Source organism: Camellia sinensis, chromosome 5 (genome assembly GCF_055761805.1).
Source record: "Camellia sinensis isolate YWXY chromosome 5, ASM5576180v1, whole genome shotgun sequence".
NCBI classification, from domain to species: domain Eukaryota; kingdom Viridiplantae; phylum Streptophyta; class Magnoliopsida; order Ericales; family Theaceae; genus Camellia; species Camellia sinensis.
In genome coordinates this window covers 105,123,989-105,196,077 of record NC_138965.1, presented here as the reverse complement: position 1 = coordinate 105,196,077, position 72,089 = coordinate 105,123,989, and the positions used below count along the sequence as shown (strand labels likewise).

General features: G+C 38.2%; 2 protein-coding genes across 5 annotated transcripts; one reads left to right on the top strand and one right to left on the bottom strand.

Moving 5' to 3' along the window:
- The first annotated feature begins 54,448 nt into the window (after positions 1-54,448).
- Positions 54,449-54,850, top strand: LOC114295986 (uncharacterized). Its single transcript, XM_028240271.2, has one exon. It carries the CDS (start codon positions 54,449-54,451, stop codon positions 54,848-54,850), a length of 402 nt encoding a protein of 133 aa, XP_028096072.2.
- Positions 54,851-55,676: 826 nt separating this feature from the next.
- LOC114256291 (oxysterol-binding protein-related protein 2A-like) lies at positions 55,677-62,324 on the bottom strand. Of its 4 annotated transcripts, XM_082869457.1 has the most exons (10): positions 61,998-62,312; positions 61,328-61,430; positions 60,819-60,878; positions 60,529-60,740; positions 59,531-59,976; positions 58,077-58,243; positions 57,154-57,307; positions 56,912-57,030; positions 56,033-56,155; positions 55,682-55,891 (listed from the first exon to the last, which is right to left on the bottom strand). In XM_082869457.1, exons 4-6 carry the CDS (start codon positions 60,602-60,604, stop codon positions 58,151-58,153), a joined length of 615 nt encoding a protein of 204 aa, XP_082725583.1. In that variant the 5' UTR covers positions 60,605-60,740; positions 60,819-60,878; positions 61,328-61,430; positions 61,998-62,312; the 3' UTR covers positions 55,682-55,891; positions 56,033-56,155; positions 56,912-57,030; positions 57,154-57,307; positions 58,077-58,150. The 4 variants fall into 4 exon arrangements, 3 of the variants coding, with proteins under 3 accessions (XP_082725584.1, XP_082725583.1, XP_082725585.1); XR_014329947.1 differs by having other exon boundaries at positions 55,677-55,891; positions 60,579-60,740; positions 60,819-61,430; positions 61,998-62,324; XM_082869458.1 differs by having other exon boundaries at positions 55,680-55,891; positions 56,912-57,035; positions 60,819-61,430.
- Positions 62,325-72,089: the final 9,765 nt, after the last annotated feature.

Here is a 72,089-nt window from a genome sequence, read left to right as displayed (position 1 = left end):
ATGGTAAGAACCATTTCCTACGTACCCAAAGTATTCAAATCCGGTACGCTCTGATACCAAGTTGTAACACCCTGAAAATATAACGATAGCTCAAGATGTGTAATCAAATAAGATAATGCGTTTGCACAATAAATAGCATTTCCATTCATATATGATTTGAATTATACAAAAGATAACACATGCATTTACATATTCACAAGCTCTAACCCTGAATCTGTAGTATGTGTTACAACATGACATATGATATGAAAGTAAAACAGATAATAAATGCCCTAAAGACTTACAACTTTCCAAGATGATGCATTGTTGTAACAAAAGTAGATTTAAATCCAATACAGTTAAAGGCCCTTGGCTTGTACAAAACATATACAACTATCAAACAAAACGAAGCTCTTGCTCCAAGTCCTCCTAAGCTATTGCCTTGGCAGAGGCATATCATCAGCACCTGAAAATATTTTTCCCACATAGGGTGAGCCAAAGCCTAGTAGAAATAATCCAACAAAATATATGAATCTTAGCAAAGATACAAGTGAATGCATATGCAATGCTCGGGCAAAAACATTTTATATCTTTTTCCAAAACTAGCCAGGTTAATGTCAAAATTCATAAATCACGTCCTTTACAATAGAAAACGGGGCAGTGAATCACACTTTGGGAATCTCAAAACAATTCCAACCTTTCACAAAAATTTAGTTCACAAGAAACCATAAACCGGCACCCATGTAAACGCCTACAAGCACTACTATTTGCCATTTCACAAAAATTTCGTCCGTGGGATTGGCACCCATATATACATACGATTTTTAGGACTTTCACCATGGACACTTAGGCCAACTTATTTCAATGAGACAACACATACTTCTCAGATTCACCCATTTTTCTCAAAACGATAAGCATTTCCAATGTATAAATATCAAGTAATGCTCGATGCAAATGGATGAGACAATAGTTTCAATTCTCCTAATTCTGCTGCAATTTCTACAACAATCATAGTTATCCTTCACCGATAACCCAAAACAGATATTTCTAAACAGATAAACACTTTTCAATAAAGATAAACTTTTCAAATTTCAATGTATAAGTGATAATACATATCTAACTCTACCATCCTCATCAAAATCACCCCAATTCCACATTTCCAACATCAATTTCATTTATGTTTTCAAAATTAACATTTGATATATTTAGGGTAAAACCCCTATTTCTTTATAAACCAATTTCAAAGGTAAAAATCCACTAATTCATCATAACTCAACAATAAATACATTCTCTTAATTATTTCCAACAATGCATTTGAAAATCCCTCGTTTGAAATCATGCCAAACTGTAGGTTTGCCCAAAATTTCTCCAAATCACAATGTTGTTTATAAAGACAAATATCTAAGTTAAAAATCATAAGAAAGTGCGGAGAATCCCTGCCTGAAGCTTAGAAGATGATAGAAAGATTGAAGGAACTTTAACAACACCCAAACTCAACTTCGTTCAAATCAAAAGGGAGCCAACGGTGTGCTCTACCTTTTTAACAAAAGGACATGGATGAAGAACTCAATGGATTTAGGTGTATTTTTAGAGAGAAGTAGAGTTTTAGAGAGAGGGTGTGTAGATCTGGGGTTTTGTAGAGTGTTAGAGAGAGAGAGAAATAAAAAAGTGACTCAAAAGTGGCCTTTTACGAACTAATATACGTGCAGATCGCTCAAGCACAAGAAGTGTCGCTTGAGTGACCAGACACAATAAGCTGCACCACTCCAGCACAAGAAACTTCGCTCGAGCGAAGAATACCAATTCCCAAAAGTTTTACAGATAGAAGACCACCGCTCGAGCTTAAGTAGGGCCGCTCGAGCCAACACCGCTTGAGCGAAGAACACCACTTCCTAGTAGTTTTGAAGACCTGCAAAAGAACTGAGAGTTCAGAAAGACCGCTCGAGCACAAGAAGTGTCACTGGAGCAAAGAAGCAAAATTTTGGGCAATAACAGTTTGAAAAACAAGCTACCAATCTGTTCCAAACACAACCAACACATCCCAATAGCCAAACTCAAAGAGAAATAAGGGGAAACAAGACATGAACAACTATATAAGACAATGAAACCTGAATCTAGAACATCAAATGGGTCGGGTCTAAACCAAAATCGCTATATTTGTCATAGGATTAAAAAATTTATCAATTTGTTAGGTGCAATGGTCATTGGAATTTAATTCAAATAATAAAATTTACAACCAAACAATAGAATGTGAGTGTCATTAACTAATAATCCTAATCTTATCTTATAATCTGCTCCATCACATAAATTTGTTTGGACAGAGATTGTAACTAATAATCCTAATCTTATCTTCTAATCTACTCAATCAAACAAATTTGTTTGGACAGAGATTGTAATTCATTAGACTGTTAATCCTAGGATACATAGTCTCTGAACTATTTGGTTGGAAATTATATGTATCCCATATTTGTTTCTCATGGGATTAGATGTCTAACAAGGACTATTCTATTAAATCCAGTATTTGGTTGAAATATTATGAAGAAAAATAAATGTTCAAAAGACTATTTTACCATTTTCAATTATTTATTGAGTAATAGTAATACTAAATCTGTCTTTAATATTTTTTTTTTGCTAGAAATTTTAAAAAATTAAATAAATAAAACATCAATAAAAATTAAATTAAATTATTTTATTTTTTAATTAAGACTTTTAGATTTTATTTTATTTTACTAAGTACTATGCATAATGAACCCAAACAATTTGTCTATGTGATAGTGAAACAAAAAACAAAAAACTTGAATCTTTATTCTACCATTTGAAAAAAAAATTAAATTTTTATTGCACCATTTGGAAAATTTTGAACAATAAATAAATTAAGATACATGTAGCAAAAGTGTTTTTTATAAGGTAATCTCATGGGATTGTTATTCTATCATTTGTATTCCACCCCCGTAGGACAAAACAATAACCCATATGAAGAACATGGAGTTTGGTTAAACTCCTAATTCAGCCTACCAATTTCTAACCAACTAGCGGACTCCTCCCCAAAGTGGACATAGAGTTCTATTCGATGAATCCAACCAAACAAACAAAGCCATATGTAAAACTATTCTATGTAATTTGGTACATGTTTATTCTAATTTGAGAAAGTTGTGAATATATAATTAGAAGTAAAAGTTAAAACTATCGCTTTGTCTATTTGTCAATATATAATATTTTTTTATAAATTTTTTAAAGATATTTATATCATAAGTTTTAAGGAAAAATTTTATACCAAACACTTTAATATAGTTTATCAAAATAAAATAAAAAAATTATTTGCAACTCGTAAGTCATACAAATTTACCAAACTCCAATATATCCCTAGACATTTTTTTTTTATTATTTTTTTTAGCAGCAAATATTTTTTTATTAAGATAGAAAGATTACCAAAATGGCTTGGGAAAAAATTGCATCAATGTCGACACTAAACATCCCAACTTAGTTTGTACCCAAAGCTTGACTAATCATATGCATCCCCAAACCCCCCAATGGAGTTAGAGAGATTCCAACTCTGGCAAATTTTGACTCTCCAAAAAAAGCTTACAAAGCACTTCACACCCTTTCGCCTATACACTTTCTAATCAGAGAAATATTGAACAGGAAATCATTTATAGAGTAATGGAAGTTTTTGAATGAAGCTTTTAGCCAAATAGCTAATTTGATGATTATTGATTCCTACAAATCCCCCATCTTTGGTTGAACACCATTGAACAAGCAATCATTTCTACACTTCCATATGGACCAAAGAGCAACAAGGGGAATGGCTTTCCAGATTCTCCTCTCAAATTTCTTGAAACAGATGCCATCCCACAACTACAACAAGTATTCAACTGATCTAGGCACAACCTAATAAACTCCCCACCACTGCAGCAGACCGGTCCACACCTTCCAAACCATGGGACACAAAATAAGCACATGTGATTAGAGTATAATATTTGACCCGCTAAAATACATTTTATTAGTCTATTTATTTTTACTATTTTATACTTTTATATATTTTTGTATGTTTTTATATATTTTGAATGTTCGAACAAATATTGGTGTAAATAATACATTTTAAATATTATATTATATTTATAAATTAAAAAATTTAAAAAGAAAACAAATTGAAGTCGACAGAGCCGACACCCTCTCTACCCCTCCATTAACCTATATATGCATATTATATATAATATCTATTAATATTATACTATTATAATTTTTGTTTTTTGTTTTTTTTTTGCAGGACGGAGCCTATAAAAGAGAGGAGAGGGTTGCTCAATGAAGGGGAGGCGAGTTGAAAATGCCAAGAGAAGAGAAAGAAAAGAAAGAAAAGGTGGGAAAATTTAAGGTGTATTTATTTTATAGTGGTTGTTATAGGAGTATGGGTAGCCAATTTCTATATTTTAGGGTTAAGATGATACTCTGATCAAGTAATTGGGGTAGTTTGTATTTAGTTTTGTAGAGTCTTAATTGATTTGGGTACTATTGTATAACTCAGATTTTTATACAAATAATGGTTTATCAAATTATGTGTTCATTTGGTCGTGAATACATGTTATACAAATGATTTTCATGCTTGTGTAATAAAATTGTTCGATGAGTCATACCTAGTAAGACAGGTCGTGCATCAACCTTAATTTAGTGGTGACGGTTCGTGCTAATTGAAGATGATTCATGACTTTTTGATTTTAAAACACAAACCTTCTTAAGTTATGTGTCCTGACCAAGATACATCGTAGTACCCTTCTCAATAATTTTCTACAATCCAAATACAACCACCCCTAATTGCAAGGTTAGTAGTGGATCCTAGATTCTACGTTTCCTTTTTTTCACCTTCCATTTTAAAGCCTAGATTTTTTAATTAAAACCAACTTGCCCTAGTCTCTGTGATTTGACACCCGTTCTCAACCGTTATTCCATGTAGTTGTAGTTGCAACCTGTATTTTTTTTTCTTTCTTTTTCTCCATTTTTTTTGGTGTGCAAACGACCTACCAAATTTTGGCGCTGTTGTCGGGGACTTCTGGTAAGTTTTTTTATTCAAAACTTTCAATTACTTTTTGTTTTTACTGATTTTTCTTTTTGTGCAGATTGTCTTGTGCAGGTGAACTACAAAAAAATATATAACCAAATATAACCAAAAAATAAATAAATTTCATACTATAACACAAAGGAAATACCCATGTTGGACACTGGTGGATGACCTTTGCTGGACATATAACTTTGAGAATAAAAAAATAATAATAAAAAAAAAAGTTGACTTCTGACTAATAACTACTGACTACTAACATTTATTTTATTGCAATTTACTTTATCGCATTTTCTTTATCTTAATTTACTTACGCAATTTAATTTTACTTAAAGGGTAGTCTACGACTCCCTACATGTTGTACATTTATTTTATTTTGTAAACTGTTGTTTTATTTGTACTAATTTACATGTGTTTTTGTGTGTGTATGTGTATTGTGTGTATATATATATATATATAAAAGAGTGAGTGTGTTGAATGCATAGTCGTCGTTCTTGTCTTCCAAAATTATTGTATGACCCTGACCTAAAACGGATCCTTAGAAATCTACGGAAATCTAAACCAACTTTAGTAATGGCTGAAGCAGTAGTAGACCAACCTAGGTCATTGAAGGCACATTTTACACCCACCATTGATGTTTCATCATCATGCATCCAATTGTCAATTGTCGAAGCGACCCATTATGAGATTAAGCCTAGTACCATTCAAATGCTTTCATCTTTTTACAAGCTTAATAATGAGGATCCATGTAAACATCTCAGTGAATTTTTAGAGACTTGTTCTACAGTGAAACTCCAAAATTTTACCGATGAGACCCTTAGGTTGAGACTGTTTCCCTTTTCACTTAAGGATTAAGCCAAACACTGGCTAAATTCCTTACCCGCAAACTCTATCACGGACCAAATGAGGCAAAAGTTTTTAGACAAATATATTCTTCATAGGAAAAACCAATCAGATAAGACATGATATCACCAATTTTTCTCGAATTGATGGTGAGCATTTGCATGAGACTTAGGAAAGGTTTCAAGATTTACTCTATCAGTGTGCCCACCATTAGGTACCCCAGTGGCAGCTCGTTCATATTTTCTATTCTGGTTTGACCGACTCATTCAAACAAATGGTCAACTCGGCTTGTGGAGGGACGTTTATGACTAAGAGTGATGTAGGGGCATGGGAGTTGTTTGAAAATTTGAGTGAAAATTCCCTACATCATGAGTGTGCCTCTCGACATGAGAAGCAACCAACCCTTAGTGGTACAAAGCGATGTGGCCTATATGAGGTAATAGTTCATATATTGCTCAGAAAGTTGAATTGTTGTCTAGAAAAGTGGATCAACTGTTAGCAGTAGGACACATTTCTTCACAACCAGCACAACCGCCATACCAAGAGGCTTGCACAATCTGTTTCTGTCTTATCCACAGTGCAACTGATTGCCCATCAGCACCTTAGTGTCCCGAGTCAATTCCAGAGCATGTGAATGCGATCGAAGGTTTTTCTAAACTGGGTAATGATCCATTTTCAAACACCTATAACCTGTGCTGGAGAAACCATCCAAACTTTTCTTGGTGCTCAATACCACAAGGAAATTCCTATGTTCCACCTCTACCAAGGAAAAAATTTCAAAATTCTACCAATCCACCTCTTTACCATCTTGTGTCTCAGCAGGCATACTAATATCCTCAGAAAAATTCACCTTTTGAAGAAACAGTATTACAACTTGTGTAGGGTACAAAGCAACTTGCCCATTCCCACTCTCAATCCATTGCAAAACTTGAGACCCAAATTGGCTAACTGGCTATATAGCGATTCCGATTTTGACTCGACTCTTGTGGTATTCCGAACTCGGGCTTAATGCTTTCATGTTGTTGTTTACCTCTTTCTTCCCTTGTGTCTCTTTGAAATTGGCTTTTGGGTTGTTGTGGTTATGTTTGGGCAGGTTGGTCGCTTGTTTGTAAAACCTTGTGTTGTCTAGAATTTTGGCCCTCGGCTCGAGCGGCACTTCCTGTGCTCGAGCGGGCTTTACGAACTATCAGTACTTTTGCAAGTCTGCAAAACTACTGGGAGAGTGATTTCTACGCTTGAGTGATGTTTCCTATGCTCAATCGGGTGAGTGCTCGAGCAGCCTTTCTTGCACTCGAGCGTTGGTCTATTGTCTGCAAAACTACTGGATGTGTGTTTTCTATGCTCGAGCGTCACTTCTTGCACTCGAGCGATGAGCGCCTTGTTCATTGTGTCTTGGCGCTCGAGCGGAACAACTTATTGTGTCTGATGCTCGAGCGTCGACACTTGCACTCGAGCAGACTGTGCGTATATCATATAGCGAAAATGACTTTTTACATCACTTTTTTAGATCTCTTCTCCCTCAAACCTAAAGTTGAGACTCTCTCTCTCTCTCTCTACATTTTCACCTAGTTTTAGTAATTTCTTCACCCTAATCCCTTTGTTAAAAAGTAGACCATCACAAGATCTCAATTTTGATCCGAATAGAGTTGGGTTTGGGCATCTTTGAAGTTTTACTCTTACTTGGCTCGTCTTCTCTCTTTGAGGTAGGGATTTTCTACACTTTCATATAGTTTTTAGCTTAGTTATTTGTCGTTGTGTAACAATGGTGGGATTTGGGAGTGGTTTGAACAAACCTAAGATTTGGGTGTGAAATAAAAAAAAAAGGGGGGTTTCTAAATGAGTGTGAAATAAATGATTATGGGGTTCGAATATGAGGTTCTATGGTGGCAAAATAGTTAATTTTGGCACTTGGGTTGATATATGGAAAAAGGGAGTTTTACCCTAAATGGGTCAAATTGTTTTTTTGTACAAACAACTAAAATTGATAATGATAATGTGCAAATGGATGATTGTTAACGTAAATGGCAAAGTTGGACACGTGTTGTCTCTCACCTATGGAAATTTGAATAGTTTATCTGTTGAGGAGATTGTATATCTATTTAGAAATATCTATATTGGGCTATCGGTGGTGAATAAATATGATTGTTGTAAAAATTGTATGAGGATTAGGTAAATTGAAACTAATCTATTGTTGGTTGTCATTGAATATGACTATGTTTTAAATATATTGTATGTGTATGATGTTTGGGAGGAGAAAGGGACTCCATTGTTTGGGAGGAGATAGGGGATGGACTCCATTGAAATTTGTGGGGGCTGAATATCAAGAGACGTAAAGAGGCCGAATAGTTGGACTTGGAGAGTCAAAGTTCATATATCGCATTTGGCCCCGTCTTATACACAAATCCAGAGGTACCCTATTCAGCCAAATAACCAATTGAGTAAGGGACCGAGTAAAGGGCGGCTTGCAACAAAAGGAGCCGAGTAAATAGTTATATGACGAATTGAATGTGGGCCCAGCCCTAAAGCCCAAGAAAGAAAACATATAAATAGAAGAATATCATCCAGAGAGAGGTATGTGAGAATTATTGTGCTTAACTTAAAACACAAGTAACTAAGAGAGTATACATTGATTTAACCATCGGAGTGCTAATTCCGGCACCCTGGACCAGAGTGTTAGTTTCTTTTCAGGTTGTCAGCTGAGGATCTCGAGCATTCCAGTGGATTAAAAGAGTATTTCCAAACCACTTCCCCACAATTGGCTCCATCTGTAGGAATACTCAACTACATCCATGGCGGGCGTAATGGAAGACCCTCCGATAATCACTGACGAAACCACATAGAGAGACGACTTCACCCCAACAAACATGCTTGGACTGGAGACTATCGCTGCAAGACGTGCCTTGAACTTCGACTCACTTGCCCAGAACTCGCCATCGACTTCAGCACATGAGACAATGCAAGCGATCATGGAACAGGCAAAGCAAATGAACAAAGGCTGGAAAACATTATCGCTGAGAACAAGCGCCTCCGTCAGGACTTGGCCTTGGAAGTAGCAAAATCCAATCAAGCTACACGCCATGATCCGGGACGACCTCTGAGAGCGGGTGGTCGAAGACCTTGAGTTCAGAGGCAATATAGTGACAGCGACTCTAACTCATTATCCCCAGAGCCCAAAAAGAAGGGATGACTCGAAGCTACCAATTCCTCTGAAGAGAGTCCACGTCTAAGGCATAAGCGAAGACGAAATGGTTCGGACGAAGAAGACCAACATGATCCTTTCGTGCGACGGATCGCAAAGGCAGTACTACCCAAGAAGTTCAAAGCCCCGTCGTTCACCCTATATGACGGGAAATCAGACCCCACTGATCATATCCGTCATTATAAGCAAGCCATGACGCTACATGCAGACGACAAGGCTCTTATGTGTAGAACATTTCCGAGTAGTTTGGGGCCATTGGCCGTAAGATGGTATTATAAGTTGGAGCCAGCGTCGATTAAGAGTTTCCATCAACTACAGAAATCCTTCAGGGCAAGATTCATCACCAACAAGATCTAGCCGAAGCAAGCCGACTCTCTCTGGGCAATGCTGATCCAGCCGGGAGGAACCTTAAGAGCGTATTCGGCGCGCTATTGGGAATGCTTTAATCTTGTCGATGATGCTTGCAACAACTCCATGGCCATTACCACCTTTAAAATGGGTTTGCATCCTGATAGTGCTCTCCGTAGTTCCTTGACTAGAAGACCCCCTAAAACAGTCTGGTTATTGATGAAGAAAGTCGAGGAATACTGCAAAGTAGAAGACGATGCCTTGCGGGTTAAAACCAGAAACATGGCCAACAAGACGGCCCCTTCTCAAATTGCCCGGCCGATAAATTTTGCACCACCTCAGAGCCCTGAACTACGGTATCGGGCTAAACGAGACAAGAGATGGGATTCTCGCTGATCAAACGACCAATACTCCCACCGAGCTAATGAACAACTTCAAGTAGATAACAGGAGCACGAGGCGCGCAGGCAAGAAATATGCGGAGTTGTCAGAGCCGGTCAGCGCGGTTATGTCCAAAGTCCAACACCTTCCGTTCTTCAAATGGCCGTCTAAAATGGTGGGACCTCCCGACACGAGAAGAAGGGATAGGCGGTGCGGGTATCACAAGGACCACGACCATGATACTGAGAGTTGTTATGCATTGAAGGATCACCTGGAGGAATTGGTACAAGATGGTCGACTACAACAGTACGTCTGAAAAGGCAACTCAACCAAAGCAATAGCCTTACGGTAGGAGTCACCTCTACTCGGCATGATCCACATGATATACAGCCTACCAATGACATTCGCGGTGCATACGATTCAGTCGAATCCCGACCCTCAAAATCAACTCACTCTGGCTAAACGGCCCCATGAAGCTGGGAGCATTGCTTTTGATGATTCAGATTTGGCCGAAGTGACACTTCCTCACATCGATCCCTTGGTAATCGAGTTACGCGTAAACCGATTCACCGTTGAGTACGTACTCATTGATCTGCGGAGCACATCAAAAGTTATGTATTACAAGACATTCACTAAACTTGACTTCTCCGAATCGAATCTTTCTCTAGTTTCTTATCCATTATTCGGCTTCAACGCTAATCCAGAATACCCGTTGGACACCCTACCAATTCGAACGGGCTCCCGAATAGTGGATGCGGAATTCTTGGTCGTTAAGCTACCTTCGTCGTATAATCTCATCATGGGGTGAGCTTGGTTGCATACTATGTAGGCCGTGCCAAGAACCTATCATTAACTGCTCTGCTTCCCGACAGAACGCAGCATTGAGCAAATCCGTGGCTCCCAGAAATCGGCACAAGCATGTTATCTCCTTGCTGGAAAGACACCAAAAGAGTTGCAAGTGAATTCTATTGAAGTGCCGGATCGAGAGAGCCTCGACGATGTTGGGCGGCTCCCAAGTGAAAAGGCCACGGAAGCCCTGGATCAAGTTGAAATTGACGGAGACCCCGACAGGTTCTTCATGGTCGGCGCCTCCCTGAATGAAGCCGACAGGCAGCAGCTAATTTCCTTCCTGCTCGGCAACCTTGATGTATTTGCCTGGACACCATATGAAATGCCAAGTGTAGATTCACCTATTTCACAGCACCGTTTAAACGTTGACCCTAAATGCAAGCCGATTATTTAGAAAAGCCAGCGGTCAGCCGTAGAGCACACTGCCGCCATTGTTGAAGAGGTTGATCGGTTGCTGGACGCCAAGGCAATCGAGGAAGTGACCTACCCTACATGGCTCTCGAATACTGTGGTTGTGAAGAAGAAAAATGGGATTTGGCGAGTCTGCGTTGATTTCACGGACCTAAACAAAGCCTGCCCCAAGGACTGCTTTTCCCTCCCCAAAATAGACCAACTTATAGATGCGACGGCACGTCATCAGCGTATGAGCTTCCTCGATGCTTACAGAGGCTACCATCAAATTGCCATGCATCCGGAGGACCAAAGCAAAACTGCATTCCTCACCCTAAGAGGAACCTATTGCTATAAGGTTATGCCTTTTGGGCTGAAGAATGCAGGGGTAACTTACCAAAGACTAGTCACGGCCATATTCAAGGAGCAACTCGGCCACACTATAGAAGTGTACATTGACGATATGGTGGTCAAGTCCAAAGAAGAGCAAACTCATCTACCCGATCTGGAAGAGACATTCGGCATTTTACGCAAATACAAAATGAATTTGAACGCTTCCAAATGTGCGTTTGGGATCGGCTCTGGCAAATTCTTGGGTTACATTGTCAACCACCGAGGAATCGAAGCCAATCCCAGGCAAATCACAGCAATTCTGGAACTCGGCTCCCCTCGATAGGCCAAGGAAGTTCATAAGTTAATGGGGATGGCCATCGCACTCAACAGGTTCATTAGTTATTCCACGGACCGCTACCAACAATTCTTTCATACTCTACGGCAGGGTAAAGCTGTTGAGTGGACCTCTAAGTGCGAAGCCACTTTCAACGATTTGAAGACTTATCTCCAATCAGTTCCATTATTGACAACACTATCGCCTGGTGACCCGCTTATTTTATATTTGGTCGTCTCCGACTGGGCCATCAGCGCCGTACTATTAAAGAAAGGGCTTGGGGAGCAGCGACCAATGTATTATGTGAGCAAGGCAATGGTTGACGCTGAAACACGTTACCTTCCATTGGAAAAACTGATTCTAGCCCTCGTCATGGCAGCAAGAAAACTGATGCATTACTTCCAGGGGCATAGCATTGGGGTACTAACAGATTACCCCCTCCGGCCAATACTACGCAGTGCAGAAGCATCAGGGCACATTTCAGAGTGGGCTCTCAAACTCAGCCAATACGATATTCAATTCCTGCCTAGAACCTCAATCAAGGGGCAAGTACTTGCTGATTTTGTGGCCAAATTCATGGGCGATTTTGCCGACTTCAAATCTGAACAAATTCAGCCCAAGCTGAATTGGAGAATTTATGTGGGGGACATTTGGCAGTTGTACTGTGACGGATCATCCAACCAATAGGGCAGTGGAGCCGGAGTAGTAATCATGGCTCTCGACGGCGCAATAATTGAGCAGGCCGTCAAACTCGGCTTCGAAGCATCGAATAATGAAGCCGAATACGACGCCCTGCTAGCCGGTTTGCGGAATGCACACCTTTTGGATGCCCAGCGTTTGCTTGTATTTTGCGATTCAAAACTAGTGATCAATCAGCTGAAGAGGGAATATGCGGCCAAAAACGATCGTATGGCAGCTTATATGAAAATAGCAAATTCCTTGCTGGCAGAATTTGACCATCATGAATTGAACCAAATAACCCGTGACCAGAACACACATGCAGATGCCCTGGCTTGCCTAGCTTCCGCCATCAACTCAGAGATTAAACGGACCATTGAAGTAGGTTTCATCACAAAGCCGAGCATTGGCCCTTCTGAGGAAGTCCAAGTCAATGTCATAGAGTCAAGACCGAGTTGGATGGACTCCATTGCTGCATTCCTGTCTTTTGAACAGCTTCCAGCGGACAAGAAAGAAGCGCACAAGCTACGAAACAAAGCCCTGCGATGCTACTTGGATCCGCAAGGAAAGCTTTATAAAAAATCCCTTTCTGGTCTTTACCTGGAATGCGTTTATCCGGACAAAGTCAAAGAACTTCTGACCGAAATACATGAAGGTAGCTGTGGCGGCCATTCTGGCGGGCGCTCTTTGGTTCATCGAGCTGTGACACAGGGGTATTACTGGCCGACAATGAGATTCGATAGTGAATATTACGTGAAAAGGTGTGAACAGTGCCAAAGGTTCTCTCCTTTGACCCACCTGCCCGTTGAAGAGTTAAACTCTATAACCAGTCCTTGGCCGTTCGCCCAATGGGGACTTGACATCGTCGAACCACTGCCTCGTGCCCCGGGTAACAAGCGATTTTTGATTGTCGCAACAGATTATTTCACAAAATGGGTAGAAGTAGAGGCACTAACGCACATCCAAGATACCGACGTGAAGCGTTTTGTGTGGAAAAATATCATAACACAATTCGGCATTCCAAGAGCACTTATTTCAGATAACGGCACCCAGTTTGATTGCGGTGTCTACAAGGAACTGTGCAGCAAGTATGGTATTCGGCCCTATTATTCCTCCTCGGCTTATCCACAGAGTAATGGCCAAGCTGAAGCCTCCAACAAATCTATTTTAGACGGCATCAAGAAAAGGCTGGAGAAAGCTAAAGGAAGATGGGTAGAAGAGTTGCCAAGTGTGTTATGGGCTCATCGCGCTACTCCAAGGCGGTCCATTGGGGAGACGCCGTTCACTTTGTGCTTCGGAACGCAGGCAATCATCTCCTTGGAGATCGGCCTCCCAACCTTGAAATCAAGAGTTTTTTATTTGGGCCGAAACGACATGATGTTGGCCTTGGATTTGATTTTGATTGAAAAACGGAGAGACCATGCCATTGCATCCATAGCACGGTACCAGCAGCAACTTGCTAAGTCATATAATCAGCGTGTTCAACTGCGCCACTACACTCCAGGAGAGTTGGTCTTGGAAAAAGTGCTCCAAGCTGCCAAGAATCCGGCTGACGAAAAATTGGGTCCTAACTGGGACGGCCCTTATCAAAACGACTCAGTCGCGGGAGTAGGGGCATATCGGCTCAAAGACATGTCTGGGAGAAGTCTGCTACGGCCTTGGAATTCCACACATTTACGTAAATTTTATCATTGACCCGACTTGTGGGGCATGATACTTGTTCTGACTGGTTTGCCATGTACATATTTCACTTTTGCAATGTAAAGTTTCCCGTTTTCTCATCGCGCAATTCAGTTCAAAAGTCTCCGGATTCGGAGCCCCATTGGTGCATGACACCTTTGGGCCGATTAAGCCTCTGGATTCGGAGTGCCTTTCGTGGATATCACGATTGGCCAAGCCAAGTCTCCGTATTCAGAACCCCATTGGTGCATGACACCTTTGGGCCGATTAAGCCTCCGGATTCGGAGCGCCCTTCATGGATATCACGATTGGCCAAGCCAAGTCTCCGAATTCGGAGTCCCATTAGTGTATGACCCCTTTGGACAGATTAAGCCTCCGGATTCGGAGCGCCCTTCATGGATATCACGATTGGCCAAGCCAAGTCTCTGAATTCGGAGCGCCATTGGTGCATGACACTTTTGGGCCGATTAAGCCTCCGGATTCGGAGCGCCCTTCTTGTATCACGATTGGCCAAGCTAAGCCTCTGAATTCAGAGCCCCATTAGTGCATGACACGTTTGGGCCGAATAAGACTCTGAATTCGGAGCGCCTTCGTGTATCACGATTGGCCAAGGTAAGTCTTCGAATTCGGAGCCCTATTAGTGCATGACACGTTTGGGCCGAATAAGACTCCAGATTCGGAGCGCCTTCGTGTATCACGATTGGCCAAGCTAAGTCTCTGAATTCGGAGCCCCATTAGTGCATGACACGTTGGGCCGAATAAGACTCCGGATTTGAAGCGCCTTCGTGTATCACGATTGGCCAAGCTAAGTCTTCGGATTCGGAGCCCCATTGGTGAATGACACTTTTGGGCCGATTAAGCCTCTGGATTCGGAACGCCCTTCGTGGATATCACGTTCGGCCAAGCCAAGTCTCCGGATTCGGAGCCCCATTGGTGAATGACATTTTTGGGCCGATTAAGCCTCCGAATTCGGAGCGCCCTTCACGTCGAAAGTTAAAGTATACAAACATTCAAAATGAAATGCTTCGTTAAGTTGATCCGGCAAAAAACCATATACACAAATTAAAGCATACAAACATTCAAAATGAAATGCTTAATTAAGTTGAGCCGGCACAAACCGTATAAACAAATTTAAGCATGGAAACATTCAAAATGAAACGCAAACATTTAAAACAAAGTATTTTATTAAGTTAACCAATAGATACATAGCTGACGCCCAATCTGTGTTGGAGCGTTTACAATATGTTCAATTCTATTCGGCGTCACCCTCGTCATCGCTCTTCTCAATTTCGAAAGCGGCAAAAGGAAAGTGATGACGTTGGTATGATGGCGACGCCGATTCAACTCCTGCTCCTTGGAGTGCCTTTGCGGCTTGGAGAGCCTTAATCCACCCGTGCCTAAAGCCCCGATTCTCGCATCGGCATACCTCTTCTGTGAGTTTCTCCTTGGTCTTCTCTATCTTGACTTTCTGGCCATTGTGGAAGCCTTTTTCATAACCCACGGACATTACAGTCTTTACTGCAAACATGCTTGCCGTATCTCGATCGGCAATCGCATGACTTATCAGCCGTTGGGTCACTCTTTCCTCAACGACCGGGTTAGATTGACCAGCCGCACGTGGCTCGACAGTTTGGGCCTTCCTTAGCTCACGCTCGGTCTTCTCCGCACGAGCCTCCAAGTTTCGAATTCGTTCATCCTTCTTCTCTATCTCTCGCCACGTAGCGTGCAGACGCATGCCAACTTCATAGGCGGTATACAACCCTCTAACTACTCCATGGATGCCCTCTCGAAACACTTTGAAATCCTGTCGACCAACCATTGACTGCTGGACTTCCGGTGGAAAAATTTGTCGAGCGAACTCGACTGCTACACCTGGGTCGTTAACAATCGAATCCGCCTCCGTCATCAGTTTATTCCCTACAAAAGCTGCAAAACTCAACGGTCGCGACGTCGCATCGGACTCATTTCTCGGTTGCGGTTGAGGGGAGCTGCCCGTTGCTGTTTTTCCCTTCGGGGTGATTTGCTTCGACGACTTGGGGGTTGACGTTTTTCCCATTGCATGGACATCCTACTTCCCGTGCGTATGGGCTCGCTGCTGCGATTCATTTCAGTGTCAAGCTCAGCCAATGTCCACCCTTCTCCTCTGTTGTTGAAGAACAGTCTATTTGACATTCGCACTTATCTAACCTTCCGCAACAATTTGGTTTTAATTGAGTCTGAACACAATAAGTGGAATTACGGACGCGAAGAACCCACCCCATTTATTCCTAACGCATGCAGCACCCCCGAGGCCATTTCATTAATGCTAAACTCCAAAAGGATGCTGATCGATGTGCGTCGCAGCCACTCCATTAACTAATGATATTCGGCTTTCGAAGTTCATACATTGGCTAGGGCAAACGTAGATTTGTTAATCTGATCGGCCAAATATCTAAGCCCAATGTCGATCGATCTGTGCCGCAACCACTCCATGAACTAATGATATTCGACTTTCAGAGTTCATTGGCTAGGGCAAGGGCAGATTTGTTAATCTGATCGGCCAAATACCTAAGCCCGATGTCGATCGTTTTATACCGCAGCCACTCCATGAAGTAATGATATTCGACTTTCAGAGTTTATTGGCTGGGGCAAGGGCAGATTTGTTAATCTTATCGCCCAATTATCTAAGCCCGATGCCGATGGATTTATGCCACAGACACTCCATGAACTAATGATATTCGGCTTTCGGAGTTTATACATTGGCTGGGGCAATGGCAGATTTATTAATCTGATCGTCCAAATATCTAAGCCCAATGCCGATCGATCTGTGCCGCAGCCACTCCATGAACTAATGATATCAGCTTTCAGAGTTCATACATTGGCTGGGGCAAGGGCAGATTTATTAATCTGATCGGCTATTCAACAAGGATAAATTACTAAAGTGCCTAGTTATCTAATCGACAAGTGTACACGAATGTTTTATCCAAAGTAGCGAAAAGCAATACCATTCATCAATAGCAAAATTAAGCACAAATAATAGCAAAGTACAAAGGAAATTTTCATTAGTCAATTGGGCACAAACTGTAGCCATTTTACATGTGAAAACTACTTAACAAAAAGCTACAGGTTCGCATGGAAATGCCTAGCAAAAACTTTAAAACTGTAGTCATTTTACACATAAAAACTACAAAACGAAAAACTACAACAATACATTCAAAATCCTTAAACAAAAACAACAGAAATGTCTCCCCAATCAATCCTCGGAGTCAAACTCCAGAGGCTCAACGTCCACTTGCTCGTATGGAATCGGCATAGCCAATGTCACATTAGCAGCAGCAAGGGCTTTGAGCCAACCGTGTTTGAATCCCCGATTTTCAAATTTGGGGACTTCTTCTACATAGCTTGCGAGGGCAGCGCTTTGCCCAGCCTCGGAGTCAGCTATTTCCTTCGCCTTCTTCAATTCTTCCAAGTCAGCCTCCAGCGCCTCTCGGGCTAACTTTAACGTATTTTCGCTCGCGTTCGCTCTCTCCTCGGTGGCCAATCTGAGCTGGTCTAAATTCCTCGCCCTTTCCATCTCAGCCTCGGCCCTCGCACCTTCCATCTTCGCCCTCGCTGTTTCGAACTCGGCCCTTCTCCTCTGGCCTTTAATTTCCGATTGTAAACGGCTAATTCGTTCGATGGCATCATGTTGGCGACGGCCTATCTCAGCTATCCTACCAACCGTCTGCAAAACAGGAAATTAAAACCAAAACAATATATGCATAAAAGGGAAAGACAAGATCAAGGTATGTACTAGAAGAGCCGATTGAGCGGCTAATGCTATTGCCAACAGATCCGGCTCCCCCCGAAAAGCCACCTTATCAGCCGGCTATGAGAGCGACGAAGCCATGCTCAACGCCACGGCTGGGTCTTTCATAGCCGACGCGTCAGAGGAGATCGGCATGTTTTTTATCTTTGGTTGAACGACAAAGGGCACAACCACATTCGACTCCTCTAAGTGCGGCCGTTTGTCAGCAGGGTTTTCTTCGGAGCCTGCCTCGAACTCGGCAGGACGTTTCTCTGCCCTTCGCTCAGCCTTCTGATTCGCCTACACAACCGTCTCCGACTCGGCATTTTGAGTTTGAGCCATTTCCTCCTCGATAACAGGCAGGGAGGGCTTAGCTTCGGCGGTAGGTGGCACTTCAGATCGAATGGCCTCTGCTCTCCGCCGTGCGGCCATTCTTTCCACATTTTTCTATTTGGGGGGTTGTGTGAGTGACAACTCGACCATGTCTTTGGGGTACATGCCGAGAAGGTCTTCTAAATCAGTAAAAATGTCGTCGAAGGGAAAGTCCCCTCGGCCCGAAGTGGATGAAGGATTGGCTGAATTGAGACCGGCTTCTTCGAAAACCAACTTCAAAGCCTCGTCTACTTCAACTTCGGACTGGCCTGACTCTTCAGCGACCTCCTCAGCTACTTCCGCCTGCTCCGACTCGGATCCGTCGAAACCAACTTGCCGCAAGTTTTTGAAATTGGTTAAAACAAGAGCCGTAAGAAACTCTTCGCCCCTCAGAATCGGGATGTTTTCTGCCGCCGAAAACGTCGTATACGTCGGCTCGTATCGAAAGAGAATGTGGGCTGCCCTCCCTTGTTTCTGAAGGCTTGGACAGCCGACGTATTTGAGCGCAACTTTAATTTCCGTAAGAACGACGTCGTTGGTTGAAGTCGAAACTTTCTTCAAATCATTTTCTGCGCAAGCAAAACCATGAGACCGCAAAAATAAAGCCTTATGAATATAAGAAAAATAAACCGCAAGGAGCTATATGGCCACCTGGTTCGCCCCTCTGTCTAGGAATAGGATCTAGGCGGTCCTCGCCTTCGCCAAATTCCCAGTTACCTCGGACAATGACCATGACATCATCGACTCGCTTGCCAGAGCTGGAAAGCATAGTCACTAATTGATGGTCGGTGTCCTTAGCCCGAAGGAAATAGCGTCCATGCCAGCCAGAAGACTTGGCCAAGGCATAACAGTGCCGAATTGCAGGTATGTCGAGGTTGATCCTAAGGTGACGGTTTAACTCTATAATCCCCATTACGATTCTAAAAAAGTTGACATTGGGTTGGGAAGGGATTAGACCCCAATAGCGAAGGACAGCCCTAAGGAGTGGGTGAAGCAGGAAATAGACTCTGCCCTCTGAAATTGATAAGAGAGGGAAGACGATTGTGCTTTCATCAACCCTCTTCATATCAAGGGTGCCATCTGTCACAAGTGACAGACAGATGTCATCAGGGATAGGAAAATGGCGTCGAAAGCCAGAGACTCGATCCGTAGAGAGGAGGTCTTTCAAATGCTTTGCCATTTTCGTCAGCCTATAGGAATATGCTAAACTAAAAACAAACCAGGAAAAGTGATTCAAAGCAGAGAGGAAGAGAACTTACAAGAGACGGATAGGACAATGAAGGATAAAAGGAAGTTGCAGAGGTGAGTCGGAAGGCAGTCCAAAAACTTCAAGCATCCAACAATAAAGATGACAAAATTTTAAATTACAATAAATGGAAGCGTACGAAAGGGCGGGAAGTTGAAATGATGACTGAAAGGCGTGTGCTCTGACATCCGTGTTGGAATGAGGTTAACCGCCGAATTTCGGCTCTGACTTTTCGAGTTCAAAACCAAACACACCAGCTAACTGTCGTTAGAGGAGTGTTTGGGGGGCAATTGTGGAGGCTGAATACCAGGAGACGTAAAGAGGCCGAATAGTTGGACCTGGAGAGTCAAAGTTCATATACCGCATTCGGCCCCGTCTTATACACGAATCCAGAGGTACCCTATTCGGCCAAATAACCAGTTGAGTAAGGGACCGAGTGAAGGGCGGCTTGCAACAAAAGGAGCCAAGTAAATAGTTATACGACGAATTAAAGGTGGGCCCAGTCCCGAGGCCCAAGAAAGAAAAGCTATAAATAGAAGAACATCAGTCAGAAAGAGGTATGTGAGAATTAGTATGCTTAACTTAAAATACAAGTAACTAAGAGAGTATACACTGACTTAACCATCGGAGTGCTAATTGCGGCACCCCCGACCGGAGTGTTTGTTTCTTTTCAGGTCGTCCAGGTCATCAGCTAAGGATCTCGAGCGTCCTAGTGGATCAAAAGAGTATTTCGAAACCACTTCCCCACGTGGATGTTTTGTCACCGACATTGTATATGCACATTACACTTTTATCTTTGTTAAATTTCATATATTGTGTTAGATTGTTTCTACTGGGTTTTGGTTCACCCTATTTGGGAAAAACCAATTTCAGGTGCTGGTGACATGCCTCCACCAAGGCAATAGCTTAAAAGAACTTTTGGGAGCAAGAGCTTCTTTATTTTGTTATATTCTTTTGTATAGCCAAGGTCTTAAATTGTATTGAGCTAGGCTCACTTTTGTGTAACCAAGCAAGGAGTTTAAAAGATGTAAGCCTATAAGGCACATGACTATTTGTTTAGTTTTAATTCACTTATCATTACAACACATGCTGTAGATTCAGAATGAACATTTGTAAATGTATATCGCATGTGTTAACTTTTGTAAACGAAGTCTGATGAATGAAAGTATCTTATTTCTATTATTCTTCAGCTTATGAGTTGGTTTTATCGTATTATTTTAGAGGTGTTACAACTTGGTATCAGAGCGTACCGGGTTTGAATACTTTGAGTACGTGGGAAGTGGTTAATACCACAATGGGTTTGTCTTGCTTGGTTGAGACATTAGTGTGCATTGTATACTTATGTGATAACATGCTTATATGATTATATGGGTATGGGATTTAGTTCCTAAGATGTTGATTGGGTATACGGGTTTTTGGAAGTCCTATTAGAAGAACACTTGATCACTGCTGTTTCTAATTGAAACTCTAGCAATGTCGCAGGACGGTCATTATCTAGGAAGGAAATTCGTATGTGTTTATGTGATTATGTGCTTATATGGAGTGTTTTACTGTTGTCCATCGCATTAGGACGTGAGTGAGTTAGCTTCGGCACATTTGTAAATGTGCTAATACCTTTTGTTACCTTTATTAGGATGTTAGGACGTGGACGTGGTGGTGGTAGGCATGGTAGGCCTAGAAGGCATAAGATGCCTCTACCGGATGATATTCCGGCACAGGAAAAAGGGGTTGGTCAGGCCAATGTGGCTGAATTGGTTGGTTAACAGGCCATGGACGCCTTAGCCCACGAAATGGCTGGAGCTTTGCGGGAATCTATGGACATTCTCAGGGCTGAGAACCAAGTCCAGGCAAGGCCCAAGTTGCTGAGGCAGGGCCATTTTTTCTGAAGAGAGAGTTTTTCTGGCTGAATCCGGATGAGTTTTTGGGTAATCCCAAGGAGCCACTGAAAGCGGATGAGTCGCTAGAACAGATGGTAAAGACGTTTGAGATGCTCGGCATCAAAGACTGGGGTTTGAGAGTGACCTTGGCGTCCTTCCAGCTGAAGAGAGACGCGGGTCAATGGTGGAAATATGTGCGAGGGCGCATTGGAGGGACTTGGGAGGCTTTTGTCAACGCCTTCCAGGATAAGTTTTTACCTCCCACTGTTAGAGAGAAATTGAGAGACCAGTTCTCTAAGTTGGTGCAGCTGAACACACCAGTGGCCGAGTTTGAGGCCACATTCACTAGTTTGACGAGGTTTGCACCAGAACTTATGGTAACTGAGGAGTGCCATTGTCTGGAGTTTGAGAAGAGGTTGAGGACCAGACTTATGTTTAGAGTGGTTGGATATATGATTAGAGATTATGGGCGCTTTGTGGAGGCTGCAGCCCATCTTGAGACTATCATGCAGGTAGAAGAGGAAATAATGAGGGGCTCTAGGAGGAGTCAGGACAATCAGGGAGATAGTAAGAGACAGGAGGGTTCTAACTCCCAGTCGTCCCAAGAAGCTCAGTCGAGGTCCACTTTTTCAGTACCGAGTTTGGGTTCTGGGAGGGGTGGGGTGGTCAAAGAGACATCACTTGTTTCAAATGTGGTCAGTTGGGCCATAAGTCTCCAACTTGCCTGCAGAGAGGAGGAGGGCAGCGAGTAGCATCGTCTTTGGCTCGTTCTTAGGGCCAAAGTCAGGGGAGGGGCCAGCCGCTCACTTGTTATGAGTGTGGGTAGGCGGGACACATGAAGAGGTTTTGCCCACAATTGGGTGGCACATCTGGTGCGTCTGATTCGAGACAAACACAGAGTCACCAGCCAGCACAGTCTGCACAGGCCTCGAGGGCCAATCAGGAGGCCTCTTCGGCTCAATTAGTGCATCAGGCATATGCTCCGAGGGGTGAACAGGTTGAGCAGAGACCTATGGTGCGTGTGTATGCTGTTACAGCGCCGGATCTAGCACCAACACCTTCTGTAGTGAGAGGTACCTTCTTGTTTTGTAATTCAGTTGCTAATGTGTTGATTGATATGGGTGCATCCCATTCTTTTATCTCGTTTGCATTTGTATCAATTTTGGGGTTGGAGTTGGCACAGTTAGCATCTCCTATTTGTGTAGTGTCACCTATTGGTGGTGAGGTTATCATGAAACAGGGATGTTGGGGTTGTGGCATCGAGGTTGTCGGTCGCCGATTACCTTTTTCATTTGTATTGCTTGATATGTCTAGTTTTGATGTCATTTTGGGTATGAACTGGTTATCGTCATACCGGGCTGTTATAGATTGCTACCATCAGAGGGTTACTGTATGTACCTCAAACGGTGATTGTTTTTACTTCTTGGGGGATCGGGTGGATAGAGTCTTACCACCGGTATATGATCCACGGGGGTGGAGTGAACTTAGTGGCCTTCTTGCTAGCTTCTTGAGTGGTGAGTGTAATGAAGTTTGGGTTGAGTTGCCAAAGGTAGTTTGCGAATACCCGGATGTCTTTCCTGACGATCTTACTAGTTTACCACCTCATCGAGAGATCGAGTTCTCTATTGCTTTAGTGTCTGGCACAGCATCGATTTCTATGGCACCGTATCGGTTTGCACTTGCTGAGTTGAGTGAGTTGAAGATTCAACTCCAAGAATTGTTAGATAAGGGTTTTATCCACCCTAGTACTTCACCTTGGGGAGCACCGACTCTTTTTGCTAAAAAGAAAGATGGTGCATTACGACTTTGTATAGATTATCGGAAGTTGAATAGGGTAACTATTAAGAACAAGTAACCAATGCCTCGTATAGACGATCTGTTTGTTCAGTTAAAGGGGTCTTGTTGTTTTTCTAAGATAGACCTGAGATCGGGTTATCACCAGTTGAGAGTAAGGGAAGAGGATATCCCGAAGAGGGCATTCCGTACATGATATGGCCATTATGAGTTTCTAGTGATGTCTTTTGGGCTGACTAATGCACCAGCTGTATTTATGGATTTGATGAACTGGATCTTTTGGGAGTTTCTAGACCGTTTCGTGGTCGTCTTCGTGGACAATATCTTGATTTACTCACCCTCTGAGGAGGAGAACGAGGAACACTTACGAGTAGTGCTCGAGTTACTTAGAGCCCACAAGCTATATGCTATGTTTGGGAAATGTGAGTTTTGGTTGAGGGAAGTTAAGTTCTTAAGCCATGTGGTATCCGAGGAAGGGGTGACTGTAGATTCATCCAAGATAGAAGCAGTGCAAGATTGGGTACAACCTAAGGATGCTTTTGAGATTTGTAGTTTCCTGGGGTTGGCCGGGAATTATCGAAGATTTGTGAAGGATTTCTCTAGATTTGCTTCACTGTTAACTAGGCTAACGAGGAAGGGAGTTAAGTTTGTGTGGAATGAGACCTGTGAGAAGTCATTTCAAGAGCTTAAGGTTAGACTTACCATTGCTCCAGCCTTGATTATTCCGGAGAGGAGTTTGGGTTATTCAGTTTATTGTGATGCTTCATGGGAAGGTTTTGTGTTTTGATGCAAGAGGGGAAGGTGGTAGCCTATGGTTCACGGTAGTTGAAAACACATAAGAGGAACTACCCTACTCATGACCTAGAGTTAGTGGCGGTGATCTTTGCCTTGAAGATTTAGAGACACTATTTGTATGGTGAGAGATTTAAGGTGTTTTCCAATCACAAGAGTTTGAAATATCTGTTTACACAGAAGGATTTGAATTTGAGGCAGGGGAGGTGGATAAAGTTCATTAAGGATTATGATTTTGAGTTGCATTATCACTCAAGGAAGGCCAACGTTGTAACTGACGCCTTGAGTAGGAAATCTATTAACAGTGTGGCTAGTATTGCTATCCGGGAGTGGGAGATGTTGGGTTCTCTTGGGGAGTTTGACTTGTATCTTGGTGAGTCCGTTGAATCTGCGGCCTTGTTTACAGTAGTTGCCTAACCTACATTTGTGAACCAAGTGATGGAAGCACAGAGAGATGATCTTGAGGTAGAAACCCTTCGGGAGAAGATCCTCGATGGGAAGGTAGAAAAGGCTTAAGCGTGTATCTCGACCTGAGTGTGAGATACTGTGACCGTTTGTTTGTGCCCGAGTCTTGTCGAGAGGAGGTACTCCGAGAGTTTCACTATCCGCGCTTTGCGGTGCATCCGGTAGGCACAAAGACCTGAGTCGCCAGTTTTGGTAGAGAGGTATGAAAAAGGATGTGGCCGTGTTTGTGTCGAAGTGCCTTTCTTGTCAGCAAGTGAAGGCCGAGCATCAGAGGCCAGCGGGTTTGTTGCAACATTTGCCTATAGCCGAATGGAAGTTGGAGCATGTCACGATGGATTTTGTTGTGGGCCTTCCGAGGCCTCAATGGAGTAATGACGCCATTTGGGTAGTAGTTAACCGGTTAACCAAGTCTGCGCACTTCATACCTATGTACGTGAGTGATTCAACAGATTATCTTGTCGACACGTATATCACGAACATAGTGAGCTTACGCGGGGTCCTTGTGAAAATTGCTTTGGATAGAGACCCGCGTTTCATAGCTCGGTTATGGCAGAGCTTGCAGAGTGCCTTGGGCACTAGATTGACCTTTACATATCATCCTCAGACTAACGGGCAATCCAAACGTCCTATTCAGATCCTTGAGGATATGCTTCGAGGGTGTGTCCTTGACTTCAAGGGATCGTGGGAGAGGCACTTGTAAATAATGGAGTTTGCCTATAACAATAGCTTCGAATCGAGTATTGGCATGGCACCATTTGAGGCCTTGTATGGCCAACCATGTAGATCTCCTATGTGTTGGGACGATGTGGATGATGCACCTTTGTTGGGTCTAGAGTTGGTTCGGGAAACGACGGAGAAAGTGGCACTTATCCGTGAGAGGTTGATTACGGCTCAGAGTCGTTAGAAAAGTTATGTCGACCGTCGGAGGAGACCTTTGTCTTTTGAGGTGGGGGACCATGTGTTTTTGAAGATATCACCTAGGCGGGGTTTGATGAGATTCGAGAAGAGTGGAAAGTTGTCCCCTCGATTTGCTGGGCCTTTTGAGATCCTTGAGCGGGTCGGAGAGGTTGTTTACCGTTTGACATTGCCGCCATAGCTTTCCGGGGTTCATGACGTGTTTCATATTAGAATGCTTCAAAAGTATGAGCCGGATCCATCACACGTGTTGGATTGGACTGACCTAGAGGTAGATGAGGATGCCTCGTATGAGGAGAGACCGGTGAGGGTCTTGGATACTCCGGACCCAGTCTTGTGAGGTAAGGTGATTCCCTTGGTTAAGGTATTGTGAAAACATCACAGAGTTAAGGAAGCTACTTGGGAGCGTGAATCAGAAGTCCGAGAGAAATATCCGGACTTATTTGTTGGTGTTTGAACATATATTGAGGTTTTGATTATGTTAATGAAATGTAAAAGCATTGTATATGTTTTGGAAATAAAGAATATATATTGAAATCGGTTAAAACAACGGAAAATGTATATTAAGACTTGTTCATCATGTGATGGGATTGAGTGACCAGTGGATGGGTTATGGTGTTGAAAACTGATTTGTAATCATCGTGGAAATTTGTTTAAAACATGGTTTTGAAATGTGATTTGTAATTTCGAGGACGAAATTTTTTAAGGGGAGGAGGTTATAGCAATTTTGGTTTTGACCCGACTCTTGTGGTATTTCGGACTCGGGTTTAATGCTTTCATATTGTTGTTTACCTCTTTCTTCCCTTGTGTGCCTTTGAAATTGGCTTTTGGGTTGTTGTGGTTGTTTTGGGCAGGCTAGTCGCTTGTTTTTCAAACCTTGTGTTGCCCAAAATTTTAGTCCTCCGCTCGAGCGACACTTTCTGCGCTCGAGTGGGCTTTGCAAACTCTCAGTATTTTTGCAAGTCTGCAAAACTACTAGGAGAGTGATTTCTACGCTCGAGCGGTGTTTCTTACACTCGAGCAGGTGGGCCCGAGCGGCCTTTCTTGCGCTTGAGCGTTGGTCGATTGTCTGCAAAACTACTGGATGTGTGTTTTCTACACTCAAGCGTCACTTCTTGCGCTCGAGCTGTGAGCGCCTTGTTCATTGTGTCTTGGCACTCGAGCGGAACAACTTATTGTGTCTAACTCTCGAGCGTCAACTCTTGCGCTTGAGTGGACTGTGCGTATATCAGATCGCAAAAATGACTTTTTACATCACTTTTTCAAATCTCTTCTCCCTAAAACCTAAAGTTGGGACTCTCTCTCTCTAAAACACACACTCTCTCTCTCTCTCTACATTTTCACCTAGTTTTAGTAATTTCTTCACCCTAATCCCTTTGTTAAAAAGGTAGACCATCACAAGATCTCCATTTTGATTCGAATAGTGTTGGGTTTGGGTGTCTTTGAAGTTTTACTCTTGCTTGGCTCGTCTTCTCTCTTTGAGGTGGGGATTTTCTACACTTTCATATGGTTTTTAGCTTAGTTATTTGTCGTTGTGTAATAATGGTGGGATTTGGGAGTGGTTGAACAAACCTAAGATTTGGGTGTGAAATAAAAAGAGGGGTTTCTAAATGTATGAAATAAATGATTATGGGGTTCGAATATGAGGTTCTATGGTGGCAAAATAGTTAATTTTGGCACATGGGTTGATATATGGAAAAATAGAGTTTTGCCCTAAATGGGTCAAATTGTTATTCTGTACAAATATCTAAAATTGATAATGATAATGTGCAATTGGATGATTATTGACGTAAATGGTGGAGTTGGACACGTGTTGTCTATCACTTATGGAAATTTGAGTAATTTATCTGTTAAGGAGATTGTATATCTGTTTAGAAATGTCTATATTGGGTTATCGGTGGAGGATAGTTGTGATTGTTGTAGAAATTACGTGAGGATTAGGTAAATTGAAACTAATCTATTGTTGGTTGTCATTGAATATGACTATGTTTTAAATACATTGTATATGTATGATGTTTGGAAGGAGAAAGGGGATGTACTCCATTGTTTGGGAGGAGAAAGGGGATGTACTCCATTATTTGGGAGGAGATAGGGGATGGACTCCATTGAAATTAAGTTGGCCAAAGTGTCTAGGGTGAAAGTCCCGAAATCTTGTGTATACATGGGTGCCGATCCCGCTGACGAAATTTTCGTAAAATGGCATATTTAAAGTGTTTGTGTGGTAGTGTATTGAATTGGAAAATCACTGAGTTGTAGTCTCAGTTGAGTTGTTGAAAAATAATGAAATTGACTCATGAATTGAGAAGGATAAATGAACTTGAAATGAATTGAAGGAAAATGAATTGAAATATGAACTTTGGTGCTTTACGGTCATATAAAATGTGGATATTTTGTCACCAGCATTGTATATGTTCGTTATGGGATAGAAGTTGTGGACCGGTTCTTCCTAGTTGATGTTTGAACGAACTACAAAGATACGCTGTTGGGAAATGTCGAAAGTATTCAAAAGGGTGCCATATATTTAGTGGCTGCTATTGTTAGTGGAAAAGAATGCAAATTTACGTTAAGGAGTCAAATGTAATTTAAAACTGTTTAGAATAGTAATTTTATGTATTTTTATTTGTAATATTCAGGTTAATGGAGGTGGACGATATAAAAACTGTTGTTGTTGAAGGTGTTTCAGTAAGTGATTTCAGTTGTATTGAACTTTCTTTGCTAATTTATTTTCTCAGTTGAGGTTGAGATACAAACAAAAGAGTATTAAGGTTGATAAAATATTTCCCCCTTTGCGCACCCAATGCCAGTGGATTAGTCAGAGTAAATGTTTATGATCGGAGGTTGGATGGTAATGACAGTCTGTAGGCCTGGTTTCTTTTCCCTGTGGATTGTCAATGCAAGTTAGTCTATTATGGGAATGCTTATTGTTTAATTAACGACAAACAGGTGCCATGGACGATGAAGTATCGAATTGAAAATTCGAATATTAAAAGGGGGATTACATATTGTAAAATGAAGGGGTATCTGAAGTATTCTATGAGTGACATGCCAGAAGATTCGCAAATAAGGGCCTCCTCTATTGTTGTGTTATCTAAAAAATATACTAATGGAAATGTTGATGTTTGGCATTATCCTCCAACAAAGGCCATTTCGATTCTGACACGGACTAAGTCTGTGGGTTTACCGGAGAGGCGAAGAGATTTGTTGTTAGGAGGTTTTGGGGAAAGTGGTTTAGTTATTCATGAACGCAGAGGTCGTCTAAGTTTGTCTGAGATTGATGTATGCAGAGGTGGTGATGACACTAGTGATGTTGATCCTGGTCCGTCGATTTCGGAGGTTGGTGTTAGCAAAAAGGAAGTTGATCGTAGAGGATCAGTTGTTATGGACCCCGCTGAATTTTCTAATATTTTACGAAATGTAATCATCAGTGTAAAAAACAGTGATGTAACTCAAGATGTAATAGTTGATGATAAGGGAAATGTAGTAAGTAAATAAAACTTTGAGTGGTTTCATAAATAAAATTTTTCATTAATCATGACAGTGGTTACATTAACATCAAACCATTCTCTCATTTTTTGGGACATTGCATCTAACCAACTACTATCCCCATTAGTTAATATAATACATGGAATTCCTCCTCTAATAGTGAGATCTGGTTGGAATTTAGCAAATACATGGAAGTCACTCTGGCAACCTACTAAATTCTTCATTAATTCGGTAGGGACTGTCGAGTATTTGATGTTGTCTTTGACATTGTAGATAGCGTCTTGATCGTAGTCCTTGAAGCTTATTCTGCCGGAGAAGTAATTGTGTTGTCCGAGACTTCTAGCCCAGGCAGTTTTGCCTGTTCTTGAGGGTCCTTCGAGGTAGAGGGAGACTGGGCAGATGGGCCGTTGTTCTGGTTCCTGTTATCAAAGGAGGAGGAGAGTTCTTTGTCAATATATAAATTGTCGATATTATTTTTGTGTATCCCTAATCTAATCCAGTCGTCTTCCCTCCAAACAGAGAGACAGCACTTTTGACATAACTCGTATTGTACAAAATTTCGACTTACAAACAAAATATTATTTTCTGCCCATTTTTTTACTTCTTCATTTAAGAAAGGGAATGAATTAAAGGGGGTAGTATATGGGGGCCTCTCCCTTTTGTAATGATCCCTCGAAAATATTTTTAATTGGGGGTATTTTGTGACGCAATCGGTAGGACATCTCTCTTTGTAGAGTGCAAAGATTTGTTCCTCAGTTTCTACTTCTGCAAGTATTTCCCTCCAAAGTTCATCTCTGTTCTTCGAAGGACTTTTCCTCTTAGATGAAAATTCTCCCCATTCGACGAACTCGCCCCCTTTCTGTATATACTGTCGACTTGCTGTTGGGGAGTGGAGTTTTTCTATATTTGGATGATAGATTCTGCCGTTGGTTCTAGTGAGATAGAAAAATCTCGAGTCAGAGGTTTGGATCTTCTTCATGCATTGAACCATGGCATGAAAGTGAGGGTTTCCATCTTCGTGGAGCTCCCTTGCGACAAGTATGTAGTATGGCTGACATACTAGTTGGAGAAGGGATTGGAGGAGGTCCAAGAGTTGTTCTTTTGGACAAGGGCATTGCGGGTTGGTGAGGAAAACATTCTTGGCATAGAGACAGAAAGAGGCTTGGTGAGGCATTTTGTAGTGGTAAACAGTGAACTCACACCAACCGTACAAGGCCTTTCTATTAGTTAAAAAACCTGGTGCGAATGGTGTGAGTGGTGTGACTGGGGGGGGTGCTGTATTAATATTACCAGTGTCCCCCCTCCCGCTGATCTAGGCCATCCATTGTTGTACTTATGGACACGTGTATGGATAAGGTTAAAAGGAAGTCACACCTAGGCCCAGGTGTGAGTGGTGTGAGTACTTTTGATTCCTTTGCCAAATAGTGCTATACACGTGTCACTTTTCTGGTGGTTTGCGTGGTTGTAAAGTAAATATTCTTGCAGAATGATAGACATAAATCAAAGGCGAGAAAATAAATGTGTTTGAATTATTTTGAATGGGGTATCTTCATCCTTACACACGGGCCACTTTGGCTATTTATTTGGTACCAGAAAACATTTTATGGCAGAGAGGAATATGTTTTTGCAGTGGGATAGCTATTGTGGTGAAGTTGTTTTCTGGTACCTTGTTTCGTCCCTCCTTTTCAGCCTTTCCTTTTTGTTGATTGTTTTGGTATGCAATGTTGTACTCCTTAGAAGAGTATCCCGAGAATTATGGGCAGTTCACTCAAATGTGTGTAAATCGTTTTTTGACGTGGCAAATAGGATTGTGGGAAGAGAGGTGGCGGTCAGCTCCAGTGAAGTTTGTTCGTGGGTACGAGGAGCAGAGGGAAAAATATGAAAGCTAAGGTGTCTGAACAGAAGGGTTAGTAGAGGTAAGAGAATCTGCAGAATTTGTAGGATAAAAGATTTGGAGTGTTTTATAAAAAATGGAAGGAGTAATGAGCAGCTAATATCGGACTACCCTTGTGTACCGCCGGTCAAGGACACCGGCGGCTAGTGGATATAAGCGTAGTTACCGTGGTCATGCACCTTTTAAGACGGCGTACATTCGCAGACGGTATGTTCAGAATACTCCCCGATATATTAAGAAGACTAAGAGGGGAGTAAGGAAGTTACAACTGTATGATGAACAATTAAGGGATGTTAAATTTGATAATAAAGGTGTGGCAAGTTTGCTTAATGGTATTGAGTTGGGTAATAAAAGATGTGACCGTCAATCAGACAAGATCGTGGTTAAGGGTATAAAATTAATTAGGAATGTTCAATTGGGACAAGATGCTAAAGACGAAGTTGTGGTCCACCACGTTTTGTTTTTCGTCATAAGTGATAATAGTCCGCCAAATTTCGTCTCCACACCTGACAAGATATTTATTGGAGTTGGTGAGGGAAATCTTGAGACCTAGATTGTTGATCCGGACCAGTCCGACCGGTTTCGGATGCTAAAGAAAATGAGATTCAAGCTCGTTGGTGGCAAGGACAAAGAGTACGTTCGTCACGGGATAGAAGTTGTGGACCGGTTCTTCCTAATTGATGTTTGGACAGACTACAAAGATACGCTGTTGGGAAATGTTGGAAGTATTCAGAAGGGTGCCATATATTTAGTGGCTGCTACTGTTAGTGGAAAATAATGCAAAATTACATTAAGGAGTCAAATGTACTCTAAAACTGTTTAGAATTGTAATTTTTTGTATTTTTATTTGTAATATTCAAGTTAATGAAGGTGGACGATATAAAAACTGGTGTTGTTGAAGATGTTTTAGCAAGTGAAGTATTTTTATTTTCAGTTGTATTACATTAACATTACACTTATATCTTTGTTAAATTTCATATATTGTATTAGATTATTCATACTGGACTTTGGCTCACCCTATTTGGGAAAACCCAATTTCAGGTGCTGGTGACATGCCTCCGCTAAGGCAATAGTTTGGAGGAACTTTTGGGAGCAAGAGCTTCTTTATTTTGTTATATTCTTTTGTATAGCCAAGGGCTTAAATTGTATTGAGCTAGGCTCACTTATTTGCAACCAAGCAAGGACTTGGAAAAATGTAGGCCTATAGGGCATATACAATGGCTGGCTTGACAAAACATGAGCTTGGGTCAGTGCCTCTAGCTTTGGTCCAGTGCTTGGCCACCTACATATATATATAAACTGTGAGCTATAGCCCAGTGAATAACAAACGTGTAAAGGGTTTAAGAATGATGTCCTTCAATTTTTAAAACAATCGATTAGCATTAGAGCATTTTCAATCAATATCATTCGTCAAACTATCATTCGATTTTATCAATTCAATCAGTCGATAACTATATAAGTCATACGTGGTAATCCGATAACAACAATACACGTGGTCTTAAAAGACCGAACGATCAATTGATGGCCATCATATAATAACAATAGTTCCCAGATTTGGAACTGACAGAGATCTCTGTAACGATAACAGTATCAATAGCAATAACAATCACAATAGCTATGGATGCCACGAATACAATTCAAAATAGGATCATCATTCAATCGATAAAAAGTATCATTTCAGGAAGCAATATGATTTATCAATCTGAAAATAAATACGATTGAACATATCTTTACAACGTTGTTACTCACAGATAACAGGGTTGTACGCAGGCTATTCAGCTTCCTTGAGGTGCGAAACCTACACAGTTACAAAACGAACGCATGCTAAATTACACACTTGGAATTGATAACTTAGTCCTTTCTACTTGTTTTGGTGTGGTTCTACTTCAATATCCTCATTATGATGTCTTAATCATGACCTAGAATGCCTAGGATGGAATGAGGATGCAAAAATGTACTTAAAAATATTTTTCAAAACTTGCTAAAAACAGGGGATTGGTCGCTCAAGTGCACACTCCTTCGCTCGAGCGGTCTGCAAAATGTGAAACAGTTCTGGTTGCGCGCAATCTTCACTCGACGGTCGCTCGAGCATAAGACACAGGTCCTCACTCGAGTGCAAGTCTTCTCGCTCGAGCGTGCTTCCAAACACGCAAACTTTTGAGAGCATGCAATTTACACTCGAGCCAACCTTTTGTCGCTCGAGCGTAAGTGTGAAAATAAAGGTGGTCGCTCGAGCGTGGAATCCTTCGCTCGAGTGAGGAAGCAAAATTCTGGGTTTTCCAGATTTGCTCCCAAGTTCAAAACATGAATGCAACACCCCAAAACTCATCCTTTGGGCCAAAATTCTGGAAAAAAAACACTTAGAAACTTATAACACACCACAATTTAAAGATCATTTCATGAAATCAAAGCCCAAAAGCATGCTAATTGTACACAAATTCAACTTAAACTTTATGAATGTTTCAAGATATAACATGCATGAATTCTCTTGAACTCCACCACTTCAAAACATGATCAAACTTGGCAAATTAATAGAAAACGTGATGATTTCCTACAATTAAGCTCAATCTATGACATGCATGAGAGAATTCTTAGCAAAGATGCTCCAAATGAGATGAAATGAACATGCATGCATGGATTAATCTTTCTTCCTACTTCTTAAGCTTAAATCTTATATCTCATAGCTCAAATCACTTGAATTCATAGATGAATCAACTTAATTTCAAGACTAGAGACGTGGCGTCTTACCGTGGATGTTCAATTTGGACCTTAGGTGATAAATTCTTGAGCTAGATGATCAAATGTCCAAGGTTTCTTCTTCTCTCCTAGCAACTCCTCTTATTTGAACTCAATTCTCAAGTCTAGGGCCCAAATCTCCTTACTCTCTCCCTCTCTCACGTTTGAGCATCAAATTAAGGAGAAAGAGGTATAAAGTTGAACTAGTGGGGTCAATAAAATGACTCACTAAGTGGTAGATAACAAAGTTAATCAAATGGCATCAATTTAATCCAATTTAATCATTCTGAACCGAATTTTAATTGAACCTACCATAAAATTCTATAAATCCTAAGTAAAATATAAATCACGTCAATTTCTGAATCGGTTGCCGATAAGGCTTTCAATTCACAAATTGAAATCAAAACATGAACAAGTCTTTCTACATCAAACAGATAAAAATGCATTTAAAGCAACACACTCACGTAATTAATTTAGGATTTCATCTTAATCATTTACTTAGCATGCTTAATCATGAATTAGCGTTAATCATGAGTCGGGGTTGTCACAGTGTCCCCCCCGCAGAAGAGTTTGGTCCTCCAAACTTGAATTACCTTCATTTTGGAAGAACACCATATTGAAAGGGAACAATTCAGGATATCTTTTCATCATGTCGTCTTCTCTTTCCCAAGTTGCGTAAACGCCACCATGGTTTTGCCAATCCACTTTCACTAACGGGATTTCTTTATTTCGCAACTTCTTGATTCGTCGGTTTACAACCTGAATAGGCCTTTCTTCATAAGTGTAGTCATTACTCAATAGCACATGGGTAGGCTTAATAACATGGAAAGGATCCCGGAGATAGTCCCATAACATCGAAACATGAAAGACATTATACATATGTTCCATCTCACGAGGGAGTGTTACTTGGTATGCCACTGGATTAATCTTTTCAATGATTTCATACGGCCCAACATACCTCGGTGCTAGCTTGCCCTTACTTCCAAAGCGAGTCTGTCTCTTCATTGGTGTTACTTTAACAAAAACATGATCCCCACTTCATATTCCCTGTCTCACCTTCGGACATCCGCGTAGCTTTTTTGTTGGCTTTGTGCGGTTTTCAATCTTTGTTGGATTAATTTTACCTTTTATGTTGTTTCATGCACAATCTCAGGCCCAAGTAAAGACCCGTCTCCGACTTCTGCCCAACAAATGGGAGACCGGCATTTTTTGCCATATAATACTCGAATGAAAACTGTTGTTGTAGGCAAATTCAGCTAAAGGCAAGTGACTTTCCCAATTCCCTTGGAAATCAAGCACACACATACGCAGTAAGTCCTCCAGGGTTTGGATTGTTCTTTCTGATTAGCCATCTTTCTGAGGATGGTATGCACTACTCAATCTTAATTCGGTACCCAATGCCATTTGCAGACTTTGCCAAAATCTCGATGTAAACTTCGAGTCCCTGTCAGAAACAATGGACGCATGCACTCCATGCAATCTAACAATCTTGTTAATATAGATTGTAGCCAACTTATCCGCATTATAAATTGTTTTGACAGGTAAGAAATGAGCAGACTTAGTCAACCAATCAACAATAACCCAAATTGAATCTATACCTCTACTGGAGTGAGGCAATCCAACAATGAAATCCATAGTGATATGCTCCCACTTCCACTCCGGTATTGGCAAAGGTTGAAACAAACCCACGGGTCATTGATGTTCAACTTTGACTTGTTGGCAATGTAGACACTTTGACACAAACTCAGCAATTTCTTTCTTCATTCCCGGCCACCAAAAATTAAGCTTCAAATCTTGGTACATTTTTGTATTCCCTGGATGGATAGAAAGTTTTGAACTGTGGGCTTCTTGCAAAACTTGCTTTTTCAATTCAGGATCATTTGGTACACACAATCTTCCTTGAAATTTCAACACATTATTTTCAAATCTAAAATCTGGCCTCGGTTTGGATTCCCGTTCATCAATAATCTTTGTCAAAAATTCATCTTGTTGTTGTTTCTCTTTAATTTCCTCAATAAGTGCTAGTTGAGCAGAAATGTCAGCCAATGTCCCACCTTGTTCTTGCAAAACAATTTCAACCTCAAATTTCTCAAGGTCTTGTAGTAGTTCTTTTTGTCCGGTGAGTAAGCAAGCCGAATTACCAATTGATTTCCGACTAAGTGCATCAGCAACGGTGTTAGCCTTCCCCGGATGGTACAAAATTTGTAAGTCATAGTCTTTTATCAATTCTAACCATCTCCGCTGTCTCATGTTCAACTCTTTTTGTGTAAAGAAATATTTTAAACTCTTGTGATCTATGTACACTTCACATGTTGCCCCATACAAGTAGTGGCGCCAAATTTTCAATGCAAATACTACTGCAGCAAGTTCCAAATCATAAGTCGGATAATTCTTTTCATGTGACCTCAGTTGTCGAGATGCATATGCGATGACTTTACCATTCTGCATCAACACACACCCCAAACCCTTATAAGAAGAATTACTACAAATAGTAAATCCATCTGTACCGGAGGATAAGGTGAGAATCGGTGCAATCACAAGTCGGGTCTTCAATTCTTGAAAGGCTGATTCTCTCTGGTCGGTCCAGTCAAACGGTACCCCTTTATGTGTCAACTGAGTCAAAGGCAAAGCAATTTTGGAGAAATTTTTCACAAATCTTCTGTAGTACCCGGCTAAACCCAAGAAACTTTGAACTTCAGTAACATTAGTCAGTCTAGGTCAATTCACCACTGCTTCAATTTTTTGTGGATCAACTGAAATGTCATCTTGACTAATCACATGCCCCAAAAACATAACACTATCAAGCCAAAATTCACACTTTGTTAGTTTTGCATATAGTTTTTGTTCTCTCAAGGTCTACAAAGCAATTCTCAAATGATGTTCATGTTCTTCCTTACTCTTGGAGTAAATCAAGATATCATCTATAAAAACAGCTACAAATTCATCGAGGAATGGTTTGAAAATTATGTTCATAAGATCCAAAAATGCAGCAAGCGCATTAGTAACTCTGAAAGGCATATCAAGGAATTCATAATGTCTATACCTTGTTCGGAAAGTAATCTTTTCAATGTCTTCATCTTTGACTTTCAATTGGTGGTATCCGGATCTAAGGTCAATTTTGGAAAAGACTTGAGCACCTTACAGTTGGTCAAATAAGTCATCAATGCGAGGCAATGGGTACTTGTTTTTCACTGTCACCTTGTTCAGTTCACGGTAGTCAATACAAAGCCTTAATGAGTCATCCTTCTTTTTCACAAATAAAACTGGAGTGCCCCACGGTGATGTGCTAGGCCTGATAAACTTTTTTTCCAACAACTCCTGCAACTGGATTTTCAATTCTTTCAATTCAGTAGGTGCCATTCTGTACAGAGCTTTGGAAATTGGTTGTGTACCCGGTATCACCTCAATAGTGAACTCAATCTCCCTGTCAATTAGATCCCCTGGCAAATCATCTGGGAAAACATCTGGGAATTCTCTGACAATAGGAATACTGTCCACATTAACTTTAGCATCAGCAGGCACAGTCAGTACACAACATAGATACCCCTTACATCCCTTTCTAATCAATTTAAATGCTTTCATAGATGAAATCAAGTATGGAAGAGGTACAACACCAACTCCATTAAATATAAACTCAGGCAATCCAGGTGGACGAAAAATAACTTGCTTTGTTACACAGTCAATGGAGGCATGATATTTTGTTAACCAGTCCATTCCCAAAATTATATCAAAATGATCAAGATTCAGAGGTAACAAATCAACATATAAAAGCACATCCCCAATAACAATCTCACATGCAGGATACATATAGGCACAAGTCATGGATCCCCCAACAGGTGATGATACAGCTAATAAATAGTTCATGGGTTCCAGTGGTCTATTTAATTTTTGTGAAAAAGCATGCGAGACAAATGAATGTGTAGACCCTGAATCAATCAAAATATATACATTTTGAGTACAAATTGAAAGTATACCTGACACAACTGTCTCGGTATTCTGCACATCTCCTGGTACAAGTGCAAACACTCGGCCTTGCCTCAAAGGTTCTTTCCCTGTAGCTTTAGAATTGGGTTTTGGTGTAACGGTTGGTGCTGCAACACTTGCTACGAGTCTACTAAAATTCTGAGAAGCGAGATGACAGTCTTTAACTATGTGGCCCACCCTTCCACATTTGTAACATGCCCCGGAGATTCTATAACAAACCCCCTTGTGTCTTTTGCCGCATTTTGAACAAGGTGGTATAGAGTTGTTGCCTTGACTAGAACTACTTGTTGCCCCTGTGTTTTGCTTGTTACTCAATGAATTTTTTCAGCCCTTTTTGAAGTTAAAACTTTGCCTCTTACCCCGCCATTTAGTCACCGGTAGTTTAGCTTGTTTCAACGCTACAATATTTGCCTCAGCCATGATAGCTCGGTCAAGAACATTCATGTACTTGATTAATTTGAGAACATTAATCCGGTCAAGTATTTCTACATTCAGTCCACCCTCAAATTTTCTAGCCTTCTTATAGTCCGTATCTACCATATGTAGTGCATAACGCACGAGCTCAGTAAATTTTGCTTCATATTCGGCCACGAACATAGTTCCCTGCTTTAATTCCCCAAACTCGGATACTTTGCGGTCACGAACACATTGAGGAAAGTATTTATCATAGAATGCTTCCTTGAACTGAACCCAAATCATTGCATTATTATCTTCCCGCACAAGCATCCACCATCGTCTTGTCTCTTCTTGTAAGGTAAAGGTCGCTAGTAACACTTTTTGTCCCTCGGAACATGGGAACACTTCTAATAATTTTTCAATTTCGAGGATCCATGCCTCAGCTTTTAGGGTTTCCAATCCTCCCTAAAATGTCGGTGGCTTCAATTTATTAAACTTCTGAGTCAAAGCAATCATGTCATCATTGGCATTTGGTTCTGGCTGCACTGGTTGTGGAGGAGGTGGTGGGGGCTGTTGGGTTTGTTATTGTCTTAGAGCCTCAGTCAGTAACTTAACCATTCTTTCCAACCTTGCAATTCTTGTTTCGAATGATTCAGGTTCATCTGTATTTCTTGCATTCTCCATTTCACTATAGAAAACATGGTAATAATAAATGTAGGAAAGATTGTTCCATATTCATATATGTTTATTCATATGCACATATCACACCCACACACGCTTATGTATGCTCATGAAATGCCTTATTACTTTTCTAGGACACCCTATAGCTCATTTGGACACGTGTGTGCGGTATAACTCCTGCTCTGATACCACTCTGTCATGACCCAAACCCATCCCTATGGGTTTAGTGTCGTAACTGGCCAGTAATTCGTGATTACCGAAGGCCTGTTTAATAATAATGACAATAATACAATATAAAGGGCTGGCGGAAGCCAATTAATAAAGATCTACATCGTCCAATGAGCTGTGAAGACCTGAATGGAAATACACTTTCATGTACATAGCCATATTCATATACCACTTATAAAAAAAAGGCAAATACAAGATAGGGACATAATCCCATCACGAAACTGTACAATCAAAAGTCTTAGACATTCGTTACACTTAGCAAAAGGGTGGATAGCAACACCCAAGAAGCCTTAACTCGTGCAGGTTCGGAACCTCGATATAAGGTACAATGGCTGGCTTGACAAAACATGAGCTTGGGTCAGCGCCTCTAGCTTTGGTCCAGTGCTTGGCCACCTACATATATATATAAACTGTGAGTTATAGCCTAGTGAATAACAAGCGTGTAAAGGGTTTAAGAATGATGTACTTCAATTTTTAAAACAATCGATTAGCGTTCGAGCATTTTCAATCAATATCATTCGTCGAGCTATCATTCGATTTTATCAATTCAATCAGTCGATAACTATATAAGTCATACGTGGTACATCCGATAGCAACAATACACGTGGTCTTAAAAGACCGAACGATCAATTGATGGTAACAATAGTTCCCTGATTTGGAACTGACAGAGATCTCTGTAACGATAACAATATCAATAGCAATCACAATCACAATATGCTATGGATGCCACGAATACAATTCAAAATAGGATCATCATTCAATCGATAAAAAGTATCATTTCAAGAAGCAATATGATTTATCAATCTGAAAATAAATATAATTGAACATATCTTTACAACGTTGTTACTCACAGATAATAGGGCTATAAGCAGGCTATTCAGCTTCTTTGAGGTGCGAAACCTACACAGTTATAGAACGAACACATGCTAAATTACACACCAGAAATTGATAACTTAGTCCTTTCTACTTGTTTTGGTGTGGTTCTACTTCATTATCCTCATTATGATGTCTTAATCATGACCTAGGAATGCCTAGGATGGAATGAGGATGCAAAAATGTGCTTAAAAATATTTTGCAAAACTTGCTGAAAACAAGGGTCTCGCTCGAGCGTAGCTTCCTTCGCTCGAGTGAGCATACCGAATGTGATTGGTCTTTCAAGCGCACACTCCTTCGCTCGAGCAGTTTGTAAAATGTGAAACAGTTCTGGTTGCATGCAATCTTCGCTCGACAGTTGCTCGACAGTCGCTCGAGCGTGAGACACAGGTCCTCGCTCGAGTGCAAGTCTTCTCGCTCGAGCGTGTTTCCAAACATGCAAACTTCTAAGAGCATGCAATTTACGCTCGAGCCAACCTTTTGACGCTCGAGCAGAAGTGTGAAAATAAAGGTGGTCAGTCGAGCATGGAATCCTTCGCTCGAGCAAAATTCTGGGTTTTCCAGATTTGCTCCCAAGTTCAAAACATGAATGCAACACCCCAAAAGCATGCTAATTGTACACAAATTCAACTTAAACTTTATGAATGTTTCAAGAATATAACATGCATGAATTCTCTTGAACTTCACCACTTCAAAACATGATCAAACTTGGAAAATTAATAGAAAACGTGATGATTTCCTACAATTAAGCTCAATCTATGACATGCATGAGAGAATTCTTAGCAAAAATGCTCCAAATGAGATGAAATGAACATGCATGCATGGATTAATCTTTCTTCCTACTTCTTAATCTTAAATCTTATATCTCATAGCTCAAATCACTTGAATTCATAGATGAATCAACTTAATTTCAAGACTAGAGACATGGCTTCTTACCGTGGATGTTCAATTTGGACCTTAGGTGATAAATTCTTGAGCTAGATGATCAAATGTCCAAGGTTTCTTCTTCTCTCCTAGCAACTCCTCTTATTTGAACTCAATTCTCAAGTCTAGGGCCCAAATCTCCCTACTCTCTCCCTCTCTCACGTTTGAGCATCAAATTAAGGAGAAAGAGGTATAAAGTTGAACTAGTGGGGTCAATAAAATGACTCACTAAGTGGTAGATAACAAAGTTAATCAAATGGCATCAATTTAATCCAATTTAATCATTCCGAACGGAATTTTAATTGAACCTACCATAAAATTCTATAAATCCTAAGTAAAATATAAATCACGTCAATTTCTGAATCGGTTGCCGATAAGGCTTTCAATTCACAAATTGAAATCAAAACATGAACAGGTCTTTCTACATCAAACAGATAAAAATGCATTTAAAGCAACACACTCACGTAATTAATTTAGAATTTCATCTTAATCATTTACCTAGCATGCTTAATCATGAATTAGCATTAATCATGAGTCGAGGTTGTCACAACTACCTAATACACCTATCGCTTCTAACATCGAGAAGTGAAGGGAGGATCAAACGGTACAGCGGTAGTCCAGATCTAAGGCTTGTGCTCCCATCGTGGCAGAGCCTGCAACTGGTCAGCCTTTTGGCAAGCTTTTCCAAGCAAGCCTCCGGCAAACCGTTCAGGAATAGCAGATGGTAAACACTGTGACTTAGGTGCACCAGTGCAAATGCAATGCAAAGAAACACACAAGTGTAAAATAAACAACATATCATGAGTTCGAGTCAAGTTCTCTAAATCCCCAGCAGAGTCGCCAGAAACTGTAGCTCGATTTTTTCTCACCCCCTTTCGGAGAGCACGAATTGGTCCTACAGTTCGGACTCCTGTCACAGTTCTGAATCTAATCTCACAAAGTGCAATGTGAAACTGATAAACACCAAAGAGTCCAATCCGGCAAATCATTTTGGAAAATCGATTTTGAATCAAATAATGCCAAAACTGGACTGGTTTGCCAGATTACAGAGTCACCACCTAAATATTTTATTTTGAAAAAATTTAGAAAACCCTGACTCGTGCCAAAGGCCACGTGTCCGTCATCATCAAAGTTGCCTCGGCTCGGGAACTTGGGTACGAGAGGAGAAGGTCCTGAAATGAGCACCCCCGCTCGCCTGATCAAAAGATCGGCCTCTACTAAGCATGATATGTTGTTTTATAAACACATGTGTTCTTATTTCGGTTATTAGCTAACTTTACTAGGTGACGCACAAAAGCAGTATAGACTGAGTCGCAAGAATTGGAACGAATTCAACTCATGTTTATTTTCGAAAATGGTTTCAATTTGCCACCCTCAAGTGGGCTAAAACGCGGATTTACCACCAAACATGATGGGCTTAAAACATGATTTTCCACTTCGCAAAGTGGGCTTGAAACTCACATTTACTGAATTGTCCCAATTCAAACAACAAAGCTTTTATCCACAGGCATTCATGCAATTTAGCAAATAAGCACATAGCCTCATAGCAAGCATGCGAATCATGGCAATATGGCAATCACACTCATGCAAGTATGCTAAAGCATAAAACTTACCGAGTACTCCAAGCCAAAACAAAAACTAGTTAGAAAGATGCATGATCCTAACTACACAAGATGCCTAATGCAACACATGCAATAATACAATAAGATAGGCTCGGCCACCTAATCATGGCATATCAAGCAACTTGAACAACATGCTTTTAAACACATATTCAAAGAAGTATTGAATTGACAATGCAGTTTGAATGATACGCCGAGCCTTGGTGCATACAAGACAAGCGAATGATGCAAACATGCAAGCATAAGGTATGCTAATTGAAAACGTGTCCCTAATCTAACCATCAAAAGCGGATAAATAAAAGGGAGAAAAACGTGGGGTTAGAAGACATATACACATACACACACACTTATTACAACATCGTGCCCTCTCGAAGGAGGGTCCGAATGAATAAGAATTATTACAACACAAAACAAATTAACTATTCTAATTAACTAATTATTACAAACCAAAATTGAATAACTAACTATGCTAAGCTAATTAAACTAATTAAACTAATTAACTACCCAAGCTAATTAAATAATTACAACACTTGAATGAATGAATGAATGAATTAGCTACTACTAATTAATTAAACAAAGCAAGTAAATAGCCTCGAGAGCGAGGGAGGCATGCATGCTCGGTTGGCTTCCTCCCGAAAATCCACCGCCTTGCCATCGAATGCCTCTGTTTGCGCCCGTTTGATCTCTGAAAATTGTGCCAACTCCCAGAATGACTCTACTCCAACTCAGGAACACGCTGTTGCAAAATTCATTTCTGGCCGGTCAGCTGCTTCTGGTGGCCGGTCGGCTGATACAAGTGGCCGGTTGGCCACTGCTTTCCTGGACTTTCCTTTTTTGCTGCAACAGAGAGCAAACAGAGGCAAAACAGTATATTCTCAAGGAGTGTATGTACGGCTACCCTCCTTATCATTACACAAATTCAAAGGAGTGTAACTCTTGATTCCCAGACCATCAACCAAGCATCTTTAATGCATGATGGCCTAAGAACCAAGCTTGTACAATTTTAATGAGTACAAAACAAGACTCAACAAAACCACAACCCTATCACGCATGATCAAGGGTGATGGTGACCAAGAATAATGGCACGTTTCATCACTTTAAGTATGAAACGTCCCATTTTTCTTGTGCTCGGATTAACGTCCGATCCGAACACATACAATCCAACACAAAGATGGTTAGCATGCCTCTTTTACTTATCCAATTTTATTTACACATTTTACATTACCGATTACTCCTTTAACCGATTAAGTCCAAAGTGAGAGTCCTCTAATTGAAAGTAGGCTTAAACCACAAGTGCCTTGAGCATGAAAGAGTCCTCATGTTGTTGGTTAGTAGAAACCCTCAAGAGAGGATTAAAACCATTAAGCACAAGTGTCTCAATTTCACACTCAAGCCAACAAAGGGTTCAAAGTCACTTTCAAAATAAGTGAAAGAGTGAAGAAGAGAGGGAGATGACAGAGATTTCAGTGCTGAAATGGGATGCAAAATGACACTAAAACATGTAAGCAACTCATGCAATTCATGTTTAAAGGCCTAAAACATTAAGCTAGTGAAGACCATTACACTATAGCCATGCAATACAAGCCTCAATTGACCAAACCAGCTCAGAACAAAGTTAAAATATGCCAAAACAGTGGCTAAAACTTGCTGAGATTAAGCCACAAAAGACTAGAAAAACATGCTCACATGTTAGCTTGCAAACAAGACTCAAGAGCAACTCCAAAAAAGTAATGAAAGAGAGAAGCAAATGAGCATGTGATAGAGCTATAAACACTGAAATTACATGCAAAAAGACACATCAACATGCAACCATCTTAAGCAAATCAAGTTTGAAGGGCTAGAATGCCAAGCTAGTGAAGCTATTTGCACTACAACTATGCAAAACAAGGCTCATATGACCAAGACAGCCCAAAATAGAGCTAAAATCAGTCAAAACAGTAGCTAAAACATGCTTGAATTAAGCTAAGTGAAACCACAAAAACATGCTACCATAGGATGCTAACTAGGCATGCAAGTGAGACACAAGGAGGAGCAGCCAACCCCTCTATATTTGGACTTCAAAACATGTTTTCCACCACTGAAATAACTCTGAATTTTAGTGGTTTAAAGGCCCAAAAAGTTTGATTTTAATATGCTAACAACAAGAAGGGTGGACAACCTCTAAACACAAAATGACCTCAAACTACCATATTAAGCTTCAAAAATTAGAGTTTTTTGTAGTTGAAAACTAGGCCAAAAACAGCATAAAAAGATGGCTAAACAAGTAATCCCAAATAAAGCTTACAAGGCAAGTCCTATACCTCTTGAAGCACAGCATAAAACAATCACAATTCTGAGCTAAAACCACCCTTTGGAGCTCAAATTAAGCCTCAAAGAACCTCAGCTCCAAGATGAGGATGTTTGGTTAAGGGTCTTTGTGCAAAAGTGTAGAGAAAATCAACTATCAAGCACAAAACAAGAGGAGAGGGAGAGAATTCTAGAGAAAAAGGGAGAAAATTTGCTCAAAAAATTATCCAACCTCCCAAATGGGGGAAAGACCCCCCCATATATAGAAAAATCAAGCTAAAGGTTTGTATTCATCCCTCCATACACATGTATGGAGATGAGCTTCAGTGAACAACAGCTGGCAAATAAATATCTGAAAAATGAGAAAAATGGCCGTCGACCATCATCAGTGGCCGACCGACCATCAATGTAGCCGACCGGCCATCAATATAGCCGACCAGCCACCACTAGTGGCCGACAAAAACAAGTCATGGCCGCCAAGTTATGGGGATGGGCAACAGGCCACCCTTTCCTCTAGAATTGAAGCAACAAGCTCTTGGTTCACAACTAAGCACAAAACAGACAAGATTAGAGGCTCCAAGGCAAGGCGCTCGGCCAAGACCTTCAGGGACTCAAAACAAACATGAGCAAGCATAATCATCGGGTGTTCAAACGATGACGTCCAAGTCTTGAGGACGGTCAAAAATGGGGTGTCTACACCTGTGTGTTTCTTCTAAAGGTAGTTTGGCTGGCCACATGCATTTACACATTGACCTCATCCAATTCTTTTAGGGAGAGGTTCTTCTCCACTTCTTGAGCCAAGAAGTCTAGTATGCCAACATTGGTTGCTGCTTCTCTAATCTCTGGAAATAGGTCAATGTTAATCCCCATTGCCTTTTCTACTTTGGCTGGGAATTTCAGTCTTCCTTTTCAAATCTTCTTTTGAATCCTGTCTCAAAAAACAATACAGTTTTTAGTTGAGTAAGACCAAGAGTTTTTAGTTGAGTAGTATCCTTCTGAATTAATGTTTCATAGATCATAAGTTCTTGTCCTATAATCTCTGCTACATCAATTTCAAAATTAGGGTCCCTATAATAGGTCCTATAAGACGCATTACTTCGATCATATTCTTCCTCGAGGAGAGTATCATATCTAGTAACTTTATAAGTTAATTCTATTAGGTCTCGAAACTTTGTTAAGTCAAACTTCTTTCGAAACCTAAACCCTTGCCCATTTTGGGCCAACCTCACAAACTCAGGTTCAGTTAATATGACCCTGCATTTGTTTCGTACCCTTTTGAATCTGGCAATGAATTGACCAGCCTTCTCATAAGGCCTTTGGCTCAACCTTGCCAAGTCTACCATAGATACTTCAGGCTCTGTTTGGAAAAACTGGGCATGAAACACTTTTTCCATTTATTGCCAAGTCTGGATAGAACCAGGTGCAAGGTTTGTGTACCATATGAAAGTTGCCCCAATTAAAGTGCTAGGAAAAAGTCTCAAGCCTCATGTAACTATTTAGCCAAAAAGTTAAAAAGACAGTATAAGTTGTCACGTCACTCTCTCTACTTTTTTACATATCTTTTTTGTAAAAGCCAAAAGTTACTACAATAGCATGTTCCCAAACGAGGCCTCAATTTCATGTAATCATTGTTGGTAAATTCACCACATTGGCCGGTAAATCTAGCAATTTGTTCAACAGTTGACTGGTTTTCATTCGCATAGAAGAGAGTAAAGGCTGGTATCTTATATTCCCTTGGGTATTCATGTAACCTATCTACCCATTCTGGGTAAGGCTTTCTGTAAACAGGGGTCTGGACCCCCCAGACCACAGGTCCACAAATCTCTCTAACAATGTCAACAATTTGGTCCTTAGGTACCATATTTTGTGCTGGTTGGGCCACCATTGGAGGAACAAACACAGGGTTTTGAGGACTTCCTTGTGCTTTGAGCCCTCTTGGTCCATGTAAAGGTACATTTAAGAGTGGTTGTCCCTGGGGATTAGGCTATCCTTGTTGTGCTAGTTGATGTAAAGGGTATGGATGCCCTCTTGGGGTAGGCATTTGCCCTACAAAAGGTGCTACGAAAGGAACTACTGGAGGAGGAATAGGTGTTGTTTCTCTTCCAAGTACAGATATTTCTTCCAAACCCCCAGGTGTCAGTTCGAACACAAGATTAGCGAACACTCGTGTACTAGGCATAGGTTCAAACATAAGATTTGAAATTACTCGCATGCCATTTCCTTATGTCAGACCATGCCCACCAATGTGTATGATTTCGCTGGTAGGCAAAGGTGTATTCTAAGTGATAAATGGTCTAGAAGGAGCTTCATACCGTGATTGAGACACAGGTGATGGTCTCTTATGATTTTGACTATTAGTTTGACCATTATTTTGTCCATTACTTTGCATAGGCTGTTTATCTCAAGCCAATCTATGCTGAAGAAAATTTATGTTCTCTTCAACTTGCCTTATGACAGGTGGCTGATAAGAGCTCATTCGATCCAAAAAGAATATTGCCCATCTTTCCATTGTATACATTAATTATTGTCCCATAACGTCGACAAATCCTCCACATGGATTCATTGGTTGGGTAGAGGGAACAGTTGAAGGTCCAGTTTTATGGCCCTGTCCAATATTCTGGACGTGTGTTGCATATCCTGCAACGCTGGTCTCTTCGACCACTGGTGTAGGATCGCTTGAGGCAGGTACATCCATCGGATGTGATACTACATTATCCTCTGGGTTTTGTATGTCTAAGTCCCCTTCCACACCTTCTTTGAGGCATTCATTTTCCCCTTGCCTCATACGTCTAGCCATTAACAGAGTCCCACTAGGCAGGCCAAAAATATATATTGGCTTTTTGGCTTTCGAATGTTAGAAATGTAATTTTGAGCGTGCCAGTAAGGATCAATGAATCCTTACAGAAATATTAAATGTCAACCAATTAACCAGACGATTGTTTCGAAGTTTTATTAGCCTTAATGTAGAGGACTTTTACTGGTGGCTTGTTTTTAGGAGAAAACTCAGAAAACTAATCGTAAAAATAAAAGCAAAAGGGAGAAACAGCTGTCAGAAATCAAATTTTATTAAGTAAACAAGGGTTTACAATTGTACCTTCGCACTTTCACAGCTTTGAAGAGGATTACAGCAACAGACTAATTTAGAATTACTCCTAGGAATTGGAAGTACAGTACAAGAAAGTAAAACACTGAAATTTAAAGGACAAGAAAATGTAAAGTAAATACACTGGTTTCTAGATCTGGTTCTGGGGTTTTTCATTGTTAGCAATCTCCTCTATTTATAGGCTCTGAGGATAACCGTCGAAGTAGCTGATAACCGTTGAAGAAGGTGATAACTGTCGAAGTGATCTCCGTGATCACTGGGCATGGCTTTGAACAATTTGCTTCCACTATACCACTCTTATAGTTGGGCTTCCCTCCTGAATTTGAATTTAAATTGTAAGCAACCGTTTGGCCACGTCACCTTGTGTATCTTGACTGTTCCCATGCCTCACAGGTGCATCGCCACTGATACAAGTTACCACGTGTCTATTGATGACTGGAAATCTTCACTGATTCCCCAAATTACCCTTGATGGACCACGTGTCAGGCTGTGATTGGTTTGTACAAAATATACCGCCAACAAGAATAGTTTACCCTTATAGTTCAAAAATAGGCAAACAACTCCTTTGTGGTTTTAGACTAAGGGGGTGTTTGGCAAGTTGGATTTTAGCCTTTTTTTGGACTAAAATTTACAAAAAGATAAAATAAGCTAAAATAGCTAAAAAGACAAAATGTCACATCAAATCCATAATTATTTCACTTTTTCTCTCACAAATATCACATCCAATTACAAAAAAAAAAAAAATCAACTAGCTTCCAAAATGCAAAAATTTTAGCCTACTAAAGTAGCCAAAAACTAAATCAGCCTACTAAAATAGAAACTTCCCAAACACCCACTAAATTGCAATACTAACTCCATTAACAAAAGACATGAAATTCCCTTAATACACCTTTGGCTTTCTACCTTATTTTTTGCTTCTCTTATTTTATTTCTAACGTAAACAATAATAGTTTTTCATGAAAAAAAAAAACATTAACGTAATTAAATTACGTATTAACTACCCCTCAAAAAATAAATAATAAATAAACTATAGATCTCTAGTTATTTATTTTAATTTTTAACTTTCTAAACTAATTTTCATTTTATTATATTTTACACAAATATATATATACACATACACAAGACTGTTTAACACAGTGAAATAACTAGTATTTTTATTTTATTTATTTTATTTTATTTTACACAAACTGGTATATATATCTATACATATACTACATATAATATCAATATATATACATAGACTGTAACACCAAAAAATATATCTATCTATACTATTATATATGTGAGCACATGACTTGGTGTCCAATTGTGTAATGGCTTCTTCTTCTACCACGTGGCAAATTTTTCTATCCTAAAATATAAAAAAAAAATATTATTCAAAGGCGTAAGCAAAATTTGAACCCAAAACTTTAGGCTTCATTAAAAACACACTTACCATTTAGATAACATACATATTATGATATTAATTTCTTTATTATTTGTATTTATGCTTACTTATAGAGATGGACGCAAGTCGGTTGTGGCCACAAAACCTCTAATCCACCATCCGTCTGCCAGATTGGCGGATTGAAAAAAATCAATCTGCATCTGTCCGCCAATTCGACGGATGTGGATTGAGTGGATTGGCGGATGGATGCGAATCGGTTTGGCAGTTTAAAATTTTATAAATTTTCAACATAATTCAACTTGTGCACTTCCTCAAAAAAAAAAATGTATTACAGTCAATGACCAAAAAAAGTATTAGAACCACTACATGTCTCATCCAAAGAAACAAAGTTTGAAACTTTAGAATATTACAATCCCTGCATGCCTCATCCACATATTACAATCACAGTATGCCTCATCCACATAAAGTATTACAATCCGTCTTAAAATATAAAAACAATTCAAACCATCAAAACCATAAATAAAGCAGTACTAGAGATTGTATGCCTCTATATTGTTACATCTATATCTATTTTTGAAAACAAATACCAACCAGCATATATCATCTTTTTTATTTATTATTTTTAAAGTTAGATTTAAAAACAAAAAATATAGATAAATAATACATTTATTTTTTTCAATTCAAAAAATATATTCAAGTTGAAAACTCTTTTTGAAAAGAATATATTCAACAAAATATTTAAACTCTTTTTCAATTGAAAACACAAACAGAATATCTAAACAAATTAAAAACACAAAGTCCTACAAATTAGTAGGGGTGCTCGCGGTTTGACGGTTTGGTTGCAGCCAAAGGAATCTCAAATCCGTCATCCATCCAAAACTAGGCAGATTAGAAAAAATCAATCTGCAACCATTTGCTCGTCATCACGCATCCGTCCAAAATGAGGCGGATAAGTTCAGTTCAGGTCAGTCAGTTTGGGCGAATTAGTATATCCGATACTCACCCCTACTTACTCATCTAAATGACATATGCATTGCGTGTGCCACCCGCTAGTATATATATAAATTTTTTGAGAAGGATGATGAATCAGTTGAATCAATTAATGAATCTGAACAATCATATATTTGAAATCAAGAGCAATTATATGAAAAATGGGTGTTCTTCATAGGTTCTAAAGAACCATTAGTAGGGAAAGGTGGCAACAGTGGTGGTCCTTGAGGAGGGGATATGAGTCGGCGTCCAAACCTAAGAGGAAGAAAGGGCGGCGATCCAGATCTAGGAGGGAGAAGAGAGAAAAGGTTGCTGCAAGTTGTTGGAAAGAATGATGAGGCGGCCGGGTGGGGACAAATGGTGGTGGTGAGAGGAGAAGAAAGGTGGCGGCAAGAGGGCAGGGTGGTGGGAGGTGGCTAGTGAAGGATTAGTGTTAGGGTTAGGATTAGGGTTTGAGTTTGAGTTTTATATTGATAGAAGAAGAAGATGAAGGTGAATGGCATGTTTGTCTTTTAATATTGAACTTTGATTTTGACTTCTACTTATTTCATTGCCAACTCTTAATTTTGGCAAGTTTGAAACATTTTCTTTCATTTTTGAAGGAATTAATAACGGTAAGGAGATTTATTGGTGATTTTTAAATGATAGAAGGATAAATTGTTCCAAGCTCAAATTATTGGAGATTAAAGTGAATTTTATCCTTAATTTATTATATTTGTCCTAGAAAAATAAATGACAACTAAGTTTTTAAAAATATATCAATTTTTTTAGTCATATACCTGATAAATTAAATAAGTTACAATTATCAAATCGATTTGTGAATGATATATACAAAAAAAAAAAAAACTCGACATTTAAATCATCGAAATAGAATTTGTGATAAATTTCACAGGCCTCAGATAGTAACTTTCCGTCTACAGCATAGACTCGAGGGAAACCTAGTGCTTATCTAATCTATATTATATATCAAGTAAAGATATATATAATTCAACAAAAAATTATGAAACATTCTTATGGGAAAAAATCAAATCAGCTGTTAGTTTTTATGAAACAACTATTTGAATTTCTAATAAGTACTTGAGGAACTTTTGACAAAATTAATCCTAAATAAAAACTCAGACCATACTTGCTATTAATTGAACTATAGAGAGTGCTGTTAAAGAGTTATGGGTTCGCATCATTAGTTTTTTGAACCATTTGACTTCTAATCATAAAAAAAAATTAAATTAATTCGATATCATATTTATTTTATAAAAAAAAAATATTTGTTTTAGAAATTATACATGTCTATTTTTTGTATAATTAAATATGATCTAAATATGTAGCTATCAATATCTAATTAATTATAAGTTTTTATATTAATAATTTACTTTATTAACACAATAAAATAAACAATTTAAATTACTAAGATGGCCTCAAGTAAGGCTACAAGGCCTTCAACTGAACCCTTTAATCCAATTATTGCACTAAGGGCACTGACCTCATTTAAAAATCAAACTAATTTTTTTTTTTTAATCGCAGCAGCCGTCATATCTCTTTTCTCTGCCTCTGTCACTCCTCTTCTTTCTATTAGGTAGTATTCGGTTTACTAAAATGAGGTGTAATGGAATGATCATTCTATCAAAATATTAATTCCTATATTTGGTTGAACGAAAAAATAACGACAAATAAAAAAGTCTAAGAAATCACTATTCCATTTCATTCTATCTTATTCTAATGAATCAAATAGAGTATTAGTTCTGCAATCTTGATTTACAAGGTACTACACTATTAAACTATGTTAACACATCTGTCTCTCTATTTCTTATACAAACTATTGCATGCGTGTATTCATCAATGAAAATTATGGATTAATACTATTCTCACTTTACTTGTCCCTGTAACGTTTCAATATTTCTTATTCATTAACACAGCGTTGGAAGAAATTTAGCTTGTATTTTATTTATATTTATCTTATATTTTCTCTTTTTCTTTTTAAATTTTTACTCAAATTCATGATCCAAATACGGAGAAAAATCAATAAAATTTTGAGTTAAACTCATTAGAGTATAATTAAAAAGTTTTAAGGGCTTTATTGCCTAAATTCCTTTAAAAATGATTACTTTCAATGCAATTTATTTTGTTTTTTTCAATTTCATAACTTGCAAATAATACACCCTAAATAAGAATGCATATTGTAAAAGTTCCTTGTAGAAAGACCCTATATATATTTTGACTGTTATGTTCTTAAAAAATAATACTAATAATTAAAAAAACATCAATATGTTGTGAAATATTTGGATAACCATCAAAAGAGTTGCAATTGGAATTCTAATGAGTTTGGGGCCATAGTAGAATTATGTGGAAGATTGGGGAAGATTTGTAATTAGCATTCTAGAAACCTCATGGTTTACATGGTGTAGCATGTGGTTTCACCGCATGGTTGCATAGTGTAAAATAGTGATGTTTTCTCACCCATAAATAGGTGAGTTATGATAATGAAAAGATAGAAAAACTTGTGTATTATATATGTGATCATTTATTGTCGAGAAGAAATACATGGAATGGAAAGAAAGAAGAAAGAAGTATTTGTGGCAAGAGTTGTTTTTGTAATGCCATTTTAATAATACAATTAGATCTTGAAAATCTTTATAGTTCCTGGAGAACTATATACAGAAGTTTCTGAAGAACTTAATTTATTCTATCTTCTGTGTATAATTAATTATATTTTTGTCTAGTTTCATAATATGTTATCAGCACGATAGCTCTAGCCAAAATACCCATTGATCCTGAAGATCATATTTGGGTATGTTAATCCCGAAGATTATCATATTAATAATATGACACTAATCCTGAAGATTATGTGTGATTATAAGTTAATCTAGAAGACTAACATATGAGTAAATTAATCCAGAAGATTAATGTCTAGTCAATAAGTTAATTCGGAAGATTAACATTTTATTATATTAAGCTAGAAAATTAACACTGATCCAAAAGATCAATAGTGAAAAATTAATCTTGAAGATTAATAAAGTACAAAAAATTATTATTGATGTTTAATTATATGCTTTAATATATGTTTTGTGTTTATCATGCTATGTCATACCATCTCATTTGAAAAAATATGTTACAATCATAAATCGTAATGTCAAAGTTTTTTTTTTTTTTTTAAATGTTCTAGCCTATAGAAACATTAGGGTGCCGTTTGGTAACACTTACGTTTTTAGTTTTCTGTTTATATTTACAAAAATTTAAAAAATTCAAACAAAAACTTGTTTGGTAAAATTTTTAATTTATAAATCAGTGGTCTCAGTTTATAAATTTTTCCAAAAAATGAAAACACAAAAAATGTGTTTCCGTTTTGAGTTTTAAGTTTTTTTTTTTTTTTACCACCCAACACTAGCCACCACCCGCCACCATTTTCCACCACCGTCTTCCGCCGCCACCACCCACCCCCCACCACCACCTGCCACCACCACCCACCACCCGCCACTACCCACCTGCCACCCACTCGCCACCACCACCCACCCCTCGCCACACCACCACCACCCACCTGCCATCCACCTGCCACCACCCACCACCCGCCACTACCATCCACCGCCCGCCACCACCAGCTGCCACCTACTTGCCACCACCACTCACCACCCACCTGCCATCCACCCGCCACCACCACCCACCACCCACCACCACCACCACCATCACCCACCCGCCACCCACCTGTTACCACCACCCACCACCACTACAACCACCACCACCACCACCACCCACTCGCTACCACCTACCACCCGCCACTATCACCCACCCACCCACCACCACCACCACCACCACTACTACTCACTCGCTACCACCCGCCTCCGTCACCCACTCACCCACCATCACCATCCACCACCCACCACCCACCTGCCACCACATGTCACCACCACTCACCACCACTCACTCGCTCTCACCTGCCACCGTCACCCACCCACTCACCACCACCACCCACCACCACCCGCCATCCGCCACCCACTTGCCACCACCGCCACCACTACCACCATCCACTCTCTACTACCCACCACCCGCCACCACCCACCACCATGAGCTACCCACCACCCACCGTCACCACTTTTCACCACCGTCTTCCGCCGCCACTTGCCATTTCTCGCTATTTTTTATATTTTTAAATTTTTTTAAATATTTTGTCAATTACCAAACGCGTTTGTAGTTTATGTTTTTCTAAAAATAAACAAAAACCAGTTTATAAAATTTTTGTAAATATAAACTGAAAACGTAAACATTACCAAACACAAATAAAGTACTTTTAAATTAGACAAATTGTATTCAAATGAAACGAATTGAAATTTGTTAGTACTGTTTGATGATCTAAAACTTAGTAATTTTTACAATGCATAAATGGTGTTTTGTCAAATCAATTATATTAATAAATTGTATATTGTCAGACATTATATTCATATACAAAATATAATTGTTTCTAACATTTATAGGTGATTTTAGTCAACATGTCAAACCTTTCAAAATTGGAATTCACGGCTCTTGACATATTTGGAAAGAACTATTTATCCTAGATTCTTGATGTGGAAATCCATCTGGATGCCATGAATCTTGGAGATACAATCAAAGATGAAAATGAAGCATCCCTGCAAGATCACGCCAAGGCAATGATTTTCATTCACCATCATCTCCCAGAAGAACTAAAAACTGAATATCTTACAATCAAAGAACCACTTGTCCTATGGAACAATTTAAAGGAGATGTATGAGCACCAGAAGACTATCATATTGCCAAAAGCCCGTTATGATTGGTTGCAATTAAGATTGCAAGACTACAAATCAGTTGGTGAGTACAACTTGGCTTTGTTTAAAATTGTTTCACGATTAGAATTATGTGGAGAAAAAGTCACAAAAGAAGATATGTTAGAAAAAACATACTCCACTTCCATTGCTAGTAATTTGCTCCTGCAGCAACAATATAGAGAGTGTGTGATTGGTTGCAATTAAGATTGCAAGACTACAAATCAGTTAGTGGGTACAACTCGCACTACTACAAAAACAGATAAAGATCACACTTTTTTTGTGTGATGTATGTTATTTAATCACACCTTTTAAATTTTATTAAAGTGTGATCTTTGGGAGTGTGATTAAAAGTAGTCATTTTTAATCACACTTTTTAAGTGTGATTAAAAATATTTTGATCACATCTTTTAAGTGTGATTAAAAGTATTTAGATCACACCTTTTAAGTGTGATCTTTGGAAGTGTGATTAAAAAGGATCATTTTTAATCACACTTTTTAAGTGTGATTAATAACATTTCGATCACACCTTTTAAGTGTGATTAAAAATATTTAGATCACACCTTTTAAGTGTGATTAAAAATATTTTGATCACATCTTTTAAGTGTGATTAAAAGTATTTAAATCACACCTTTTAAGTGTGATCTTTGAAAGTGTGATTAAAAAGGATCATTTTTAATCACACTTTTTAAGTGTGATTAATAACATTTCGATCACACCTTTTAAGTGTGATTAAAAATATTTACATCACATCTTTTAAGTGTGATTAATAACATTCACTACTAAAAAAAATACTTTTTGCGACCGTCACATGCCGTCGCAAATAATAAAAATACAGTCGCAAAAGACTTTTAGCGACGGCCTATGTGACTGCACATGGGGTTGCAAAAGACTTTTTGCGACAGCTATTTTGCTGTCGCAAAAAAAAATAAAAAAATGAAAAAAACACTTTTAGCGACCATTGTTTTGCTGTCGCAAATAATTATTTATTAAAAAAAATCATATATAGGTTTGCTACAACAAAAAAATCAATTACAAGCACCAAACCATTTTTTGTAAATGAAAAATAACAAAATTAACAAATTAATTAAATTTATAATAGACATTATCCTTTAATCATCTTTAAATACACTGTACTAAAAAATTCAAGTCTTCAAAAAAAAAAAAAGAAAAAAAGAAGAAGAGCAACATAATCTTTGGCTCCCAACATCAACCGCTCGATCATATCAACTATTCCCTCAACAAAATCTGCAAAAACATATATCAAACTTGACTTGAAAATTTAATGCACTTAAATGTGTTAGTTTAGCTTAAAATAATCAAAATAAAACTATGTCAATGACCTATCTCTATGGCAGATCAATGATTTGCAACAAGAGTTTCAATTACCTTAAGAGCAACTTCAAGCTTAACTATGGGGTCACTTAATTATGGCGTTCGGAATTATATAATAGCATTGTGGCGAGAGATTTCCCTAAGAACTCCACCATCACCACCACCTACAACCAAAACCTACATCAAGTAATTCAATTAAATTTAGCACAAATACCTGACAAACAGAATAATTATAGATTGCATAAACATGAAGAGCAGAAGATAGCTAGCTCTACCAACAATGTTTTCCTCAATCATTGGCAACTTAAATTACAAGTTCTCTTTCTACTTGTAAATATGATGAATTGAGGCTGAGAGTACATAGAAATATTATTTGTTCACAATTTAACAATGAGACAAAAACAAGGTGAGTCTTATATTCAATTCTAGAATTAAATGTCATACAATGCCTTCAATCTAATAGAAAGAGTAAATTTTGCACATAGAACTCAAATACTATTTTGTCTGAAATTCCTTGGGAAGAGTGTGCAACATAGTGATAATAAAAGAATGGTGCCACACAGCCTTGTCTCTAACGAAAGTCAAACCCTTAACCTCTCATACGTGAAAAGTAGGAAGATGTTGTTGGGTCAGAAGACTGTTTGGCACATATAAAATAATTACTTAGAATCAAGAAATTTTGGAAAGAGGGTGATGAGTTTTTTCACCCAATTTAGAGTAACACCCTATTTCTAGAAATTAATGCAAGAAATTAGTGAGGTAGAGATGACAAGTGATGTTGATGAGAAAGTGAAATGATGGTGAAATTGAAAAAAACATGAACGATTCAAAATGAAAGTTGTAGTAGAAGAAATTGGGGACATGGATCTGGGTTTATTAGAATTTTTTTTTTCCGAAAGGTCTCTAAAATCATAATCAATGCTTTAGGTTTACCTAGATCCAAAAACTCAAGCCCAAGATAAGGAATGAGAGGCTTTGGTATAACTATAGTTGGATGTCCAGCATAGGCCATCAACAGAGGAAGAGCAGCAATTGATGGCAATAATAATTTCCTGTTCTTCAAAGTCAGAAAGACCTAGTTTAGCATTAACTCTGAATGCAGTAATGCAAAGAGAAAACAGTGCTCTTGAAATAAATGGGCCGATAAATCCAAAAAATATGATTGGAATACTCACACTCTCCAAGGGACATCGAGGACATCATCTACAAATCCAAGCAAAATCATGAAGCAGATGGATGCCAAAGCCGCATTGTACTCAACAAGCCATTGCACATATTAATAATCAACAGTTCAGTCTATCACTAGTTAGAGCAAATAATGTTCCTCACCTAACAATGCAGAAGAAAGAGGGTTGTAATACCCAAAAAAATACAAAGAGAAGACACAATTAAGGAGGAAAAATAGAAGTACAACACTTGTTACAACTTACAACATATGACACAGAAGTGCATAACAAACTCACACATCCTTACAATAAAGTACAATTGACAAGGCCAAAAAGAAAAGATGGTCACCATATACAATAAGGTAAATTACAAAATCATTAAAACTGGTAGCTAATAATTTTTTTTTCCCGGAAGTATATTAAGAAAGCATCAAGAGGGGATGCCACCCAATTCCCAATTCATGGAAAGAAATCTGCCAAAATGGGGTTGCTTTCCAACCATCTCATTGTAATAGGTAATTTACTAAAGCAACTTCTATTTATATAATTTTCCTTATATATAATATGGATAATTTGAATGTTCAATCCACCAAAGTCCAAATTAAAAGAGGACGATCTCATCATAGTGGAATGCACATGATTCAGAATTTTTTTTTTTTAACTAGTGCTATGTACTCATATTTTTATTTTTAAAAAGTTTGTAAAATTTTAATATATAGCATAGATTTAAATTTGTATAGTGTAACTCACACATAATAAATTCAATTCACATATGATGTTTTTCTGGGAAAATTGTCTGAGGTGTTTGGATTAAAGATTTGAGGAATGACATGCAAAAGGAAAGAAAATAGGAAGGATATCAATTCTCAAATCCTTAATCCAAACATAGTCCTAAAAGTGTTCTAAGTTGTGCCATAATGTGAAGAATGAACCTCTTAGCAGCATGTTTCAAGCCATGACAGAGAGTTGTGGGATAGGCTTCAGAGCCAAGCATCACTTTTATTTCTCACGAGCAGAAACTGTACATAATGGGGCTGCGATGGGCCAAACGACTAGTCTGATCATTCATTACACAATCATTTCGCAGGAGACCATTTCCCTAGATGCATAACCCAATAGCACAAGAAAATGTTAAACACCAAAACATTTGAAAATATTCTTTTTTTTTTATGTTGAAAACATATCTGAACCGAATTAATCATGCCAGTAAAAGAGCCATTAAAAAACTAGATCTCAAAGGTGTTCCACAAATAAACCTGTAAACAAGGAAAAACAAAACTACTTCCTACAAAAAAAAGACAGTGATAACTTATCATCAAATAAAAATATATATAAAAAAGGTGTCTGTTATATGCATAAATGAAAAAATAACAATTTGGCGGCTGTTGTACTAAGTAATAAAGATAGCTAGCTCAGTTTTTTCTCATAATGCTATAAATTCATTAGATTAATCAGTCTAGCATAATACTAAACAAACTTGTATTAATAGAACAGCAAAAAGTGGCTTCACTGTTAACTCATAAAGTGAACACTGCTACGTTGATAGGAAATGAATGAGCAATTTCTATATGCACAAACCTATCTCGCAGTCACTGATTTTAGATGCTGAAGTTCTTGACCTTCAACCATCCAGAATGGTTCATTTGAGAGGACTGTTAAGGAGCCAATGGCTCACAGCCTCAGAAACATGTTTTATAATTTGAATGAAGAATCTAGTAATCTTTGTAATGAGGCGGATATAATCCTTCATCCCATTGAGGGGACCTCAGAACAGTTCAAACTACACTTCATTCTTGAGTGTGGACATTCTTAACTTTTTTAGATGAGCCTGTTCTTACTATAGGGGCACCACTATTGTACATTTGATCTTGTTGTCTCCAAGATTATAATTGAGAGCCATCAAAACAAACAAGATAACATCTCCCATGCAGATTTATGAAGTATCTGGTTAATTTAACATGCAGAAGGTAAGTAGCACAAATCCATAAATACATCTGTGATGGCTAAAGAGCGATAGAAATCAGATCATGTTTTTGGAATCTCAATGGAGTCCTAAAGATTAACAAGAAGAGGGAAAGAAAAAAAAAACAGAAAAGAGAAGAAAACCAAATTCATATATCAAGAACAAAAAGGACTCTTCCAGGGCCCAGTGGGAAACACGATGGACTCATTCAATTTCCTCAGAATGTTTTAAAAATCTCTTATGCATATACATAATGGAATACATTAGTAATATTAAACCAATGCATAACCAAACTAACCCACTTCAAACGTCTAATAGAGGAAAAGACAATGCAATGAAATGAAACAAAAGACAATTTACAGACACTAGTATACACTACCCCCTAAGCAAAGACAATAAGAGGTAACGAACATATAATCATACCGCTTTTCCATGCTCATATGCACGATCCAACAGATAAGAATACTCCAAATCCTGAAAACACTTTTGTAAAGATGATATTGGCTCATTGAAGTACACAGGGAGACAAACTCGCGTTAGATCTTTTCCTACATTGTCTTTGATCATGGACCAAAGACTGACCCCTTTCTCCTTTTCAACCGGATCTGGAAGCTTCTTTCGCCTTTCAATTTGTGGATATGTGGAGCTAATAGCTTCCTTCTGAGCATTCAAATTTTTCCTATCATCAAATTGCTTTTCAGGTCCCATACACTTACTGATGTTATCTGTAACTCCAGCAACAGACCCACAACTAAGAGTTGTTTCAGAAAAATTCTCTATTGTGTCAAAATAGGAGGTATCATCTTCATCTGAGACGTCTTCAAGCTCTTGTTTCTCAATATCATCAGATGATTCAGTGGTGCTGCATTCTGAACCACAAAAAACAAGATGTTAAGAAAATTAGAACAAATGCTAGAAGAAATGAAACTAGACGCATTATATGGTTGTTTACAGATAAGAAAATGGACATGAACAACTTTGTAGGTAATTCATGACAATGACCAAAAAATATACATGTAAACAAATGAAAGCCACTTCAGACCTATCTTCTAGAACAAGTCTTCTCTCAAAGTTATTCATTGACAATTCAGTTTATTGTATGCTTTACAATGTTCAGGAGGCAAAAGTATACTGGTTATTTCCAAAATTCCTTAAGATAAGGCTTAGTGGTGGTTCATGGAACCTATTCCAGGTTGTCATTAGATCACATCTACGCAAATTCAAACTAGATTTTGTAACAAAATTAATAAAGAAGACTCTTCAGGCCAACCACTATTTTGGTTTCATAATTTGATCTAATCATGTTGGATTTAGGTAACCTTTGACGTGTTTACGACCATAATAAATCTAAGAAAAAGCAAAATCAAGAAGTAATTTAGACAATTGACATTAATAAAGCACCAAAGTTTGTGGTTATTTACCAGGAAGCGAGAGAGAGAGAGAGAGAGAGAGAGAGTCATTGTCATAGCACCTTCTTGGGCTGATCACGATTCTCATCCCTATTTGAGTACAACACCATTGAACTCAAGTTTTCAATCTTCTTAGCTTGCTCTTGCAACCTCTTTTCGCGTTCAGCTTGGGCTTTCTTTTCCTCCCCCAGCTCCATAGCTATCCGCTCCCTCTCCAATTCAGTCTATTGAAAATAAATCATAACCTTGAGGATACACAAATCATTATTTACAAGACAATCCACAAACTTAACGATATAAACCTGTAATAAAGTATTCCGCAGATTGAGAATCTCCTCTTCGGAATGTTCTGAATGGGAGCCCTTAATCACAAGAGACAAATTAACAGTTGATACTTTAAAAAGCAATTTGTATTTTAATCAAATCTCAATGGGTGTATTTGTAATTTACCCAAAATAGAATAAAACTTCAAGAAACCCAACAAGACTGCCCCCTGAGTTTCAAGCTTTAATTGAGATTAAATGGAGCCTTGGAATCAAGTTTTGTTAGAATACTTTCCCTAAAATTGTTTTTCATCGCAACACATCAAACCTTAGGAAGAAGTTGAAAATAGAAGGGAACTTGAAAATGATGAACTCAAAATTAGCAGTTGACAAAGTCATGCAAACACTATCAACTTAAGGTATTTTGAACAATGTTCACTTTTTCAGGTAACTTCGACAAATATTTTCATGTAAGCATTGGTACACTGAATTTACTAAGTGTTACCTGAGCAAGCATGATATTGCATATGGTACACTGAATGTGTTACCTGAGCAAGTGTAATATTGCATATGATGGCAGTATTTGCATTTCCCCCTAGTGCAGGTTGCAAAATACGTGTGAGTTTGCTGTCTCGATAAGGAACATGACCCCTGCAACAGATATTGATTGATGTACATCAACTATAAAATGAAAAAATACATTACATAGCTTTCCAAAACAATTGTAATACAATAAAAAAATTCAAAAAGTAGTCTTTAACTGCGTAATCTCCGCCTGAGTTTGTTCATCTACCCAACAAGAAGTTCGAAGAAACATATAAAGCAAATTCAAAGTACCAACCTTTATTTGTCAAGTTCGTATGAGACAAAACTCAATAAAACCCACTAAATATGTTGATTTTTAGAGCCGGCATTGATGGTTGGAAAGTATCATATGAAAGCTAGTGAGAGAGAATAATGAGAAATGCATGCAGGTAATACAGAGAGCCAAACGAAAATCTGATGAACATAAATCATAAAAAGAGTTCACATATGAAATTGATGAGTGTTTGTTAGTGTTAAATTGGGAATTCTAGAAAAACAGAGAGATTGATGGATAATGGATTACAGATGAAATTGAGTTGGGCACTAAAGCATTTAACTCAAATTCCAATGCTAATACCCATATCTACATTCACATATACAAAAAATGAGTACTGTGAGAATTGATTGAATTACCCGTAGCTCTGTAGGGTTTGGTCATCCTTCAAGATCTGCCATCGTCGGCACTTAGGTGGTGGTTCTGCGGCAGAAGGAGGTGCCGCGCGACGGGCAACGGCGAATCGGTGATGGCAAATCCAACACTGATGGTGATTGTTGTTGTTGGGGATGGCAGTTTCAAAGCTAGGGTTTCCAATACAGGGGAGAGAAAGATAATCAAACCCTAGCTATTGCTAAGTGAGTGGTGAGAGGGGGAGAGGGGAAGACGGGGGAGAGAGTGTTTGAGTTGGGCACTAAAGATGAGATTAGGGTCGATTGAGAGAGAGAGGGGGGGTAAGATGAGATTAGGGATTGGGGGTTTGTTGAGCGGGAATGGGAAAAAAAAAAAAGTGGGGAAGGGGGCGGGAATGGAAAATAAAAAGGGGCGGGAATGAAAATAATTTTTTTTTCTTTTCAGAAATAAAATTTAAATAACAAAATAATATTGTTTAATTTTTTTTTTTTTTTTTTTTGCGACGGGGGTTATCGTCGTCAAAAAAAATTATTTTTTGTTAAAAATATATATTTTTTTGTAGTTAATGAATTTTTTTTTTAAATTCTTTTTTTTTAGTTACTAAGATTGAAAATTTATTTGTTTCATTTTTATTTCAATGAAAAAAATATTATTATTTTTTATTTGGTAGAAGTAGGGGTAATATTTTAATGAAAAATATTTTTCACTAAAATAAAAGTTAATTTTCTGTGGTCAATGAAAAATGTTTTTCTACGGCCCATTTTTTTTTATTACTAAAAATCATGAACTAATTTTTTGTGGTAGAAGAGAAGGAGTGGCAGTAGTGGTGAAGGTGGTGGATAAGAGATGATGGTAGTGGTAGTGGCGGCGGCGAAGGAGAATAGTGGTGAAGTTGTGGTAGTGGTAGAATAGATGAAGTGGCAAGGGTGAAGGAGAGGTAATGGTAGTAGTGGTGGCAGTAGTGGTAAAGGTTGTGGATAAGAGATGATGGTGGTGGTGGTGGTGGCGGCGGTGGCGAAGGAGATTAGTGGTGAAGTTGTGGTAGTGGTAGAGTAGATGAAGTGGCAATGGTGAAAGAGAGGTAATGGTAGTAGTAGTGGTAGTGGTGACAATGGTAGTAGTAATGGTAGTCGTAGAGGTGAAGTGGCGACAGTGGTAGTAATGGTGGTAGTGGAACAGCGTTTGCAGTAGTGGTGAATGTGGTAAAGGAGATGGGTGGTGAGAGAGAGAGATGAGTGAGAGACAGATAGAGGATAGAGAGAGAGAGAGAGAGAGACAGACAGACAGACAGAGACAGAGTGATGAGCGAGAGAGAGACAAAGTGGTTGCTAAAAGTGCATTTTCTTGTAGTGGATAAATAAATCAAGAGGGAGCTTACTAGATAGAGAAGACGGAAGGGAGAGAGTGAGCAACGCGAACACAGTAGAAGAGAGAGAGAGAGAGAGAGAGAGAGAGGGTGACAAAATGATAAAGAGATAGAGAATGAGAGACAGAGAAAGAAGAGAGATGAACGAGAGAGACAGAGAGAGAGATAGAGAGAAGAGAGACGAGCAAGAGAGACATAGAGAAAAGAGAGATGAACGAGAGAGACAGAGAGAGAGATAGAGAGAAGAGAGTTGAGCGAAAGAGACAGAGAAAGATGAGAGATAGAGAGAAAAGAGATGAGTGAAAGAGACAGGGAGAGAAAAGAGATGAGAGAAGAGATAGATGAGTGAGAGACAGAGAGAGAGACAGATAGATAGAAAGAAAATAGTGATGAGTGAGAGAGAGAAAGAGAAGAGAGAGAGGAAGATGAAAAAATGGATGAAAAGATATAGACAAAGAAAGATAGAGAGAAAAAAAGAACGAAAAGAGATAAACGAGAGAGAGACCGAGAGAGATGAGTAAGAGAGATATAGAGAAGAGAGATGTGAGAGATAGACAGAAGAGAGATGGACGAGAAACACAGAGAGAAAGAGAGAGAGAGAGACAGACAGACAGAGAAGAGTGATGAGTGAGAGAGAGAAAAATAAAAGAGACAGACACAGAGAGAAAGAGAGAGACAGACAGACAGAGAAGAGTGATGAGTGAGAGAGAGAAAAATAAGAGAGACAGAGACACAGAGAGAAAGAGAGAGACAGACAGATAGAGAAGAGTGACGAGTGAGAGAGAGAGAGAAGAGAGACGGAGACAGAGAAATAGGAAGATGAAAAAATGGGTGAAAAAGTTTCGTGTCTAAAGCCTCATTTTTCTAGTAGTGAGTCGTCTCTATCATTCACGGGTAGAATAGAGGCGTGGATTTGGGAATTGTATATTTTATATAAAAATCAAATTGAAATATTTTATACAATCACACCTATTTAGGGTTGGTGGGGTGGTGGTGGTGGGTGGCTGGTGGTGGGTGGCTGGTGGTGGATTGTGGTGGTAGATGGGTGCTGAGTGATGGTAGCGGGTAGGTGGCGGACAGTGGATGGTAGTGTCAGGTGGCGGGTAGATGGCAGGTGGGTGGTGGTGGCGAGTGGGTGGCAGGTGGGTGGTGGTGGCTGGTAGATGGGTGTTGGTGGCGAGTGGTGGTGGCAGGTGGTGAGGGGATGGGTAGTGGTGGCAGAAGAAGGTGGTGGAAAATGGTGGCGGGTGGTGGCTAGTGTTGGGTGGTAAAAAAAAACACATTTTTTGAGTTTACATTTTTTGGCCAAATTTATAAACTGAGACCACTGATTTATAAATCAAAAATTTACCAAACAAGTTTTTATTTGAGTTTTTAAAATTTTTGTAAATATAAAAAGAAAACTGAAAACGTAAGTGTTACCAAATGGCACCTTAGCAAACAGGCTTTAGATGGTAAAAATTAACAAATAATTAAATAAGTTACCAACGTAAGAATTGACTTATCAAAAGATTCTTAGGCCATATATGGTTTGATTTTTAGAAAAAAAATTTAAAAATTAAAAATTAATTTGGTTAAGAAATAAAAACTAAAAAATAATTATCATTTAAGGGCAAAAATAATTATCATTTTAACTTTTGGGTAGGTTATATACATATGTATAGTTGTTTCAATTTAATTTGTAAAAAATTATTTCTAACCACTCGAAAGATAAAAATTATTTAAAAATGATAATTATTTTTTATTTTTTATTTCTTAACCAAATTAATTTTTAATTTTTAATTTTTTTTTCTAAAATTCAAACCATACATAGCCTAAGAATCTTTTAATAAGTCGTTTCTTATGTTGGTAACTTATTTAATTATTTGTTCATTTTACGACATTTTTACCATATGAAGCCTGTTTGGTAACCATTTCGTTTTCAATTTTCAATTTATATTTACAAAAATTTAAAAAATTGTCATAAAAACTTATGTGATAATTTTTTTGATTTATAAATGGTTGTCTCAGTTTGTAAATTTCAGGAAAAAACGTAAATTCAAAAAATAAGTTTATGTTGGTTTTTAAACAGAAATTTAAAAATTTTACTAACAAATTTTTTTTCAATTAATTTTTTTTCAAATAATTTTTTTTCCAATTAATTTTTTTTCAATGAATTTTTTTTCCAACTAATACTAACCGAGGGGGCAATTGGTAATGCTACTTTAAACCTTAGGGAGGGGATTGTAATTTCTAAAATGTAAGGGGTGTTAATGTAATTTACCTAGTAAGGGAAAAATTAGTATTTAAAAAAATTAAATTGCTAAGGGGGGGAATCTGTAATGAAACTTTAAACCTCAGGGAGGGAGATGTAATTTCCAAAACGTGAAGGGAGAACTGTAATAAACATAAATCTTAAGGGGTGTCAGTGTAATTTACCATATATATATATATATATATAATCACACTTAATTAGAAAGTGACATAAAAAATAAATATTATCTCACTCAATCATATTAAGGGTGATTAAAAATTTGAGAATTGTATATTTTATATAAAAATCAATTTGAAATATTTTATACAATCACACCTATTTAGGAAGTGTGATTAAATATATATATATATATATATATAATCACACTTATTTAAAAAGTGAGATTAAAAAGTAATAATTTATATATAATCACATTTTAATTACATTGTGTGATTAAAAAATATATAAATAATCAAGCTTTAATTAGAATGTGTGATTAAAAAATATATAAATAATCACATTTATTTAAAAAGTGTGATTAAAAAGTAATAATGTATATATAATCACACTTTAATTAGAATGTGTGATTAAAAATATATATATATATATATAATCACACTTATTTAAAAAGTGTGATTAAAAAGTAGTAGTGTATATATATAGGGGTTTTTTTTTAAGCTCCCTAATAATAACAATTTTCTGCATAAAGGACATTACAAAATCTAATACTGCCTCAGGTCCCTAACCAAAATACCAGCTCATTTTATCAATTTCTTGGACCAAAATACCCTACGTCTGTTGGATATTCTCCTTTGTCATGCTGGTACTGGTATTGGGTATTTTCCGGCGAGTACGAAAACAAATTCAGCAAAACAAAAGTACTAAGTTTGGCAAATTTGATTTTTTGGGTAAACAAACAGAGTGGAGTGGAGTTGATAGATGTATATATATATATATGATACATACATATATATATATATACAATCTGTTGCTTACTGTCTTGACTAGTATATATATCATAATTAATCAATTAAGACCATTTGCAACCATAATCAAACAGTCACTCTTTGTTATCTTATCTATGGTTGCAAACATATATATATATATATATGATACATACATATATATATATATATATACAATGTCAGCACATATATATATATATCCAGTGTTGAATATAATATCTTCAGGTTCAGAGAAATTTGAATTTTCTCTGGATTCAACCCAGAGAAATTCAACCCAGAGAAAGTGATCCAGAGAAATTTGAATTTTCTCTGGATTCAACCCAGAGAAATTCATACCATTAAGTTTAAAGAAAATCTATCACAAACTCATAGAAGAACTATTAATTTGTTTGTGCAGGAAATTGTGATTGAATCAGCAGCAGCAAAACCAATGACAAATTGATCAAATCAGAGTTTTATCATTCCAGAGAAATTCTGGACCAAAGAAATTTTTCTCTGGGTTGAATCCAGAGAAATTCTTTGGAAGTCCAGAATTTTTTTGCTTCCAACTGATGATGGGTTGCTTTCCTTCCAACTGTCAAAAATGAACTGCTTTCTGTGCATTTGGGGCTTCTTATTGAAGCTTCTTGTGTTCTTGTTTTTGTAAATTTCTCTGGCTTGTTACATTTGTGTTTCTCTATTGTGTAATTTTATCTGGCATGCTTATGTTTCTGCATTATTTTCTCAAGCAAATTATCTGTGGCTTACTACTCTATTGGTGTGGCTAATTTTCTCTGGCATTTATAATTTTCTCTGGCCAAATTACTTTTCTTACTTGTGTGTCTAATTTTCTCTGGCAGCATTTATAATTTTCTCTGGCCACAATATGTTTATGTCTTGTGTCTAATTTTCTCTGGCATATTTATTTTGTTTAATGCTCCATTTCCTCAAAATTTGTCTGTTGTGTAATTTTCTCTGTCATGTTTATGTTGCTACCTTGTAACACAACATATAAGTCCAGAGAAATTTGTAATACTTATCATTTGTAATACAATCATATGATTTTCTCTGGACTACAAAGAAAAGTCCAGAGAAATTTGTGAACTCATATTCACTTTCAATATAACAAAAACAAAAACACATTAACATCAAGAGACAAAAATATATCAAACACAAGCACATAAAAAAATCACAAAGAAGATCTGTTATGTTCACAAAACATTCAATTCAAAAAATTAAAAAAAAAAAAAACAAAACACTTACTACTCTATTGCTACATCTGTAAATTTCTCTGCCTACTTACAATTTTCTCTGCGATTTTCACTGCACTACAAGTTTACAATTTTCTCTGTGATTTGAGTTCAATTATAGTAACAAACCTGCAATTTTCTCTGCACTACACAAAAAATGCAAAGTGAACAAAAAACAGAGCACAAAAACGTAAAAAAACAGAGCACCAAAAAACAACTCATAACCATGTTGACGGAGAATGAAAAAGCAACTCCAAAAATCAAAATCACTCCATCGAAAATTCATCAATAACAGATAATGAAAAATTAACTTCAAAAATCAAAAACAACAACACTGAGTTCGTCTCTCTCACATTGATCAAAACTAAAAACAAAAACCTAATTCAACACCTACACGATCAAATCAAATCAAAAATTGAAAACTTATCTAATTCAACTCCACATGAAATCAAATCAAACACAATGAACCAGATTTCAACTCCTACACGATCGATCAACATCTACAAATAACGAACATGATTTCAACTCGTATAGGATTTCAACACCTACAAACAACGAACAGGATTTCAACACCTACAAAAACCCTAGAAAATCTCCACAAAAATCTGAATCGTCAAGTTCATCCTCACGTAATCTCCCACAAAATATCAATATGATCTTTAGCTGCCAAATTCAAAACAACATATATTATAAATAAGGGTAAGACAGGTATTTTACACTCTAAAATAACATTGAGGGACCTTAGGCTACAAAAGAACACATTGTGGACCTAATCCATTACTAAAAGTTGGATAGGGACCTTAAACCGATTTTCCCATATATATAATTACACTTTAATTAGAAAGTGTGATTAAAAAATATATAAATAATCACACTTTAATTAGAATGTGTGATTAAAAAATATATATATATATATATATAATCACACTTATTTAAAAAGTGTGATTAAAAAGTAGTAGTGTATATATAATCACACTTTAATTAGAAGGTGTGATTAAAAAATATATAAAAATCACACTTTAATTAGAATGTGTGATTAAAAAATATATATATAATCACACTTGTTTAAAAAGTGTGATTAAAAAGTAGAAGTGTATATATAATCACACTTTAATTAGAAGGTGTGATTAAAAACTATATAAATAATCACACTTTAATTAGAATGTGTGATTAAAAAATATAAATATAATCACACTTGTTTAAAAAGTGTGATTAAAAAGTAGAAGTGTATATATAATCACACTTTAATTAGAAGGTGTGATTAAAAAATATATAAATAATCACACTTTAATTAGAATGTGTGATTAAAAAATATATATATAATCACCTTTGTTTAAAAAGTGTGATTAAAAAGTAGAAGTGTATATATAATCACACTTTAATTAGAAGGTGTGATTAAAAACTATATAAATAATCACACTTTAATTAGAATGTGTGATTAAAAAATATAAATATAATCACACTTGTTTAAAAAGTGTGATTAAAAAGTAGAAGTGTATATATAATCACACTTTAATTAGAAAGTGTGATTAAAAAAATATATATATAATCACACTTAATTGAAAAGTGACATAAAAAATAAATATTATCACACTCAATTAAATTAAGTGTGATTAAAATATCAATCTAATGTTTTTTATCACACTTCCAATAAAAGTGAGATATTTTTTTTTGTCAAAGTGTGATCTTTAACCATTTTTGTAGTAGTGTCGGCTTTGTTTAGAATTGTTTCACGATTAGAATTATGTGGAGAAAAAGTCACAGAAGAAGACATGTTAGAAAAAAACATACTCCACTTCCCATGCTAATAATTTGCTCTTGCAGCAACAATATAGAGAGCGTGTGATTGGTTGCAATTAAGATTGCAAGACTACAAATCAATTAGTGAGTACAACTCGACTTTGTTTAAAATTGTTTCGTGATTAGAATTATGTAGAGAAAAAGTCACTGAAGTAGATATGTCAGAAAAAAACATACTTCACTTTCCATGCTAATAATTTGCTCCTACAGCAGCAATATAGAGAGCGTGGATTTTATAAGTACTCACAACTGATTTCATGTCTTCTGGTGGCCAAAAAAAATAATGACCTTCTTATGAAAAACCACCATGCTCAACCCACTAGTTCTACACCATTCCCAGAAGCGAATGGAGTCTCATTCCAGAGACACGGAGGAGGCCATGGTTATAATCGTAGTCAAGGTCATTGCTGTGGTCGTGGACGTGGACATGGTAGAAATAACTACCAAAACTAGGAAGGAAATATTTAGAAACCTTCAGATAAAAATACCACCTCATTCCACCAAAAGTGGAATAATCCTTATAAATGGAGCAAATCTGAAAATGGAGAAAGTTCTCAACAAAAGCCTCTAAAGAATTATGAGGATATTTGTAGAAGATGCAGTATGGAAGGTAATTGGGTGCGTACTTGTCGTACGTCCAGGCATCTAGTGGATCTCTACCAGGAATCAAAAGGAAAAGGAAAGGAAATTGAAATGAACTTTACTGAACCAATTGATGTTGCAGATCTTGATGTCGCCGATTTCCTTAATAATTCAAATGAGGCAGATAACTTTGTTGAAAATGTACCTGAAATGAGTGGGCCATGTTTTAATCTTGAAGTATAATGTTATGTTGTTTTATGTTTGTAATAAGCATAATATTATTATCTTACATTATGTTGTTTGTAATAATATTATCAATCTATGTTATGCTTTTCTTGATGAATAACTTTTCATGTATTGAAAGGAGCATGGATCTTACTGATGTATTATCTAATTCCAAAATCACTGGCGAAGATATTTGTCTAGTAGACAGTTCAACAACACACAATTTTACGTGATAAAAAATATTTCATATGTTTAACAATGTCTGATGCCAGTGTTAGTACAATATCAGGCTCTGCAAATTTAATTGAAGGCTCTGGAAGAGTAATTATTGTATTGCCAAACAAAACAAGGCTAAATATTAATAATGATTTGTATTCTAACAGATCTAGAAGAAATCTGTTAATTTTTAAAGACATACATCGTAGTGGTTATCATATTAATACCATAGATAAAGGCAAAAATGAATATCTTTATATTACTTCTAATGTTTTCAGCCAGAAGCTGGTTTTAGAAAAACTTCCTGCCTTCTCATCTGGATGGTATTATACGACAATAAACACAATTGAATCAAATGTTGTGATACACCTGAAGTGCTCCAACTTAATGCACCAGAAATGCTCTAATCCAAAGATTTTTATGTTATGGCATGATCATCTTGGGCATCCAGGATCTATAATGATGCGTCAAATTATTGAAAGTTCACATGGGCATCCATTAAAGAACCAAAAGATTCTTTCACCATGTGATTATCCATATTCTACATGTTCACAAGGGAAATTGATAGTTAGACCATCTTATACAAAAGTTGTAATTGAATCTCTAGCCTTTTTGCAAAGGATTCAAGGAGATATATGTGAACCTATACATCCTGCATCTGAACCATTTTGTTATTTTATGGTTTTGATAGATACACCAACTAGATGGTCTTATGTTTGTCTATTATCTACTTGTAATGTAACACTTGCTAAGCTCCTTGCACAAATAATTTGATTACGAGCACAATTTCCAGATTATCCAATTAAGACAATTCGTCTTGATAATGTTGCCGAGTTTACCTCTTAAGCAATTGATAATTATTTCATGTCTATTGGAATTGATGTCGAGAATCCTGTTGCTCATGTTCATTCTCAAAATGGTTTAGCAGAATCTTTTATTAAAAGGCTTAAATTAATTGCTAGACCTTTACTCATGCAAACAAAATTACCAGTTTCTGCATGGAGATATGCTATTTTACATGTTGCATCATTAATTCGGGTTAGACCAACTGCATACCATAAATACTCACCATTACAACTTGTATTTGGTCAAGAACCAAATATTAGTCACCTTAGGGCATGTTTGATTGGGTGGATTAGAGTGTGGGATTAGGATTATTAATCCGTGGGCCCAATTATCCTATATTTGTTTTAACATTTTTGTTTAGGATTATTAATCCAATGGATAATTAATCCAACAAATTTGTAGGATTATTAGTAATAGGGTAGGGGTGGGATTACTAATCCAATGGATATTAATCCAATTGGATAGTGAATACCACACTAATTTACTAGGACTATTAATACTTCACTATTAATATTGTGAATCAAACATGACCTTAAAGTGTTTGGTTGTGTTGTGCAAGTCCCTATTTCACCCCCCACAATGGAATAAAATGGGTCCTCAAAGTAAACTTGGAATTTATGTTGGTTTTGATTCAC

What these genes read in the sequence shown, in the direction of transcription:
- LOC114256291 (XM_082869458.1), bottom strand. Translation starts at nt 60,604, where the DNA reads ATGAGAATCGTGATCAGCCCAAGAAGGTGCTATGACAATGACTCTCTC. An exon ending in TCTCTCTCTCTCGCTTCCTG is followed by an intron (nt 59,977 to 60,528) that starts GTAAATAACCAC and finishes TTTGTGGTTCAG; the next exon opens with AATGCAGCACCACTGAATCA. An exon ending in CATATGAGCATGGAAAAGCG is followed by an intron (nt 58,244 to 59,530) that starts GTATGATTATAT and finishes TTATGCATCTAG; the next exon opens with GGAAATGGTCTCCTGCGAAA.
- LOC114295986 (XM_028240271.2), top strand. Translation starts at nt 54,449, where the DNA reads ATGAATCTTGGAGATACAATCAAAGATGAAAATGAAGCATCCCTGCAA.